This window comes from Piliocolobus tephrosceles, chromosome 3 (genome assembly GCF_002776525.5).
Source record: "Piliocolobus tephrosceles isolate RC106 chromosome 3, ASM277652v3, whole genome shotgun sequence".
Lineage (NCBI taxonomy): Eukaryota > Metazoa > Chordata > Mammalia > Primates > Cercopithecidae > Piliocolobus > Piliocolobus tephrosceles.
In genome coordinates, this window is record NC_045436.1 from 72008079 (window position 1) to 72080167 (window position 72089).

A 72089-nucleotide genomic window follows, 5' to 3' on the forward strand; every position below is an offset into this window, starting at 1 on the left:
TTCTTTTGAGAAATGTCTGTTCATATCTTTTGCCCACTTTTTGATGGGGTTGTTTGTTTTTCTCCTGTAAATTTGTTTGAGTTCTTTGTAAGTTCTGGACATTAGCCCTTTGTCAGATGAGTAGATTGCAAAAATTTTCTCCCATTCTGTAGGTTGCCTGTTCACTCTGATGGTAGTTTCTTTTGCTGTGCAGAAGCTCTTTAGTTTAATTAGATCCCATTTGTCAATTTTGGCTTTTGTTGCCATTGCTTTTGGTGTTTTAGACATGAAGTCCTTGCCCATGCCTATGTCCTGAATGGTATTGCCTAGGTTTTCTTCTAGGGTTTTTATGGTATTAGGTCTAACATTTAAGTCTCTAATCCATCTTGAATTAATTTTCCTATAAGGAATAAGGAAAGGATCCAGTCATGAATGAACTTCCATTCACAATTGCTTCAAAGAGAATAAAATACCTAGGAATCCAACTTACTAGGGATGTAAAGGACCTCTTTAAGGGGAACTACAAACCACTGCTCAGTGAAATAAAAGAAGACACAAACAAATGGAAGAACATACCATGCTCATGGATAGGAAGAATCAATATCGTGAAAATGGCCATGCTGCCCAAGGTTATTTATAGATTCAATGCCATCCCCATCAAGCTACCAACAAGTTTCTTCATAGAATTGGAAAAAACTGCTTTAAAGTTCATATGGAACCAAAAAAGACCCCGCATTGCCAAGAAAATCCTAAGTCAAAAGAACAAAGCTGGAGGCATCACGCTACCTGACTTCAAACTATACTACAAGGCTACAGTTACCAAAACAGCATGGTACTGGTACCAAAGCAGAGATATAGATCAATGGAACAGAACAGAGTCCTCAGAAATAATACCACACATCTACAGCTATCTGATCTTTGACAAACCTGAGAGAAACAAGAAATGGGGAAAGGATTCCCTATTTAATAAATGGTGCTGGGAAAATTGGCTAGCCATAAGTAGAAAACTGAAACTGGATCCTTTCCTTACTCCTTATATGAAAATTAATTCAAGATGGATTAGAGCATTGAATAAATATTTATGAGGTGAAAGGGTTATAATAATAGAATGCCATGAAAGTGTTTCATTTTCATTCATCTATATATTACTTCATTTAGTTTCTGCAAATATATATGTATTCATTCATTCATTAAAGAAAATTTATATTGAGTCCTTACTATGTGTTAAGCAGTGCTCTAGGCATGAGACATAAAACATTAAAGTTAAACAGACTTCTAGCCCTCATGCTCCTTATATTCTCGGAAACACAAAAGGAAATTTGACATGTAAAACACATACATTGCAAATTCTGGTAATAAACAGGGAAAATAAACTAAGAAAGAAAGATGTATGGATGAAATTCCAACTAAAAAGAAAGGCTAAAGCCAAAGATCTGAGGTAGGAACAATCTCAGCCTATTCAGGAATTATCTACTATTCTAGTAGTTATGCATATTTTTCAGCAAGGAAGAAAGTGAGACTCATATAAATTGTATGACCTTGCTCAAGACCACACATTTTGTTGGTAAGACACCTAGAACCAGAGCTAAGAATGGTGACTGGTAACTCACAGCTCATGCAATGAAGATGGTTCTTTTTAATAAAAAGGTTACCCAGTGAGGCTCTATGAAGGAAACTTTGGCATTGACATAGTGGATAAATACAGTTTAGGGACACACACTGTCTCTCCAATATCTCCTTAAGACAAAAGGTTTAATTTTATGCATTTTTGTATACATATACATTAGTGTAATGTCTACTAAAAGACAATTAATACAAATCAAGGTAGCATTTAATTCTGAGATTTGGAGTTTGGCATCCTGTGTTCAAGGATATATCACTTAATAACAAAATACTCTTGGTAAATCACATTGTTATCCTGAGTCTTTATTTCCTTACTTTTAAAAAAATACAAAAACTTATAATAAATAATAGTGTGCCTATGAAAAGTTTTTATTAAATATCATATTCAGAGTATATATCATAACTATTAAACTATTATATTTTCACAGATGACATTGCCTGAAAGCATAGGAAAAACACCCATATTGTCAATGCAATAGTATAATCCCAACTGGGCATGGTGAGTATAGTCCCTAAGTAGTCAATATTTTAAAGCACTTGAGGATAATGCAGGCTGTGCCTTTGAGAATATTAAGGAATTCTCCTTTTACATATATGTGGTAACATCAGGGTAAAGAATGACAGAGAAGACAATAAAAACCAAAATAGAAAATTTAGAAAATTCACAAGTTCCTACATACATGCAACATACCAAGACTGAACGAGAAGAAATCCAAAACCTGGACAGACCAATAACATGTAATGAGCTTGAAGCCATAATAAAAAGTCTCCCAGTAAAGACAAGTCCAGGACCTGATGACTTCAATGTTGAATTCTATCAAACATTTAAGGAAGAACTAATACCAATTCTACTTAAACTCTTCTGAAAAATAGAGGAGGACATACTTCTAAACTCATTGTATGAGGCCAGTATCCAACACCAAAACCAAAGACACATTTAGAAAGAAAAATACAGGCCATATCTATGATGAATATTGTTGCAAAAACTCTCAACAAAATACTAACAAACTGAATTCAACAATACATTAGAAAGATCATTCACCATGACCCTGGGAGTTTTATCCCTGGGATACAAGGATGATTCAATATATGCAAATCAATGAATGTGATACATCATATCATCAGAATAAAGGACAAAAATCATATGATCATTTCAATTGCTGCTGAAAAAGTATTCAATAAAATTTAATGTCCCTTCATGATAAGAAAGACACTCAAAAAACTGGGTACAGAAGAAACACAACTCAAGATAATAAAAGCCATATGTGACAGACCCACAACTAGCATCATACTAAATAGGGAAAACTCAAATTCTTTCCTCTAAGATCTGGAACAGGACAAGGACACCCAATTTCACCACTGCTATTCAACATAATACTGGAAGTCCTAGCCATAGGATTCAGATCAGAGAAAGAAATAAAGGGCAATCAAACTGGATTGGAAGAAGTCAAATTATCCTTGTTTGCAGCTGATATAATCTTATATTTAGAAAAGTCCAAAGACTCCACAAAAAAAAAAACTGTTAGAGCTGATAAATAAATTCAGCAAAGTTGCAGGATGCAAAATTAACATACAAAAATCAGTAGCAATTCTATATGCCCATAGTAAACAATATGAAAAAGACATTTAAAGGGCAATTCTATTTAGAATAGCCGCACATGAAATTAAATGTCTAGGAATTCACTTAGCCAAAAAAGAGAAAGAGTTCTACAATGAAAACCTATAAAATACTGATGAAATAAATTGAAGAGGACACACAAAAAATGGAAAGATATTTCATATTGACAGATTGGAAAAAACAATATTGTTAAAATGTCCATACTACCTGTAGCAGTCTACAGATTCAATGAAATTCCTATTAATATACTGATGACATTCTTTACAGAAATACAAAGAAACAGTCCTTAAACCTACATGGAACTACAAAAACCCAAAGCAGCCAAAGCCATCCTAAGCAAAAGTAACAAAACTGGAGAAATCACAATACCTGACTTTAAATTATTATAAGGAATTATTGTAACAAAACCAGCACAGTACTGGCATAAAAACTGGCACGTTAACTAATGGAACAGAATAGAGAACACAGAAACAAATACACACACCTACAGTGAAATCATTTTTGACAAAGGTGCCAAGAACATACACAGGGGAGAAGACAGTCTTTTTAATAAATGGTGCTAGGAAAGCTGGATATCCATATGCTGAAAAATAAACCTAGACCCCTAACTCTCTATATACACAAAAATCAAATCAAAATGGATTAAAGACTTAAATCTAGGACTTCAAGCTATGAAACTACTACAAGAAAATATTAGGGAAGATCTCTAGGACATTGGTTGGGGCAAAACTTCCTTAAGCAATACGCACAAGCATAGGCAACCAAAACACAATGGACAAATGGGATTGCATCAAGTTAAAAAGCTTCTGCACAGCAAAGGATATGATCACAAAGTGAAGAGACAACACACAGAATAGGAAAACATATTTGCAAACTGCTCCTCTGACAAAGGATTAATATCCAGGATATATATGGAGTTCAGACAACTGTATAGGAAAAAAATCTAATTAAAAATGGGAAAACTTGCCAGGCACGGTGGCTCACACCTGTAATCCCGCACTTTGGGAGGCTGAGGTGGCTGGATCACGAGGTCAGGAGTTCGAGACCAGCCTGGCCAACATGGTGAAACCTCATTTGTGCTAAAAATACAAAAATAAGCCTGGCATGGCAGCACACACCTGTAATCCCAGCTACTTGAGAGGCTGAGACAGGATAATTGCTTGAATCAGGGAGGCAGAGGTTGTGGTGAGCCGAGATCGCACCATTGCACTGCAGCCTGGGTGGCAAGGCGAGACTCTGTCTCAAAAAAAAAAAAAAAAAAAAAAAAAAGGGGACAATTTTAAATAGACATTTCTCTAAAGAGGACATACAGGCAAACAGACATATGAAACATCATTGATCATCAGAGAAATGCAGGTCAAAACTACAGTGAGATATCATCTCATCCCAGCTAAAGTGACTTTTATCTAAAATACAGGCAATAACAATTGCCAGCAAGGATGTGGAGAAAAGGAAACCCTCGTATACTCTTAGTGGGATTGTAAATTAGTACAACCAGTATGAAGCAGTTTGGAGGTCTCTCAAAAAAGCCAACCATACAGATAAGGTATGAGCCAGTAAAATCATTATATTTAAGAGATATCCATACACTCATGTTTGTTGGAGCACTGTTAATAGACAAGATGTGGAAGCAACCTAAGGGTCCCTCAACAGATGAGTGGAGAAAGAAAATGTGGTACATGTACACAAGGTAGTACTATTTAGCCATAAAAACAGATTCTGTCATTTGCAACAACATAGTTGGAACTAGAGATCATTATGCTAAGTGATATAAGCCAGGCACAGAAAGACAAACATTGTGTGTTCTCAGTTATTCCTGGTATCTGAAAATCAGAACATTTCAATTCCTGGACATGGAGAGTAGAATGACTGTTACCAAAGGCTGGGAAGGGTGGTTGCGGGGCTGGGGCAAAGGAGGTGCAGACAGGTAATGGGTGAAAAAATAATAGAAAGATTGAATAATACTTTTTTTTTTTAGAAAGATGACAGCTCTTTTTTACCAGGGAAGCAGGCGTGCACACGCGTCCACCGCGCTCCTCGGAGCTGACCAGGCCCTTGTCTTCTCCCGCTTGTCAGAGGTGAGTCCTGGTACCCGACATAGGAACTTGGTGGCCGCTGGGGAGGCTCTGATAGTTTGGCCTCTGCTGCTTCCCGGCTCAGGACTTGCTCCTCTCAAGTAACCTGCCGGACACCATGTGCCTTTAGAGCCCCTGAGGAGGGGGAGCGCTGACCCAGCCTCCTCACGGCGCGCTGCCCTCCCGCGCTCGGCACTTCACCTGTTTCCTGGCTTGCCGTGGTCAGTGTCAATATTTACTCCACTGATTGGCACATTCAGTTCTGAAGGAATGCAAACTGCGTGGGTGCTCTGGAGACACTGTTCGCACTGTTTGTAAAACCAGATAGCGTTTTAGACTAAATTCGTGACCAAACTAACACGCACGGAACGGGCCCCAGCTGCAGCTCCTGGATCCATCAGGTCAGGGAGCAGCTCTACGGGAAGAGCCGGTAAGTCCTGGGCAGGCGCCCGTCCTTGCTCCACAGGGCGGTCTGGATGTGCTCATAAGTAGGCAGGTTGTTCAAGTCGCCCAGGCGGCCACTGCCGGCTTCCCTTGGAGCATCTTAGAAGCAGATCTCTTCACGTCTTCCAGCTTCACGTTGCGGATGAGTGTGCACAGCTCCTGTGGCAGCTTTCTGGAGCGAGTGGCCAGCATCTGCCTCCCCACATCCTCGAAGACTACAGGCCTGGACTCCAGGTTCATCATAAGCATGGACGTCAGCTGCGCCTGGGCTCGCTCCAGCTCCATCGCGTCCAGGGTTCCGCCCATTAAGATAAACCTCTTCGTGCTGATTTTTACCATTTCTCGAACAAGTCTCGGGTGGGCGCTGGCATAGACGCACAGGAGGCCAGTGTCTTCGTAGCTGAGGTGGTAGGAGGTCGCGTTATACATCCAGTGGTGCCTGCTGAGCACGTTGAGTAGAGCCTGGAGAATATGCCCTTGCCGAGGCCGCCAGCCGAGAAGGAGCCGCCTCCGCCCATAATCATGTTCAACACAGCGAAGGAATGAAGTCCTCCTCCCGGAAGGGGGCGCTCTCAAGTCCGACGATGGTGTGTGAGCTCGGGGATGGGGGTTGGGCCCAGGCTGACGTCTCTTTCCAGCTTGGCAATCCCCACAGCGTACTGGGCCACGGATCTGTCAACATCCACGGCCTCTGCGCTCCTCCAGGCCGCCTGGACCCAGCCTCAGACTCCCGAGCAGCTGGGACTACAGGCGCGCTCCACTGCGTCTGGCTAATTTTTGTATTTAGAGTAGAGATGGGGTTTCACCATGTTGACCAGGCTGAGCTGGAACTCCTGACCTCAGATGATCTGCCTGCCTCGGCCTCCCAAAGTGCTGGGATTACAGGCATGAGCCACCATGCCCGGCTTGCAAACAGGTTTTTAAAACATTTTTTAGTCTTATTTTTCAAGCTCCTGTTAGTAGGATTGTTAGTCTGATATATTCAGTCATAGAAGCAGAATTACAGGCATGAGCCACCATGCCCAGCCTGAAATATATTTTAAGTCAATATAGAATTTTATAGTTTGCCAGTTCTTTCAGCACTGTAAGGGTGTCATTGTGTTTTCTGGCTTCCATGGCTTATGATGAAAAGTTGGCCATTACCTTTATGATTATTCCTTGAAGGTAATGAGTCTATAGTTGATCTTATAATTTTTCTTTGTCATCAGTTTTTCGTAAGTTTACTTTTGGAAAATGCATAGAATATGAAAAGATCATCGTGAATAAATTCTAGCTCAACTTCTTCTTGTGTGGGATCTGGCATTATTCTAATTTCTCTTATCTCCAAGGTAAAACCAAAATTGAATCTCAAACTGAAATTTTTGGTTGTTTACAAGTGCCCCTACTATTTTGGTAATACCTGAGTTCCAATTTTTGTCTTTCCAGCCAAATGAGTCTTTTGCTCTCTTTACTTAACATTTTATCCTCTAATTAACTGTGTTTTGCTTATATTCACAATAACTTGCCCTGGGCATATGCAGTTTAAGAATCAGTAAATGACTCTAAATTGCTGGAAGACTATTAGGCTCCATTCTCTATACAGTAATTTTCTTTATTCCAAGATTTTGACTCCTCAAATCATGGTTGCTTTGGTAGCCTTGAGCTCCAATTTTTGTCTACAAAACCCACAGAGACTACCACAGGCTCTAGAATGTTGTTTTCTGTTTGACATTTAGGTCCAGTGTAGTGAATGAGCAAATGCACCCAGAGGAAATGTAAATCTCACCTCAATGTGTTTCTTCTCTACAGAAACTGTGCCCATCAAGACCTGGCTGCCTTGATTGCTTTATAATATCTGCAAACAGGTTTTTGTTTGTTTGTTTTTTTAGACGGAGTCTCTTGCACTGTTACCCAGGCAGAAATGCAATGGCACCATCTTGGCTCACTGCAACCTCTGCCTCCCTCCCGGGTTCAAGGGATTCTCCTGCCTCAGCCTCCCAAGTAGCTGGGATTAAGGCGCCTGCCACCACACCCTGCTAATTTTGTATTTTTAGTAGAGATAGGGTTTCTCCTTGTTGGTCAGGCTGATCTTGAATCCTGACCTCAGGTGATCTGCCTGCCTCGGCCTCCCAAAGTGCTGGGATTACAGGCATGAGCCACCATGCCCGGCTTGCAAACAGGTTTTTAAAACATTTTTTAGTCTTATTTTTACAGCTCCTGTTAGTAGGATTGTTAGTCTGATATATTCAGTCATAGAAGCAGAAATACCCATAACAAAATTTAACGGCCAAACAACATTTGGGTATCTGTGCGTGTGCATGCACACGCACACACACACTCCCTAAATGAGTTAATTATGAAACATATGATATCATGGAATAGACTTTAAGGCAAATTTACTCATATTTAGATGGATACTTGGGACTTTTATGGAACTTAATTGCTAAATGTAAAGTGTAGAACTGAGAATGTCATATCAAAGTCATCTATTACAGGAGTTGTATGCCCTACTTTTAAAAAGTATTTGTTATTCCTCCTTGTGAATTTGCCTCATTCTTCCACTATTTAATGCAAACCATCTGTCTTTGTGTGGCTATAAAGTAATACATGATACTGACATATATATATATATATATATAGCTTCATTTGACTTATTGTTCTTCCAGCTGGAAAGTTCAAGACTGGGCACTGGTGAGGGCCTCAGCTCCTTCCACTCATGGTGGCAGAAGTCAAAGGGAAGCCAGCATATGCAGGTATCATATGGTGAGAGAGGAATAAGAGGGAGAGGAGGGAGGTGTCAGGCTCTTTTTAACAACCAACTTTCAGGAGAACTAATAGAGCAAGAACTCACTCACTATAAAAGGATAACAAGAACTAATTGAGCAAGAACTTGCTCTTTACCAAGAGGATGGCACCAAGACATTCATGAGGGATATGTCCCTATGACCCAAACTCCTTGCATTAGGACATACCTTCAACATTGGGGCTCAAATTTCAACATGAGGTTTGGTAGGACAAACATCCAAACTATAGACCATCTAATTTCTGATTACTTTTACGTTTACTTTGCCAAAAGTTGGAGGCAGATTTCAAGTCCATTGACCTTATGTCTACAATACCTATCTCCAGCTGATTGAATTGAGGTCTGTACTCATTTTTAAATAATGTTAATTCTTAATGCTGACAAGATGTACCAAGCAAGCTTCCTTACACTCCTAATTTAATTATCATCCATATTCTCTTCATTGCTCTCTTGTTTCAATGGATGGATTGTGTCTGCTCCTGCCTGATTGCCAGTGCCTCCATCCCTTCTCAAATACTTAACTACAGTACTTCAACAGTTTTCTTTTTTCTCTACTTCATCAATTTTCCATCTCAATTGAATCATTTAAATGGGATATTTGACCTTATTTATGTGGTTAATAATGAATAATAACCATGTTTTTCTCATCTCTAAGAATAAGTAATATATAAATTTAAGAAACTTCAAACATCTTTTAACTTCTCCCTCTAGATACTGCATCCATTTATCTTGAAGTCTTTATGGCAATACTGCTGAAAGTATTGTCTATACATACATTCTCTCATTTTCTCTAGAATCTACCTCATTTAGAATTTGCCCTGTCCAATTCATTGAAACTGCCCATGTCAAGGTCACCAATGATAGTCTCTAATTATTAATAAATGTGGTGATCATTTAATTTGATCTATCGGTTACACTTAATCATTCCTATTTGGAACCCTTTTTCACTTGCTCCCAAGACATTTCATTCACTAGTATCTCTCCTTTGATAATCCTGACCTTTTTTTTCTTAGTCTTTTGCTGTTTTTTTCTCAAATCCACAGTGAAATAGTGGTGTACACTGGAGCTAATCATTGGAATACTTTTATATTCACACTCATCATATGTGAACCCCAATCTTATATCTTCAGATTTGTATTCTGAAGATGTCTACCTTCTACCTCTCCCTAATTCCCAGACTCACATATCCAAGTGCCTACTGACATTTCTACTGAAACATCTAATAAGCATCTCAGATTTAACAGATCCAAAAACCTACTTTTTACTTCTCCTTCAAAATGTTCTCTGTAGTTTTCCATAATCCCCTGTGTGAGTTAATTATTCTATTCTTGCACTTTCTCAGGCCAAAAGTTTGGTATTATTTATATTTCACTCTCTGCCACTATATCCAATCAAAAATAAAATCTTACTACCTCTATTTTAGAAATATATTCAAAATTTGACTAGTTATTGCTACTCATGCTATCAATAATCTGGTCCAAACCACTACCATGTGTCTAAAGTATTGCAATAGTCTCTTAAGTGGTATCCCTATTATACTCTTGCAGTTCTCCAGTACATTCTCAGCAGAAAAACTGGGATGAGTTTATTAAAATGTATGTCATATCATGTCTTAATTGTATTTGTCAACTTGGCTGGATTAAGGGGTACCTAGACAGCTAGCAAAACATTATTTCTGCGTGTTTCTGTGATGGAGTTTCTAGAAGAGATTAGCATTTGAATCAATAGACTGAGCAAGAAAGGTAGATCCTAAACAATGTGTGTGGGCAAAATCCACTCTGTTGAGGGCCTGAATGGAACAATAAAAACTAAGAAAGGGTGAACTCTGTCTCTGTTTTTTGAGCTATGAAATCCATCTTCTCCTGCCCTTGGGTTTCAAGACTCAGGACTTACATCAGCATCCCCCACCTCTACCTCTCTTCAACCTCAGACTGGGCGACATGCCAGCTCCCCGGTTTCCTGTTATATAGGCCTTTGGACTTGAACTGAATTATACTACCAACTTTCTTTTTTTATCAGCTTACAGGCAGCATATTATGGGACTTCTCTGCCTTCATAATCATGAAAGCCAATTCTCTTAATAAGTCTCCTCTTTGATTGATTGATAGATAGATAGATAGATAGATAGATAGATAGATAGATAGATGTCAATAGATACATACATAGATGAAAGTAAGAAAGAAAAAGAAAGAAAGAGAGAGAGAAAGAAAGAAGGAAGGAAGGAAGGAAGGAAGGAAGGAAGGAAGGAAGGAAGGAAGGAAGGAAAGTTGTTTCTATTGGAGACTTCTGATTATTACACATAGAATTAGATTAAAGCCCAAGTCTTTACTACGTTTTGTATCGTCTTGCTCCAAAAATATCTCTTCAACCTCATCAACAACTATTCTTCTACTTATTTGGTGCATTATAGTAGCACTGCCTTCCTTGTTGTTTCTTGATTACATAACAAATATATTAACCTTAGAACCTATACACTTCTGTTCCTTCTGCCTAGAAATGCTCTTATCCAAATATCTGCATGCTGGCTTCCCTATTATCTTAATATTATCTTAATATATTTATTGACATCTTGTCAGTGAGACTCTCTGAATGCTCTGTAAAACTTCAGCACCCTTGACAACTCACATTGCTCTTTCTGTTGATTTATTATTTCTATAACTATTAACTACAAAAACTTATATTCTCACGGTTGTTAGACGTCTGCCATCAGGGTTCTAGAGTGGTTGTATGGTTCAGTTCTGGTGTAGGTTTCTTCCTGGCTTACAGACAGTCCCTTTTTTGCTGTATGCTCACACAGCCGTGTCTTGGTTGACGCCTGTAGAAAGTGAGAAAGAGCTTTCCCTCTTCCTCTTCTTATAAGGCTGTAAGTCCTATAGGAGTGTGATCTGATCCTTATGACCTCCTTAAACCTTGATTATCTCTTAAAAGTTCTTTTTTAAAATAGATTAATATTGGAAGGTTGGGCTTCAACATATGAATTCAGTATACACTTCAGTTCATAATGATCATATACAGTGTATGTAAAAGTAAATCTATTTATCTTGATGATTTTTGCTTTCTTTCTATAATGTAAGCTACATGAAGTCTTAGATGTTTGTCTGTTTAATTCACTGCTGCATTCTTATTACTAAAAATCGGTCTGGAACATAGAGTTCAAACATATGTATGCAAATGTGAACTGATACCAAATTACCAGAGCACAGTTTGGCAATATACATTGAAATCATTAAAAAAACTATATTCTCTATTGGTAATTTCAGTGTTAGGTACTGATACTAAGGAAATAAGCATTTGCTTAGATTCAGCATTCTTTTCTGAGAAACAAGATTGAAAATAACCTAGTAAGCCACATATAATGGATTAGTTCAATGTATTTTAACATTATATGGTAGGATATTATGTGTCAATTAAAAAGATTATGCTGAAGTATATTTAACATCATGGAATAATTATATATCATTATATAATATATGTAATGAAATATATATTTCAAACATTATTCCATGATACTAAATACTTCAGTATCATCTTTTTGAATTATGAGTATTTGGGAAAGTATCTTATAAAAGTTTTAAAATACCTGCTTTGTTATTTTTATATTAAGATGATAGAGAAATACTTAAATCTGTAAATAGTGATTTCCCAGGTTTGCTATTAATTGCAAAATATAGTTGGGGAAGAATTATTTATATTTTCCAAATTGTTCACAAAAATATGTTGATTCTATAATCATAATGTATATTAAATAATTTGATATAAGAATCATGCTATAAATTATTAGAAAGAAATAATGAGAAATTCTTAACCTTTGCATTTGGAATGACTTCTATAAAAATGAAAGCGGTATGTTTTATAGGTAAAAGTTAAAAAATTACTTTTATGAAAAAGAAAAATCTAAGAACGTTGTCACAGAAAGCAAATCTTGGTCTCAGATCAACTATTACATTTGTCTGGTTTTTTTTTTAGTGAATGCCTTTCCTTTGAGAGAAGATTCTAAAATATTGCTGCACAGAAAATATTATACAAAATGTAGACAAAAAGGAACTTAAAAAAGATTGTACTGTGGGATGCTTGAAGTTTATACAAACATTCAAATGTACAGCTTTTATAGTTTGCAAATTTAGACAGAAACAGACTGCCAACATTCTAGGTCATCCTGACCCAAACTCTTCCTAGAATCAATTTCTACAGATATTCCATTCTATTTCTTATCTATGCTCGAACCGAATGCCAAATCACCTGAAAAAAAAAAATGCTGTGACAACATAAAAGAAGACTCAGTAAATGAAATAGATTCACATGCTTGGAGAAAAGACTTAGTACTGTAAAGATGCCAATTCTTTCAAAGTTAATACATAAATTCAATACAAATCCATCCTAAATCTCTTTTTGATTTGTTTGTTTTTTGTGGTTGTGTTTGTTTTATAACTTGACATACTGATTCTAAATTTCATCTCAGAGATTAAATGTATGAAATAGCCAAAGAAATAATGAGAAATAAAAAGAAGTATGGAGAGAGGTTTTCATCATAAATCTTTATTAATGGAAGTGTGGTGCTGATGGAGGAATAGTCAAATAGATCAATGGAAAGCATGGAGAATATGTGTATATGATAATTTATTATGTAATAAAGGTGAAATTTCAAATCAATGAGGAAATATTTGATTATTCATGAGATGACTACTTGTTTGGAAACAGAAAAAGTGTATTTCCTACATAATGTTAAATACAGAAACAAATTTCTGCAAGATTATATATGGAAATAAACTATACATTATGAAGCCAAATATAATAGAATATTTTTCTAATTTTAAGATAAGAAAACATATTTAAACATTTCATAAAATCTAAGTAAAATTAAATATACAAGTAAGACCAGATAATATTTTGTTAAAGTTTATATAGTGAGGTATTTCATGAACAAACTAAATAGACTAAGAACTTATTATGTGAACTGTTTTAAAGCAACTTTTAGCTGTTAATTAATACATCAGCACTAATTGCAATTATACAACAGTTCTGCAGAGATATTTGCTAGAATATATAAAGAGCCTTGAAAATTGTGACAACCTTTATATTAGATGCTGTGGTGGGCTAGACCATCAGGAAAGAACTTATTACTCCACTTTTTCTTGGGAATGTCGGCAGCAGAAAGCCCTCTTTAGGAACAGCTATGCTGTATAAATCCTTCTTACCTGAAGTCTTGCTCCCTTCCCTTAAGCACCTCACAACCAGTAACTAGTAAATGCATTTATAAAAAGATTTGGCCCTTCTACCCCAACTCAGGATAAATCTGAAGGAGTATTTCAGCTTACAGTTTCACATGAAGTTCTCTGAGATCACTTTGATCATGCATCAGAGCCCAAATTCTCCCTCTACCCAATTCAGCGCTCTTCCCTGCCACCTTCCTTGATAGTAATCCATCCATCCCTGTAGGGAGACCCCCTGAAACTATTGATATGGAATAAAAGATGAAATGCTCCTGATTATTGTAAATACAAAATTGCATGCAGGATTGTGTAAAGATAATGCCAGGTTGGACTGCCAGAATGAGCCAACAGCACGGGATGTGCTTCCCCCTGCAGAGAGCCTATGAATGGACGTGCAGTCAGGGAGGTTTCACATCACCAAGATTCCCATCCCAGAAAAGGAGATGTTCATAGCTCTGGGAATGGAATGTGACCCTCGCGGAAAGCCTATAAATGGATGGTGGCGGGGGCGCCTGTCCATATGGATAAGATAGAGCTATAAACGCCCTCACCTTGCTGCGGCTCTTCTAGGCCTCTTTAGGGTTAAGGCATACTCCCTTCTGAGAATTTCTGGTCTAACCAGTTGTCTAACTTCATGTCCTGTTTCTATAAATTGTTTGGAACCAGCTTTTGCTGCAACTGTTACTGCTGATTAATATCTTGCTAATCATGGATTATGGAAAGACTGTGTTCCTGTTTTAAGGTTCTGTTAGAAATTAAACTTCACGTCCTGTTTCTATGAATTGTTTGTAACCAGCTTTTGCCATAACTGTTACTGCTGTTCCTGTTTTAAGGCTTTGTTAGAAATTACTGATTTATACACTATATTGTAAATTCTTACCTCTGTATACTGTACTTCTGCATACAGATGTTATGTTAAAGAATTACTTCATCCCCATGTGACCATCTCACCTCATAATCAAATGACCCTAAATCCCTCACTAACCTACCTCTGCCCTCACTAAGCTCAATAATAAATGCTGGCATATCCAGTGCATTGTTGGCCCCGCAGGACCAGAAGGCGGTGACACCCCTGGACTCAACTTTCACTATCTTGTGTGTATCTATTATTTCTCGACCTGCCAATCTGCCTGGGAGCAAAGAGAGAGCCCCGTTGCATTGCGGACTGCTGGCCAGTTCCCACAATATATCTCAAAGCTAAATATCTAGGAAATTGACCTACAAGTAGAAAATAAACCCAGATACAGGGAAAAATATACGGGTTCATCGAGAGATCGTTTACAATAAGAAAAAGCTTGAAAACAATTAAATATTCATATATGAATATTTGAATATAATATACACATATATAATATGTATATATACACATATGCATATGACATTGTAATATAATATAGCAATTAGATTTACTTGAAAATAATTTGTGATAGCATTGGAAATTTTACTGTTACAATGTTAAATGAAAAAAATAAAATTAACTTTTAGACCAGTAAAACTACTCTGTATCTTGCTCTAATAGAATGTACATGTTATCTATATCCAAGCCCACAGAGTATACAACATCAAGAAGGAACCTTAATGTAATCTGTGGACTCTGGGTGATGAAGATGTGTCAATGTAGATTCATCAATTATTTAAAAAATGTATCACTCTGGTGGAGAATGTTGATAATAGGGGAGTATATATCTGAAGAGGTATTTGGGATATCTTTGTATCTTCTGCTAAATTGTGCTATGTATCTAAAACTGCTCTAGAAAATAGTCTAAATAAACAAACTAGTTAATTAACTACATTTTTAAAGGTAAGTAACAAAACAATGTATGTAATGTGATTCCTATTATGTAAACACATGCACAGGAATAAAGAGAATAAATATACAGTAAGTGTTTTTCTCCCTATGCTTCTAGATTTTCTGTTTCCCTAAATGTCACATATAAATTAGAAAAATAGTTTATATTTTTAATAAATCTGTTAAAATGGTGACCCAGAGAGATAATTATTACCTTCAATTTATACAGAATTTATAACAGTGCAAATCTGAGACTTATTAAAGCAAATCATGTCCCATTCACATAGTACTATCAGCAGCAGATTTGAGAGTCAAAGTTAAATTTTTCAAGTTCAGTAGTCTTCCACTTAATCTTCATACACTGTAGAAGAATTGTAATATATTCTAAAGAATCTATTATATATGTATATATGTATGTGTGTATATATATTTGTATATATGTGCATATATATTTGTATACATATATGTATATATTTATATATACATATATACATGTATATATATATGTGTATATATGTATATATATTTGTATATATGTGTATATATATACACACACACACATACACTCGGAATGTCTTAGTCAACATAAACATGACCTAAGTTATATACAATATTGTTATTATGATTAAAAAGTTAAAAACATTACATTGAGTTAAAGATTTTTCTTAGATTCAAGAGCTTTTAGCAGAAGAACATGTATATCTTATATTTAATATAGAATACCTTTTGCAGAGGACTCCCATATATCAGGATCTGAAAGATACTCACTTAAAAAAGTAAATTCTAACACTGAGAAATTTAACTCTTTACATTTTTATTTTAAAATCATGTTGGGCTTAAAGAAGCGTTTCAAAGACAGTAAAGAGACTTCCCTTAGTCCCTTCTCCCAGTTCCCCACATATTACATAATCATCTTACATCAATCAAAGCTAAGAAACTAACGTTATTATTAATTAAACTATATGCTTATTCAGATTCCACCAGTTTTTCCACTGATATCTTTTCATCTGTCCAAGGATCTAATCTAGAGTCCTACATTGCATTTCTTTGTCTTATCTTCTTACTCTTTTCTAATATGTTACAGATCCTTTGTTTTTTTTATGACCTTGACACTTTTGAAAAACTCTGGTCAATGGTTTTATAGAAAGTGCGTCAATTTGTTTTTTTCTACTGTCTTCTCTAGTTAGATTGAAGTTGTAGATTTGAGCAAAGAACACCACAATGAATGGTGAGGTGCCCCTTAGTGCTTTAGATAAGGTGTGTGTGACTATAAGTCTTAATACTGATAATATTAACTTTGATCACTTGGTTAAAATGTTGTTTTCCAGGTGTCTCTCTATTAAAGTTACGCTTTTATACTTTGTAAATAATATTTATTTAGGGACATATTTTGAGACTATGTACATATACTGTTTTTATTAAACACATCCTCTTTCTTCTTAATTTGCACAATAATCTCTATGCCTACAGTAATTATGATTATAGTGTTCTAATGATGATATTCTATTTCTTTCTTTCTCCAGAAATCATTAATTAAAACTCTTCTGTATGAAAGAATTTTCCCTTCTCTTTATTATTTATTTATATCAGTTTGGCATATGAATATTTTATTTTATGAGCAATTATTTTATTATGCTACAATTCAACATTATCTTTTTTTTTTGCTGATCAAATTGTTCCAGCTTTGGAGATTGGGACCCCTTTCAGGTTAATTCTTATGTCTTTCAAAAGGCCCCACTCTTTTTAATTGAAACTTCCTTCTAGGAACACAAAATAACCCAGGTTTAATTTATATTTTTCTTGCATATCCCTAGAATCAACCACTTCTTTAAAGAGTCCCGGTTCCTTGTACAGGAGAATACTATTTAAAAATAAAGATATGTTGGGAGGCATCAAGTTTGTTCACTGCTACTAGGGTATCACTGTCTATAGCTGCTCAGAAGACAAAGCTAGAAAACTTATATGTGTATATATACTGACCCATGTTTACACCCACGTATATCCATCTCTCTGTGTGTGTATCTACATATGTGTATATATTTTATGCAGATATCTCTGACTCCACTCCAGGAGCACAGTTTGTTGTTGTTGTTGTTGGTTTTTCTTTCTATTCGTTCTTTGCTTAATTATGACTTCTACCTTAACAATTCTCTTATCTGTATTTGCCCATTTATTCGGTTCAAGTATAGCTATAAAATAGTTTCAGACTTACTTGCTGACCCATTTCCTTGTGAGAAGTAGCCTTTCTAATCAGAGTACAGAGTTTGTGTACAGTTATTTTGTTTTTAGCTTCACAATATCCAGTCAAAATACTGTTTTCTAAAGTTACTTCGGCAAGAGTTTTTCTTTTCCACTCCCCATATTTAGAGATGTCATTCATGTGTAACAAGCTTGAATTCATTTGACACAGTCTACATTCCTTCTCGTTTCCTATATATTCTGGTGAAATTTTTATTTGCATAGGGTAAAATTGTCTAATTTTTTGTACAGTTTTATGGACTTTGGCAAATGCATGGAGTTTTGTCTACTGTCATAATGTCATACACAAGAATTTCATCAACTCCAAAGTTGCTCTATGCTCCACCCACCCCCAAACCCTGGGAACCAGCAGCTCATCCCTTTAATTTTGTCTTTTCCAGAATATCATATAAATGGAAACATCATGAAACATGTACCCTTAGGGTTTTGTTTCCCTCACTTACCAAAACGCATTTAAGATGTATTCATGCTGTTGTATAAAACAATACATCATGCTCTTTTTGGTTGCTGAGTCGTATTCTATTGTATGAGTATACTACCATATATCAATTCACCCATTTAAGAACATCTAGGTTCTTTCAAGTTTATTGTTGTTATAATAAAGCTGCTTATACAAAAATTGGTGTCCAAGTTTTTGTGTGAAGGTAAGTTTTGAATTCACATGGTCAAAAAACAAAAAGTAAAATTGATGGGGTTGAATGGTAAGTGTACATTTAACTTTATAAAACATAACTGTGTGAAACTTTGTTATATAAGTAAACTTGTGTCATGGGAGTTTGTTGTACAGATTATTTCATCACCCAGGCATTAAGCTTAGTACCTAATAGTTATTTTTCCTTAACCTCTCCCTCTTACCCTCTACCCCCCAGTAGGCCCCAGTAAGTGTGTGTTGTTACTTGAAATAAAAGTTAAATAAAACTGGAAAACATGAATCACAAGTACAATAATGCTCTCTGAATATTTTGGTCATGATGAAGCAAGAGAACCAAATCATTTAAGAGAATTTTTAAAAAACAATTCGAGCAGTTTTCTCAAAGTGGCCGTAAGTTCCTGACACCCATGTAGGGAAGTTTCAGTTGCTCTGCATACTCACTTATTCTTAGTATTGTCAGGTTTTGTTATTGTTTGTTTTGTTTTGCCATTCTGATAGCTTTGTAATGGCATCACACTATAGTTTGAACTTACATTTTTCTAATGATGAGTAATATTGTGTGTGTTTTAATATACTCATATGTCATATGTGTTAGTCTGTTCTCATGCTGATAATAAAGACATACTCGAGACTTGGTAATTTTTAAAAGAAAGAAGTTTAACTGACTCTAAGTTCCACATGTCTGAGGAGGTCTCACAATCATGGCAGAAGGCAAAGGGGAAGCAAGACACGTTTTACATGGCAACAGGCAAGAAGAAGTGCCAAGTAAAAGGGGGAAAAGCCCCTTAGAAAACCATCAGATCTAGTGAGAACTCACTATCACAAGAAGAACATGAGGGTAACTGCCCCCATGATTAAACTCCCTCCCACCAGGTCCCTTCCGTGACATGTGGGGATTATGTGAACTACAATTCAAGATGAGATTTAGGTGGGGACGCAGCCAAACCATATCATTATATTTACAATTTCTTTAGTAAAATGTCTTTTCGAATTCTTGACCAATTTTTATCTGCTGTTTATTTTCCTATTGTGAAGCTTTGGGAGTTATTCTGAATAGAAGTCCTTTATCAGATATATAATTTTCAAAAATTTTCTATTGTGGCTTGTCTTTTCATTCTCTTAAAAAAATCATTAATAGAACAAATAATTTTAATTTGGTTATCTTTCTTTTTTCTTTTTTTTTTTTTTTTCTGTTATAGGTTGTTCTTTTGCTACACTATACAAAAACCCTTTACCAAAACCAAGACCACACAGATATTCTAGGAAGTTTTTGAGAAGTTTTATAATGTATAAACTATTTTTTTAAAATCCATCCTAAGAACCATTTGAATTCTTTTAAAGAAACTATAATGCTACTTAAAGGTTTTCCTTCATTTTGCTTTGTTTTGCATATAGATTTCCAACTATTTCATTGCTATATGTTAAAAGACTATCCTTTGTCTCTGACTCTTGCTCTCTTCTGGCAGGATTCATGAAACTGTGACAAATTAACTTGTTAGCCTGCAAACAAGGCTAAAACTGAAACACTCATTATTTTTTGACAACAAAAAGTTCTTATGGCTTGAGATGGACATGCATTTCCTTGTGCTAGGCCTCCAGTAAGTTGGATTTAGTTGATCTAATTAAGACTTGAACTGGGTTTTATGTTTATTGTTGCTATGGTTAGTTTTAGTACACCACAGGCGTTAAAATCTTTAAGGGATTATTTTGTTCAGTGTAGGTGTTGATTTGCCAGAATTTTCCCCCGATTAATTACTCTACTCTGAGGTTTACATTTTCCCTTCATACTGTACCTCAGAAATGCTTTGTTTCATGCAAGTAATTCTTTCTTTATTGAACAATTGTTAACCTGATGGTAAAGGTGGGGAATTCAATATTGTTGTGATAAAATTTAACTACAAGGTAGATAGGGTGTCCCTGGGTCTCTAGGATATTACTTTAACTACCCAATGAGTTCTCCTTGCCCACTGCCCAGAGAGCCGATTTTATCAAGACAGGGGAATTGCAATAGAGAAACAATTTAATTCACACAGACATCTGGAGTTTTATTATTACTCAAATTAGTCTTCCTGAAAACCAGGGAATATGGGTTTTTAAGCATAATTTGGTGGGTAGGGGGTCAGAAAGTGGGGAGTGCTGACTGATAGGATCACAGATAAAATCATGGAGAGTAGAAGCTGTCCTCTTGCACTGAGTCAGTTCCTGGGTGGAGACCACAAGACTAGATGAGCCAGTTTATTGATCTGGGTGTTTCTAGCTGATCCATGGTGTATAGGATCTGCAAAATATCTCAAGCACTGATCTTAGGTTTTATATTAAGGATATCATCCCCAGGAGCAATTTGGGGAGGTTCAGTATCCTGCAGTCTCCAGCTGCGTGACTCCTAAACCATAATTTCTAATCTTATGGCTAATTTCTTAGTCCTACAAAGGCAGTTTAGTTCCCAAGCAGAAAGGCAGTTTGTTTTGGGAAAGGGCTGCTATTTGTCTTGGTTTAAAAGTTAAATTATAAACTAAGTTCCACCTCCCACCTCCCCACAAAGTTAGCTTGACCTATGCCCAGGAAGGAACAAGGACAGCTTGGAGGTTAGAAGCAAGATTTAGTCAGTTACATCAGATCTTTTTCACTGTCATAATTTTCTCAGTTATAATTTTTGCGAAGGTGGATTCATTACCTCTTTAATGATTCTCTCTCCAGCACAGTTGTGAGCTCAGTCCTTATTTCCCAGGGGAATATGGTTCATGGCCTGTCCCTTTCTCCCAGCTGTAGTGGGTTTTCACCAGTGCCTGAGGACAATTCATTTCCTTTGTCTCAGAGATTATGGCATTTCTTCATTAGGGGAGCTCAGGGAGAATCCCCAGAGTTCCTTACTGCTTCTGCATTGGTTTCTGTTCTCCTCTCCTTTGGTTCTCTCTCCCCACACTGCAGAGTTTTTCTGAACTCTCTAGATCTTATTTGGTGGGGTATGTGCACTCTAAGACTTCAGAAATTGCCAATCATTTTACTTGAACTCTACAGGAATCCAGGAGCAGACTGCCCAGGTAAGCCAGTGTTCTGGTTTTACGCCATACTCACAGGTGTCTGCCTCTCCTTAGATTTTGGGGCCTGAAGCCTCCATGCTCTGATGTGTTTAAAAAATATACAAACTTCTGGCAAATCAACATCTACACTAAAACAAACTTCTTGTTTACTTGACTTTTGTTGTTTTCATTGTAACGTTGAGAATGATAATGTTTCTGGCTCTCTATATACCTGAGCAGAAATTGAGAGTCAATTTAATTCTTTTCTAAAATTTAATTTCAAAAAGCAACTGACTGAAAATTTGTAACCCTTTTGATTTTGAGAGACTCTCAATAATAATTTAGAGTTCTAAATTATGATGATTTTTCTTAATAATTCATTAATTAAGTACAGCTCTGTTGATTTAATGAAACAAGTAAATTCATGAGTCCTTGGAGCATCACAGCCTTGTGAAATTTCCTTAATATTTCTGTGACTCTGTGACTGAATTAGTAAAGCAATAATAACAAATTTTCCATCTAGTTCCAGCAATATAAAGAAGATTTAAGAACTAAAACTGTTTTGCTATTTTCAAAAGGTAAATTTTTAAACAAAAATATTTGTTCTTACAGATTATTAACTGTACTGCCATGGAAGTTTTATCTAGTATAAGTAATGTCATGACTAACTAAACTAGAACAGAAAAATTGAGGACAACAGATAGATTATTTACAACAAATGACATAAAATAACAGTCCTTAAAAAGTTAAATCCTGGTATTTTTACAAAATAAAATTATTTTCTGGCCTTTAAAGTACATTTACATTTGAAAAATACAAAAATAATTCTAAAATTAAGGAGGAAAGTTTCTAATATGGAATATAAACTGTAATCAAAATTAAGCTACAAAAATTTGGGGGAGATTACCTATCCCCTAAAATTGTGTGTGAAATTTCAGTGGAAAAACTCCAAAATTGTCTTCATCACCCTGCGTATCTGCTTTATAGCTCCCATTCTTATTAGAAGAAATATCACATATGAAGGACAGTTATGAAATGAAGCAGGATGCTCAAAGTTATAAAGAAGCTGACTAAACAACAAACTTGAAAATTGTTTCACAGCAAATGATAAGAGGGCTTAAGGAGTCATTAAAAGAGAGACTTAAGAATAAGTAGGAGGATAATGATGATTACCATTTAATCCTGGATAATAATGCAAAGGTTAGAAGTCATATACAGTAACTTGCAGTGTATTATTTTAACGTTTCATTACTGTGATGGAAAGGATCTGACATAATGATTGATTAGATGCAGGTGACCCCATCAACTCTTCTGTCTAGGTGGGTAAATCTCTTTGGGAAGTTATGGCTTCAGCATGCCTGACTCTGACCCACTGTGTTGAGAAAAACTATCCTGTACCAGATGTGTTTCATTCTGTGTGACCCAGAAATGCTTTGATCTTACAAAACTTTAACTTTGAAGATTAGGCCTGATGTGAAACAAGGAGCCATTATAAGGAATAAATTCCAAAGGCCTAGATACAACTTTAACATACAGATTTAATAGAAGGAATTACATTTATAGAGAAATATGAAAATTAATTTATTCCCCACAATTGAAGCAATGAACTATTTTTTAATGAATTCAGACCAATGATGTTAATTTATTTTCTGACTGTGCATAATTTCTTTTTTAAAAGGTATATTTGAATAGCAAAAATTTTTTCACCTCTGAAATAAAGTCTCAATCCTTTTATACAAGGTGTATAAAAAATCTCGTTACAATGTTTTTTCCAAGTTCAACTTTGCCTGATTTTCTTCAACAAAGGTCTACTGCTAAAAATAAATCTGAATACTACTAAACATTCTACTTAGATTTTCTTTTTTATATTATGCTTTATTTTTGTAACACAATATATGAATAAATTAACAATCCAAGAGCATTAATATGCTTAAAATGAAATACAACAATTTCTGCTCTATTTTCAAACATTTAAAATCAGCAACCAATTATAGTTTAAAATTTTTATTTTGATGTTTACCAACATATACCACAAAGCATAACCTATCATTTGGCTATAACCCTTGTTTGGTACTTAAATGGGCTGGCATTAATTATTTGTTATTTCTCAATTGTTTATGTTTATTAGAGAAACTCTAAAAAAGGGCCATGCACTTGCTATGACAATTTCCCTAGTCCCATAAATAGCATACTAATTGACTAATTTGAGGTTCTGTCTTTGAGTGTATCTGTACCATGATTCAAACTTCTATTGTTACGAAAAGTTCCTCCAAATGCTTTTAAGATTCTTATTTACAACATAAGTAGTCATTTGCAAAATATCATGATAATCTACATAAAGCTATAAATATAAATAAATAGTTGAAGATATTGTTAAACAATTTTTAATAATAAATGGAAAATGGAATAAACTTTTAGATAAGTCCAAAAAGCTGAAAGAGAATTCACGTTTGACAAAGAAAACATACAATTTAAGTATTTCCCTATAGAACTGTTAATAAAGAATTATTAACAAAGAGTTGAGATGTTAGTATTTTTGACATTATTTTTCCCACTTGTAGCTTTCATTTTGGCTTATTTAATGCTGTATTTTTTTCTTGCAGAAATAGCTAACTTAGTCTTTGAACACTGGAATTATCCATCCATTGTGTTTTATTTTAAATAAGAGCACATTAAGATTCTAGATGGTTAGTTTTTTTTATTAAAAAGAGATATAAATCAATGAAAATACCCTATTTTTTATGCTAGATACACAATGTGAAAAGTGCAGCCATTTCTTATCAGTTTCAATAGTGGCTTCTGTTTACATATTGTTATATTTTAACTGGATGATAGGCCTTGTACAAACAATATTGTAAAGTCTATTGTAGTAACATCAGAATTGGTTTATTCTGAGGTGTTTGCTCTAAATATAAAATCTTAGTGGATCTGTAATAATCCTGAATTTGTGTAAGTCTACATATATCTAAGTTTCATCTTGTAAATTAAAGTGAAAACACTAGGGTAATTTATGTATATGTTGACTTAGCACCATACATATGTGTGTTTATATTGATATGTGTGTGTGTGTATAATTTTACTCATAAATTAAATATGTAGAACTCTTACAACTCACAAGACACTATCTTTGATAATCCTCTCAGAAACCCTATACATAGGATCATATCTATTAACCTCCATACCAGCATAATTCAGACAGAGAAAAGGAACACTATTAATACTTTTCCTGGGGCAATAGGCAAAATCCAGGATGAATAGTCACCACACCTAGGGATTAAACATTTTCCAGACTAACTCATATGAGAATGATTTCTGCAATTACAAATGAGAACACCAAAGTTTAGAGAGACAAAGGAATTTATTCAAGTCACACAACTGATAAGCATATTAGGTAGAATTCAAATGTAGAATATATAATGAGAGAGACTCCTATTATATCAAATATAAAAAATATAGTAGTTTCATAGTCCTAGCAACTCGGGAGGCTGAGGCAGGAGAATGGCATAAACCCGGGAGGCGGAGCTTGCAGTGAGCTGAGATCTGGCCACTGCACCCCAGCCTGGGCGACAGAGCAAGACTCTGTTTCAAAAAAAAAAAAAAAAAAAAAAAAAAGTAGTTTCAGAACAGAAATCATAGCATATTAGCATTGATTAAATGTACATGTGGGTTTTTTTTTGGGAATTCTGAGAGATATATGTCCGGAAAGACATACAAGCAAACTGTTAATAGTGGTTACCCAATAAGAATGAATAGTTGGATATGAGGAAGTTTTCAATTTAGTATGTATAATTTTCTCTATTTTCAATTACCATGCAATCCATCCCCCCATGATCTCCTGACTCAGCCAAAGAGTATGTATTATTTTACTGAAAGAAAATATGTCAATATTGTTAAACTCTTTAAATAAAAGACACATAAAAGTTAACTTGCACAAACATCCTATACACATAAATGCCATCCTGCTTTGAAAGTAATAGTTAGGATTACACTGATTTCGGGTTTATCATAACTTGAGCCAATATTTTGAATTTTAAGTAAAAAGCTTTAAAAAGTTTTAATTGTCTAAAACATTGAAAGTTTGAAAATATATTCATATTTCTGTGAGAATAAAATAGGTTATATTAAATAATTTTAAAATGCAATTAAATAATATACTACTTTTCAAATCTAATTGATATTTTATTCTATTATTTTCCTGCTTTAAAAGTTTTTGGTCTGGACAAATGAAATAATTAATAAATTGTTAAGCTTGTATGTTTGTATAGAAACTCAGAAAAAGGTTCACAATGATAAGAAGATCTTATATTACAGTAACTGAAATAAATCAAAGTCCTTTTTAAGTCAATCTTGGTTTTCCTAAATTCCATACCTCAGAGGCTCATCTAAATTATGAGTGACTTTGTTGTGAGTATATTGGAAAGTTTGTAGTCTTAGAAGAGAAGATTATTTGCTTTAAAAAAATTACATAAAATTTTATATGTCATGTATTAGCCTTTCCATAAAATACAAATCTCAGATAACCAAAGTAGCCACATCATTTTAGCATACTTTTCTATGCAAGGAGAAGAAAGAAACAATCCTTAAGTGGACAATTGCTTGAAAAGAATCACTGGCAACTCACTAGAGAGTTACAGCTACTTGTGGTACTCTACAGGATTAAGGTCAGTTACTCTTTCCCTTATACCCAGTAGCTATGCAGTAAGAAGTTTGATAACTGGAAGCTATCAATTTTGAAGTGAGGAATTGTTAGAAATTTTATATGCATTTTGATTGATTGATAAAAGTTAGGATGTGAGAATTTTTTTTTAACAAGTATGGGCCTTATCCTGTCCATTCTTCTCCAAACAAGACTAATGACTTGGGAGGCTGAACTTCTGTTTTATCTATCTGTAAAAGTGAGATAAAATAGTGTAAACATCAAAGGGTTGTTGTAAGTGTAGAAGACACAAAGGATGTAAATAGCATGTATTATATGTAAATAAAAGGAGATATGTGATATAATTAACTTTTTTACTAGTATTATTTAAAAATAAAAACAGAATAGTCTTAAGGAATGAATACACATTAATACGTTTTACTTATAAAAATATCTGAATTTCAGTTACTTTAAAAAGTGACAGCTATTCATGACCTTTCATATGTATAGCATAATGAAACAAGTTCTATCATTATTTTGGAAAAACAGGATATCTGATTAAAAATAATATTTTGTTGAGAGATAGTTCCAAGATGGCCGAATAGGAAGAGCTCTGGTCTGCAGCTCCCACAGTGATCCACGCAGAAGAGGGGTGACTTCTACATTTCCAGCTGAGGTACCTGGTTCATCTCATTGGGAATGGTTGAACAGTGGGCGCAGTCCACGGAGGGTAAGCCAAAGCAGGGTGGGACATCACCTCACCCAGGAAGTGCAAGGGGTCCAGATTTCCATTTCCTAGTCAAGGGAAACCTTGACAGAGGGTACCTGGAAAATCGGGACACTCCTGCCCTAATACTGTGCTTTTCCAACAGTCTTAGCAAACGGCAAACCAGGAGACTATATTCCCTGCCTGGCTTGGCAGGTCTCATGCCCACAGAGCCTGCTCACTACTAGCACAACAGTCCAAGATCGAACTGCCAGGTGGCAGCCAGAAAGGGGGAGGGGCTTCCACCTGTGCTGAGGCTTGAGTAGGTAAGCAAAGCAGCCAGGAAGCTTGAACTGGGTGGAGCCCACCACAGCTCAAAGAGGCCTGCCTGCCTCTGTAGACTCCACCTCTGGGGGAAGGGCATAGCTGAACAAAAGGCAGCAGAAACTTCTGCAGAATCCTAGTCTCTGATAAAACAGACTATAAACCAACAAAGATCAAAAGAGACAAAGAAGGCCATTACATAATGGTAAAGGGAAAAATTCAACAAGAAGAGCTAACTACCCTAAATATATACACACTGAATACAGGAGCCCCCAGATTCATAAAACAAGTCCTTAGAGACCTATAAAGAAACTTAGACTCCCATACAATAATAATGGGAGACTTTAATACCCTACTGTCAACATTAAATGGATCAACAAGACAGAAGGTTAACAAGGATATCCAGGACTTGAACACAGCTCTGCACCAAGTGGATCTAATAGATACCTACACAACTCTCCACCCCAAATCAATAGAATATACATTCTTATCACCACCACATCACTCTTATTCCAAAATTGACCACATAGTTAGAAGTAAAGCACTCCTCAGCAAATGTAAAAGAACAGAAATCGCAACAAACTGTCTCTCAGATCACAGTGCAATCAAATTAGAACTTGGGATTAAGAAACCCACTCAAAACTGTACAACTACATGGAAACTGAGCAACCTGCTCCTGAATGACTACTGGATACATAACGAAATGAAGGTAGAAATAAAGATGTTCTTTGAAACCAATGAGAACAAAGACACAACACACCATTATCTCTGGGACACATTTAAAGCAGTGTGTAGAGGAAAATTTATAGCACTAAATGCCCACAAGAGAAAGCAGGAAAGATCTAAAATTGACACCCTAACCTCACAATTAAAAGAACTAGAGAGCCAAGAGCAAAGAAATTAAAAAGCTAGCAGACAGCAAGAAATAGCTAAGATCAGTGCAGAACTGAAGGAGACAGAGATACCAAAAAAACCCTTAAAAAAATCAATGAATCCGGGAGCTGGTTTTTTGAAAAGATCAACAAAAGAGATGTACCACAACCAAGACTAATAAAAGAGAGAAGAATCAGATAGATGCAATAAAAAATGATAATGGGGATATCACCACCTATTCCACAGAAATATAAACTACAATCAGAGAATACTATAAACACCTCTATTCAAATAAACTAGAAAATCTAGAAGAAATGGATAAATTCCTGGGCACATACACCTTCCCAAGACTAAGCCAGGAAGAAGTTGAATCCCTGAATAGACCAATAACAGGCTCTGAAATTGAGGCAATAATTAATAGCCTACCAACCAAAAAAAGTCCAGGACCAGATGGATTCACAGCCAAATTCTATCAGAGGTACAAAGAGGAGCTGGTACCATTCCTTCTGAAACTATTCCAATCAATAGAAAAAGAGGGACTCCTCCCTAACTCATTTGATGAGGCCAGCACCGTCCTGATACCAAAGCCTGGCAGAGACACAACAAAAAAAGACAATTTTAGACCAATACCCCTGATGAACATTGATGCAAAGATTCTCGATAAAATACTGGCAAACCGAATCCAGCAGCACATCAAAAAGCTTATCCACTATGATCAAGTTGGCTTCATCCCTGGAATGCAAGGCTGGTTCAACATACGCAAATCAATAAATATAATCCAGCATATAAACAGAACCAAAGACAAAAAATACATGATTATCTCAATAGATACAGAAAAGGCCTTTGACAAAATTCAACAGCCCTTCATGCTAAAAACTCTCAATAAATTTGGTATTGATGGAAAATATCTCAAAATAATAAGAGCTATTTATGACAAACCCACAGCCAATATCATACTGAATGGGCAAAAACTGGAAGCATTCCCTTTGAAAACTGGCAGAAGAGAGGGATACCCTCTCTCCCCACTCCTATTCAACATAGTGTTGGAAGTTCTGACTAGGGCAATCAGGTAAGAGAAAGAAATAAATGATATTCAACTAGGAACAGAGGAAGTCAAATTGTCCCTGTTTGCAGATGACATGATTGTATATTTAGAAAACCCCATCCTCTCAGCCCAAAATCTCCTAAAGCTGATAAGCAATTTCAGTGAAGTCTAAGGATACAAAATCAATGTGAAAAAATCACAGGCATTCCTATATACCAATAACAGACAAAGAGAGAGCTAAATCATGAGTGAACTCCCATTCACAATTGTTTCAAAGAGAATGAAATACCTAGGAATTCAACTTACAAGGGTTGTGAAGGATCTCTTCAAGGAGAACTACAAACCACTGCTCAAGAAAATAAGAGAGGACACAAACAAATGGAAGAACATTCCATGCTCATGGATAGGAATAATCAATATCATGAAAATGGCCATACTTCCCAAGGTAATTTATAGATTCAATGCCATCCCCATCAGGCTACCAATGACTTTCTTCACAGAATTGGAAAAAATTACTTTAAAGTTTACATGGAACCAAAAAAAGACTGCATTGCCAAGACAATCCTAAGCATAAAGAACAAAGCTGGAGGCATCATGCTACCTGACTACAAATATTACTACAAAGCTACAGTAACCAAAACAGCATGGTACCAAAACAGAGATATAGACCAATGGAACAGAACAGAGGCCTCAGAAACAATACCACACATCTACAACCATCTGGTCTTTGACAAACCTGACAAAAACAAGAAATGAGGAAAGGATTCCCTGTTTAATAAATGGTGCTGGGAAAACTGGCTAGCCATAGGTAGAAAGCTGAAACTGGATCCCTTCCTTACACTTTATACAAAAATTAATTCAAAAAGGATTCAAGACTTAAATGTTAGACCTAAAACCATAAAAACCCCAGAAGAAACCTAGAAAATACAATTCAGGACATAGGCATCCGCAAGCACTTCATGACTAACACCAAAAGCAATGGCCACAAAAGCCAAAATTAACAAATGAGGTCTAATTAAACTAAAGAGCTTCTACACAGCAAAAGAAACTATCATCAGAGTGAACAGGCAACCTACAGAATGGGAGAAAATTTTTACAGTCTACCCATCTGACAAAGGGCTAATATTCAGAATCAACAAATTTACAAGAAAAAGTCAAACAAACCCATCAAAAAGTGGGCAAAGATATGAACAGACACTTCTCAAAAGAAGATATTTATGCAGCCAACAGACACATAAAAAAATGCTCATCATCATTGGTCATCAGAGAAATGTAAATCAAAACCACAATGAGATACCATCTCACACCAGTTAGAATGCTGATCATTAAAAAGTCAGGAAACAACAGGTGCTGGAGAGGATGTGGAGAAATAGGAACACTTTTACACTGTTGATGGGACTGTAAACTAGTTCAACCATTGTGGAACACAGTGTGGTGATTCCTCAAGGATCTAAAAATAGTAATATCATTTGACCCAGCAATCCCATCACTGGGTATATACCCGAAGGATTATAAATCATGCTACTATAAAGACACATGTGGCCAGGGGCAGTGGCTCATGCCTGTAATCCCAGCACTTTCGGAGGCTGAGGCGGGTAGATCACGAGGTTAGGAGATTAATATCATCCTGGCTAATACAGTGAAACTCTGTCTCTACTAAAAAATACAAAAAATTACCCGGGCATGGTGGTAGGCACCTTTGTCCCAGCTACTGGGGAGGCAGAGGTAGGAGAACGGCATGAACCCAGGAGGTGGAGCTTGCAGTGAGCCGAGATAGTGCCCCTGCACTCCAGTCTGGGCGACAGAGCGAGACTCCACCTTAGAAAAAAAAAAAAAAAAAAAAAAAAGACACGTGCACAGATATGTTTATTGTGGCACTATTCACAATAAGAAAGACTTGGAACCAACCCAGATATCCATCAATGATAGACTGGATTAAGGAAATGAGGCACATATACACCATGAATACTATACAGCCATAAAAAGGATGAGTTCTTGTCCTTTGTAGGGACATGGATGAAACTGGAAACCATCATTCTGAGCAAACTATCACAAGAACAGAAAACTAAACACCTTCTGTTCTCACTTATAGGTGGGAATCGAACAATGAGAACACTTGGACACAGTGCAGGGAGCATCACACACCGGGACCTGTCATGGGGTGGGGGACTGGGTCAGGGATAGCATTAGGAGATATACCTAATGTAAATGATAAGTTAACGGGTGCAGCATGCCAACATGGCACATGTATACATATGTAACAAACCTGCATGTTGTGCACATATACCCTAAAACTTAAAGTATAATAATAAAATAAAATGAAATAATATTTTGTAAGTATTCACCCTTAGTATTCTACTGTAAGCATGAAAATGCATGTTCTTTGAGTAAGGTGATTTTTTCTGGCCCCCTTCACTATAGAATCTAGTACTTAATACTGTGTCAACTAGATATTGAACTTTAATTATTACTGATTATTGATGATGGTGGTGATCAAAGAATGACTAAAAAGTGACGCTCAAGTGATAAAATTGGAGAGAAAGAAACGAAGAAGGAATTTTGGTAAGAAGTAAAAAAGGAAAGTAAGATAATTGTTTTGTATGTGATTTACTGCACCTGATTACATGAAAGTGGAAAGTGGTTCTACTATCTGTCATTTAATCTTTTTTAAAAGAGCCTGCACTGACTTGGAAATGGGTGAACTGATAGAAAAACTGAGGGGAGGATACTGGTGTCAAAGAACTCACTTTCCTTCCATCTGTAATTGCAGCATTATCTGCCATGCTTCCAGAAACAGGAGCAAGTGAGAGAAAGGGAAAGATAGATGGCTTCTTGGTCTCCCTGCTGTGCCTAGATGATTGTACATTTTAGAGGAAAAAAAAAATTAATAATCTGATTTTTTTAAATCCTCACCCACAGTTGATCCTAAGCTAAATATTTTTGAAAGTTACACTTTTAGGTTAACTTTCATTTCTTTTGATTACACTACCCTCTGCCCCAGTTTTTAGTTGAGATTTCAAAGGTCATACTCCAAAAAAAAGCACTTTATTGTGATATTATGAGTAAAAATTGAAGTGAAAATTGTGACTAGTCTCGTAGGAACCCCTAAGGGAGTAAGGCTTTGTCTTCTTTTAAACACAATATGTTTGAGGGAACTTCAAAGATTGTAGAATAAAAATTAATTTTGAAATCACATGAAATTCTTATCTCTACCTTAAATTATCTGAAGAGTTTTCTACTTCTACTCAAAAGTCCTATAATTGTTGGAAAATTAAAGCTAGAATGCAATTTAAGGTAATTTGGAAACAAATACTTTCATATAACTGTGGGGAAAAAAGATGGTGCTGAAGTGGTTTTTGTGATTTGCTCATTAATCCTCACATAGTATATGGTAGCATGTTGTTATAGTGAGCAGGTGAACAGGTAAAGAAATGATACCAGTTGAGTAGTATATTTGCCAGTTGTCATTTCTGCTGCTGCCAATAATTACTTGAATTTTTCTTTTTAAAAGAAGCCTATTTAACATTTTGAGTTTGGGGATTACAATCATGTACTTAAAGTTAAAACTCATTTTAGTCAAATAACAGGGAAGAAGCATTATGATTAAATTATGCTTAACCCTGACTTTCATAAACTGTTAATACTGTTTGTTCAATTTGAGTTAAATTGTACATGTAAACTCATGTTTCTACACAAATGTAGAGTCAAAGCAGTTGTCACCTCCCCTAGTTTCATTAACACTCTCAGTTAAATGGAAATCAAATTGTTTAGAACTCTCATCTCCTTCTCTCACTGTTCTGTCTCTTATTTTTGGTCATCTCTGGCAATTAAGATTTCCGTTACTGTTAGCATGAACTTTTTCCTACAGATAAATTCAGCATTCTTCTTAGACACTTAGTTTCGTGCTAAGAGCAGTTGATCCCTTTGGGTTTTTCTGCTATCCCACTTCTAAAATTAAAACAAAAACAATGTCTCATTTTGGTGTTAATAATTTGGTATGTATATTTAAAAAGGCTTGGGGACTAAGCCAACTCCCACCTCCTCTTCACCTTGAGAAGTGCCTCTACTACAGAACCACAGATACTAGCCAGCGAGGTTTGTGACTTTTCTGTGAGGACATCACTTTGCCCCTCAGTCCAGCTTACCTAACAGGGGCTGTCAGTCAACTGCTTGGAAACATCTATTGTGTCTGCTGTATTCTCATTGCTGATTTGATGGGATTTAAGGTGATAGCCCAATCCTTAACAGGAGCAGTCAGTACTGTAGCACTCAGTATATGGCAAACCTTCCCGTCATCAAAATAAGTCTCCATGGGAGCTCATCAGTCAGCTTTCTGTTATTCTCCACTGCCTGTAAACTGGTGGACCCTTGAGACATCCTGTATACCTGGATCCCCTGTCTTCTATAGGCAGGTTGTAGGGAGCCAGGAGTATATTTCACATTTCGCTGCTCTATTGGACCAAGGTTTGAACTTCCTCTGCCTATTTTTTTCTTTCAAGACAACCACTACTCCTTAGTCTTGCTGCCTTTTGGGGTCTGAAACTCAAAAGCCGTCCTTTTCAATGTGTAATATCCCTGTTTTATTCCTTGACACTTCTTTCCAGTGTCTGAAGAGCTTCCCCTTCCCATGTTATGGGAACTCATCCTATTTTATATATTTTGTCTTTCTAGATAGTATTTGTTCTTCCAATATCTAATGTAATAATGAGATAGTGCTGAATGAAATGGAAAAAGTTACCAAAAAAGAAAAAACATATCGGGGAGGCAATAAAGATGGAGTGAGGGGATCAATTGTATTATTCCATTAATACAAATGTAAAATTTTATATACCATTCTAAAGAAGATAGAAAAGTACAGAGACCAACATGCCAAGAAACTTATTTTCAACCCCAGACATTCTTTTTCTGGGAAGGCCTTTACATCTGTCTAATAGGAACCCTCCCTATGTCAAATATGCCTTCTTCCCTAAAAGCACTTACCCCTTACCAGTAAGTGCTATTGTTACCTTCAGGTAATAATAGCTGAAATGCTGCTTAGAAAGAAATCGGATTACTAAAACGGGGGAAAAATCTTGTAATGGAGTAGAAAAATGCATTCTTATCACATTTTGGAAGCATATAAATTCTACTGAAGAATGAAAGAAGATAAAAATATCGATTAAGGACCATAAATGTGGAAAAGTAGTGCTGCAGATGAAATAATATAGAGATTTTGATAAAGAAGCTAGAGTCTCAGAACAGAAGTATAAGCATATTGTTAAGCAAACGTTCTTAACTTGAAAGCAATCAGAGCTTACAACCAAAAAAAAGCATAGTATTTATCAATAAGACAACATTATTTTCAAGATAGAAATAATGTTGAAAATAATGTTGAATGAAATGCAGGTTCCATAAGCATACTAGCAAAAAAAAAAAAAAAAAAAAAATGACAGGTTACCCACCTCATATGGTTGAATGTGTTCCATCCAAAATTCAGATGTTGAAACTTGATGGTCAATGTGACAGTGTTAGGAGATGGGGCCTTTAAGAGATGATTAGGCTGCTCCCTCATGAATGGGATTAAGGCCCTTATAAAAAGAAGTTTTATGCAGTGTTCAGATCTCTTGCCCTTTGACCTTCTGACATATGAAGACACAGCATTTCTCTCCTCTGGAGGATGCAGCCCTCATAATTGAACCTGCCAGTACAGTGATCTTGGACTTCCCAGTTTCCAGAACTCTAAGAAATAAGTTTCTGTTCTTTAGAAATTACCCAGTCCCAGGTATTTTGTTACAGAAGCATGACCAGACCAGACACTACAAAAGTGCACAATTCATGATAAGTTCAGATTTTTCCACAATGCTAAATGTCAGAATTGTTGGAAAAAAATAAATAAATAACTTGAATTGACTCTTTTTCTTGTGCCACAGACTGAAGTAAGAACCTCATGAGAATGAACTCACATAACCCCCATTACAACTCTATGCATAGTTAAAACTGTGTACCCTTTAACTTACAACTCACCATTTAAGGTTTCAGTTATGTAGGATGAATACTTTCCGAAGATCTTGTATACTGCATGGTGATTATCGTCAATGATACAGTATTGTACACTTGTAATTTGCAAGAGAGTAGATCTTAAACGTCTTACCACATACACACACATACACACACACAAAATGTAACTGTGAAGTGATGGATATATTAATTTGCTTTATTGTGGAAATCATTTCACAGTGTATAGGTATATCAAAATATCACATTGTATACCTTAAATATGTATAATTTTATATGTCAATTATGTCTCAATAAAGCTGCGGGGAAAAGAACCCTATGCAGTATTTACTGTTAAAATCACATTTCACAACAGAGAGAAACAGAAATTCAGGAAGCTCTGTGATTGGCCCTTAATCATAGAGTGTGTACCCAGCAAATTAGGATTGAAGGTTATATCATTCAATTATTGAATGAGGTCTACACATATGTATAATTAAAAAATAGATTAACAAATATTCACTAAGACTTGTATGCCACAAAGAATACATTAGATTTTCCAGTACAACATTTAAGAGAATTGAAATCTGCAGAAAAAAAATCAACAAATTAAAAGAGGAAAAACTTTTACAAATTTGGTTTTATTTCCACAATGCTCAAGACACAATATAGAAAATAGTAACCAAAACTTTCCAATCATTTGGAAAATGTGCTTTAACAGTCCACTTAAATTATGACAATTGTTCCAACAAATTTTACTATATGCAGTGGATAAGGTTTGAATTCTTTCTCAGGAGGCTTCTCGGACTCTAAGAAAATATGCTTTAGGAGACTTGAAGTACCTGGTCACTAGACAAATCCACTCCTCTGCAAATCTTTCTTAGACTCAAGCAGAGGCCTTCGCTATACTTTCTCCCTCCCAAATATTTATAACTTCCTGCCAAGTTACAGGTCCCTGCTAGAATTTCTCACCTTTCCCACAACTCCCTCTCTATGGAAAACCAGTCGGCTAGGCTTTCAGGGCACTCAGGTAAAATCTCCCAGATCTGCTTCAAGGGAATGATTCCAATATCATCAACATTTTTGATCTGTCTTTGTCAGACCTTTCCACTCATCTCAAGACCATTAAGGCAGCCTCATTTTCAGTCAACAATCTTTTTTAAAAAAATAAAACCTGAAAAACTTTATTAGCCCAATAGTTGTTCCTGGAGGAAGAAGAGGAAAAGGAAGCAAGAAAGGAATTGTTGCTAGTCCTATATAGAATTGCCAGCATTTTATTTTCCCAAAATTACTAAATTAGGAAAAAAGTTTGCTATATTTATATGTATTATGAACACTTTTTTATAGAAGAAATATAATGCTAAAAATAAGTTAAATGAATTTAGTCTTAGAAAATCTTTTTTCTTATTTTGCTAAAAATTATCAAAGTCTTATATAAACCAATATCCTTGGATCACAGTTTGGGAAATACTAATTTCTTTTGTAGATTTAATGAGAAGAGGGCTGAAATTTCAAAAATAAGAGGCACTGCAAAAACCATGTATATATATTTCCATATATATATGGAAATTACAAAATATCAATATTGAAGACATATGAGAAATAAAGGTTCAAGGTTATCTAGTAAAATGTACACTTGGATATAATTTATTAATGATAGCTAAATGGCTCATTGAATGTAATAGAAAGTAGCAATCCTTGTATTCTATTTAAAATAAGCTATGATATTAGAAACTTAAACTTCATGAGGCTGGTAATACCAATAGAGGCGTGCTGAGCTACATAGATTGTGAAGTAGAAAAGTTGAAGAACAGTAAAGAATGTGTTTCTCCAGCATTGTTCTAATTAGAGTCAGCTGTGTCTAATGGACACATAATAAAGCAGGAATAAGTCTTTATTTTCTGTTTTGGGATGAATATGAACATTCAAGTTGTTTGCTCTGATTCCACAAACTTGATTCTCATTCCAAGACAAATAGAAAAAATTAAGATATTATAGAAAATAAAAAAGCGCTTTCCTGAATTCAGGTTAGTAAATTTTGTTGTGAAATTTGTTTAGCATAATATACACTAATAAACCCTAAGACAATTTATAAGTAAAATGTTTTAATTATGCAAGATCAGAGGCACCTCAGCCATATCACATCTTAATGTACAAAATCATATCCTATTTCTAGAGGTTTTAACCCAAAGTTTATAAAACAAATTCCTTATTTTATCTCAGAAATCACGTGATCTCACTTAGCAAATGAAATCAAGGGCTTTTTGCTCTTAAGATAGACACAAGAGGCCGGGAACGGTGGCTCACGCCTGTAATCCCAGCACTTTGGGAGGCCGAGGCAGGCGGATCACAAGGTCAGGAGATCGAGACCACAGTGAAACCCTGTCTGTACTAAAAATACAAAAAATTACGTGGGCGCAGTGGCGGGCGCCTGTAGTCCCAGCTACTCAGGAGGCTGAGGCAGGAGAATGCTGGGAACCTGGGAAGCGGAGCTTGCAGTGAGCCGAGATCGCGCCACTGCACTCCAGCCTGGGCGACAGAGAGAGACTCCGTCCAAAAAAAAAAAAAAAAAGATAGACACAAGAAAATAAACATATTCTTCAATTTCAATTTCAATCATTCATTTGCCTAAAATTTATATCACGTTATTTTTGACTTTAATATGTGAAACTCCTTCATCCAGGATACAGAACTTAATACATAAGTATAAATAAACAAATTAGCTTTTTCGATTAAACTTACAGACAGGTAAGAATATAAATGCTTTTCCCATTCGTCAAATACTAATTCAAATGCAAAACGTAAAAGATTTTCTTTTAGCCAAATAACAGGCAATCTTATTGTAATATAAATTAGATTATAAATCTAAATACCAGTTGATACTCAACTTCTGATATTTACAATAATCATGGTTAAGTCATTCCGGAACATAAAAGTTAAGTGCATGCAATAAAAAGCTGTGGAATTACATACATATAGAAATTGTACAAAACTCAGTGAAATGCTACTAACCACTGTTATTTCAATAAAATAAGGAAAGATTAAGGCTTTGATGCTTTTTAAAAAGTGACATCTTATGAAGAAAATCTGCTTTTAAGTATTCTTTCAAAAACCAATTTCTTACATCTCCAAAGTAGTATAATTTTCCATAATCACTTTATTTCTACATGGAAAAGTAGACTTTTATGTAGACAAAGTTGACATAAATACTCAAACAGATTTCTTTTAAATTAAAATGCCATTCACATGAGATTCTAAATTTTTGTATACATGAGAATAGTTTCTGTCAAAATATTAGATTTTATGGAAATAAGCTAACACCTCCTCGTGATTGGCACTAGATATGTTGACAAAGCTGAGCCAATATTTTCCAATTGGGAAATGGAAAAGGTTAACTCATCAGATAACCAGAAAGGCATATTAGAACTTTCTCTAGGCAATTTAGTCAATAGCCACAATTTATGATGCAAACCTAAGTGTCTTTAGTTTTGCCTTGTTAATTCCACATTTACAGAATACACTTTGATGATTTCCTCCCACTAGACTATTTAAAGACATGGAACAGCAAACAAAAGCGTTTGCGTTCTTATCCCCAAATCCATTAAAAACCTAAGCCTGATTAAATGGGAACATTTTCTATTCTTTGGGTTTTAAAAATCCTCTACTGAATTCTAATCCTCATTCCATCCCATTCTCCATGGCAGTCCAGGAAGCCCAAAGTTTTTGATCAGTTTTGTAACAAGGAAAAGGCACAATTCTTCCTGTGATGTACAGAAATATTTCAGGAATAATTTTACATGAAAATAAAGGAAAAATAAAAACATGGAGAGCTCTACAAATTACAAAGGGTGTCTTTATATTTTTTTCTTATCATATGTGGTTTCCTGACATCACAATGTATCTCAAGTTTCCAGTTTAAACTAATCATTAGTTCATATAATCTGATTGTCAATAAAGTGATAAAATTTACCATGATGTAAATAATTTCATATAAAATTATAAAAATATCGCAATGCTGGTTCTTCTTTTGAATCCCATTATCTTTTCTCCTTGTTTCATTGTTGCCTATACATACTTTTTTCCAAAACTGCATATATATAGGTGTATCTGAACTACAATTTAAAACCTATTTTTATTTGATAATATATAATGTTTCTAGTATTATACTGTATCTTGTTTTTCTCATATTTATTTTCACTTATTTTGTTTTCTAATTTTACCTAATTGGTTTCTTATTCTGTCCCTTTTTAAATTATAATAAGCTACCTTTAAAATTATGAATGACTCATCTAAAACTGAAAGGCTGTATCATAATCGAAATGAGGCCATGGTAGAAGATATATTTAATAGTTTTATGATACCACAATAGCAGAGATTAAATATTTTTTTCAGTGAAGATTTTAAATTTCCAACAAATTGTTTTTCCTACCTTTTATTTTTATTATATTTATCTATTGTTTTGAGACGGAGTCTCACTCTGTTGCCAGGCTGGAGTGCAGTGGCGCAATCTTGGCTCACTGCAACCTTCACCTCCCAGGTTCAAGAGCTTCTCCTGCCTCAGTCTCCCGAGTAGCTGGAATTACAGGAGAGTGTCACCATGCCTGGCTAATTTTTGTATTTTTAGTGGAGACAGGTTTCACCATGTTGGCCAGGTTGGTCTCAAATTCCTGACTTCAGGTGATCCACCCACCTCAGCCTCCCAAATTGTTGGGATTACAAGCATGAACCATCACTTCTGACAATTTTTTATATCTTTGAAATTCCATTCAAACAAATGAAATATACAGTATTTTTACTCTACATATAAATAAATGGAACTTTGATGATTATGTACCTTTTTCAGTATTTTTTTAAGTGGACATTTTTAGATCACTGGTTTTTTGTTTTACTTAATGACCAAATTCAAATAATTATTTTGCTCTGAACTTTAATTAATTCTAATAAATATCCACTATGTTAATATATAACTCTGTTTTCATTTTTTGTCATGTCAAATTTTTTGTCTGTTCTGACCCAAATAGTCAAAATACTCAATTGACAACAAACCTATTTTGACCAATTCTAACTAATGGCTTATTTACTTCACTGAGTTTATTAATTTTATTGTGGTTGAGATACTTCATATGTTGAGTATAGATTTCCCTTCATGTTCAACATTCAATCCCACTGTAGTTATGCAGGGATTCAAGGAGACTTTTGTGAGTGATGGACAGAATTCTTCAAGTATGGCAAGCTATCCTGACTAGGTTCTAACAGTCCTGTCATTGTTATCCCTGGCTTTCTTAACTTCCATCCCTCTTTGAGTAAATCTAACTGCATGCCTTTTGATTTTGAATGCAATTGCTTCAAACTATGTGAGTAAGACTGCTTTGACTGACAAAGTTTCCCATTTGTTCCCCATTTGGCCTCAAACTATCAAAGAAAAATTCAAATACCCATAGTCATATGGATATTCTAAAAATTTTCCTGAGGTAAAAATCCCAAATTAATGAAATAGAAGCTAAATTTACAGCAGAACTTGTAGCATATTTATAAATGTAATTCAGGTACTAAAACCCTTGTCTTTGGTCAATAGAATGTGTGTATATATCACTACTAAGTGATGGAGAATTTTGTCTGAGGAATCAAAGTTATTATTTCTCTGATCGTTATCTCCTAAGTTGCTCTCTTCACTCCCTATCCTCAACTGTTGAATAGGAAGGAGGAGGAAAAACACCACGGCCGTCTTGTACTCTGGATGGCAGCTTGCTATGTTTTCTGTTTTATTCTTTCCTTATTACTGAATAGATTTTTGAGATTCAGACATCTTACACTAAAAATTGACTATAAGACTGAGTGTTCTGATACTCGAAATCTTTGGAACATCTGTCTCCTTCACAACCTTGAATTACATTATAAAGCGTATTCTATTTACTTAGCTTTGGAGGCAATATGTTCATCAACCTCTTCTTAATACATGGGTTTTCCCTTATTTGCAGCAAAATGAGAGAAAACTGATCTTGTGTCAATGTTGCAGCTCACTATATTCCCTAAGTCTGTGTGTGAGTGAACACACGTGCCAGCACAAGGGTACACTACCTGAAAATGTTGTTTTTCTGTGCATTCACTATAAACACGTTAACAAACTTCAGACTATTTTTGTTTTAATCCAATATATTAATCAGTTTTATAATGCTAGATATCTGTAAATCACTTATAAACATGGCACTTACCACTCAGTGTCAGCTGTTATCATTACTAGCATAATCATAGTTTTTTAATTTATTTTTTCTTGACACATATTGTTGAGCACTTATTAAATGACAAACACTAAACTAGGTACTAAATGAACAAAACAGATATAAGAATTATCTTTATGGAATTCAGTACTATATTGTTAATTCTTACTCAGCTATGAAATTTTCACTTTAGTTCACATCTGAAAAATAGCAATAATAATAACTCAAGATATTTGTAAGAATGAAATGAGGTATACAAAATAAGTGTGTCTCGTAGTAGTGCACACAAAATAAATACTCAATAATTTGTAGTTATATTACTATTAACAGTTTCTATTCTTAAAATGTTGTTCTATGTGGTAGAAGACTTAATGTTATACTAGGTGCTTGTCTTAAATTTAAGAATATCATACATCTATTAATTCAATTGAGTAATTATGTTATTATAACAAAGGTCTTATAAAAAGTAATATTTATCATTGTTACTGTTTTTATTAGCTTTGTTTCTTATACAGAGTGTGGAAGTTATTGCTATTCCTCATATCTCAGTTGCCAGGCAAAATATTTGTAATTTTCATTCACTTCTCTTTCTCCATGTACTCATATATTCAGTGAGTTACAGGTCATCCATTTTGAGCAGTTGTAACACTATTTCTTTAAGTCCTTTACCTTCCATTATTCACTGATGTAAGCCCAAGTTGGTTTCTCACTCCTAGACTATCCAACAGTCTTATTACTGCTCTTCAGCCTGGAATTTCATGCTCCATACAGTTTTATGGCAAACTACTTTCCTAGACTATTGTTCATACAGCTTCATCTTTGGAACTCTCAACTCTGGCCAAATTATCATACACATGATCTTTGGCAGATTTTCTAAACATTTTAACAGTCATTCTTGGTAATATTTGTCTAAGCTCCTGAAACAACATCCCTTCAATATCTACCTATCAAACTGCCTTTTTGTCTTGACACACTTCAATTTCTTCTTGACTACAAATCTTCAGGCAACAGTCTTAACTCATGTTGCTAATAAACATCTGACCCTTTCTTTTGCTGGTGAATCATGTACAGGCACATTGTACTTCACATTTATTAGAATTCAATTTTTATGAATCAATCATATTACTATTTAGCATTTTTTTGTGTTTGTCTTTTTTTTTTTTTTTCTTTGAGACAGAGTCTTGTTCTGTTGCCCAGGCTGGAGTGCAGTGGCATGATCTCAGTTCACTGCAACCTCTGCCTCCAAAGTTCAAGCGATTATCCTGCCTCAGCCTCCTGAGCAGCTGGGATTATAGGAACATGTCACCACACCCAGCAAATATTTGTGTTTTTAGTAGAGACGGGGTTTCATCATCTTGGTCAGGCTAGTCTCAAACTCCTGACCTCGTGATCTGCCCACCTCAGACTCCTAAAGTGCTGGGATGTGAGCCACTGTGCCTGGCCTGTGTTTGTCTTAAATTCACATGTATACTGAAAATTTCTTGAGAAAGGCTCATTTTTGAATCCCTAGGAAGAAAGAGTTCAGACATTATTATTATTGGTTCATATAATTTTTATCTCTATGTATTAATATGTTTAATTTAAAGTTCACGTTACTACTATGTTTAGAAGTACTAATACTGGTAAAATTGCATAAGCAGTGTTTGATATGTAAGCCACTTACACTTCTATAGCATTTTGTTGTTACCATTTAATTCCAAAGTGTTTCTTCCTTCTATTCCATGGTTGAAAGGTATGAATTATGTCAGAATGCCAGAGTAAAGTTGACAATGTAACCATAATAAAATAGAACTTTTGATTCAAACATTATAAGACAGTTATGTCAAAATAGAGCCCAAAAGTAGGAGTTTAGAGGAAATATTTTCATAAAAGCTTTCCTTGGGGGAGATCAGTGGCCTATCTTTTCAAAGATGCTGCTTTGGATGACAATCCATACCTGTGTTTGTGTATATAGGTGAAAAACTAAAACACGATCAGCAGTTTTTCTACATGATAAATGTAGAAAGCCAGCTGTCAAGTAACTGCTGCCCATGGCCTTGTGCATCAATCTATTACTTGCCAGGATGTATTGTGTAGAAACAACACCATGTATTTAAAGCCTGTACTCTATATCCAGCCTAAATTTTTATATTAAAATAATCCAAAAACTGTCCTCTAACTAATATTTTATTCTTTTTTTGACAGCTCAGCAGTGGATTCCAATGAGCAATTTGTATTCTTTTCTGGTCAATTTATTAAGTAATTATTGGTAATAAAATGTATAGTATTTTTATCTTATGGCTTATTTGATCTCTTCTTAAAGTTCACATGTAAATTGCCTCATAAATTTAATGTTCAATGTCATATTATTTGACATTAAATCTACTTACGATGAACGTAGCCACCCAACCTAATTAGATAAAATGCATATTATAAAGTAAAAAAAAAGTTTTAGAATTTAACTAGGTCTGTGACATTCTCTATATATTCATATGGAGACATTTATTTTACCAAAATAATATATAATAAGACATGCTTTGATTTGTATCATAATGCATTCTAATACACACACAATCATACAAGATAGAAATAATTTGTAAAATATATGACACATATAATATTTATGTAGTATATGCGTGTATATGCATAAATCTGTAATCAAATCATTACCAAAATGTCTTTTACATTTTGAAAACTGGTGAAGACTAAAGATCATACAGTTGATGTTGTTTCTGCCATGAATATGATGCACAAATAAATGATATGCATACTGGGGTTCATATTGTACCATGAAAGGGATTTAGAATAATAAAATATATGCAAAGCAAGACTAAAATTTCAATTTAAAAATGTTGATGATTTATAAGAGAAATCTAACACTAATTTCAGAAGTATAGCAAAATGTAAATTGTAGAAACAACACTTTCACATTTACAAAGGACATTTCATTGAATTAATAGCACACATTAGCTACCTTTATCTAAAACTTCAGAAAGTGGATTAAAAAATATAATTCTCTAGAAAACCCTAGGCCTCTCTGAATCTAAGATATTATAGTTGTAATGGTTTCCGTTTATTTTATTATTCATTGTTGATTTATTCAATTGTTACAGAAACCCCAAAATCACACAGGTATGAAGTAACTTTTTGGGACAGGATGTGTGCTAGATGTTGGTAATCATTAAAGCAGTATATTTACACACATGGTCCCTCGTGAAACTTATCTTCTAGTAAAAATATCATACAGGGTAATTTTCATTTGGAACTTTCTGTCAAAAAGATACATGCACTTTTATGCTCACCACAGCACCATTCACAATAGCAAAGACATGGAATCAACCCAAGATGCCCAACAACAGTGGACTGGAAAGAGAAAATGTGGCATGTATACACCATGGAATACTGTGTAACCATGAAAAATAATAAAGTCATGTTCTTTGCAACAACATAGATGCAGCCAGAGGCCATTATCTTAAGTGAACTAACGCAAGAACAGAAAATCAAATACTTCATGTTCTCACTTATAAGTTGGAGCTAAATATTGAATACACATGGACATAAAAATGGGAACAAAACAATAGACACTAGGACTGCTTGAAGGGAGAAGGTGGGAGGGGAGAAGATAAATTCCATGGGTTGGAATTTACCTATGGAATACTATGCTCACTACGTTGGTGACAGAATCATTTGTAAACCAAGCCTCAGCAACATGCAGTTTACCCATGTAGCAAACCTGTACATGGAGCCCTGAATCAAAAATAAAAGTAGAAAGAAAAAAAGACAGTGAAGTGAAAATTGTGGGATGAAAGAGGATGAAAATGTTATTACAAGCAGAAATTCAAAATTTGCTATTTTGGTGGCTGCCTAGTTCACACATGAATATCATCTCTATACAAATTCTGCTGAATAAAATAGTCCTTTCTTGTGCATTTGGGTAAGAAAATCTTTAGACTAAACTTGTTTTGAGTTATTGCATGTGTCAAAGTGCTAACATATTAGCAGTTGCATCTATCACTGTAACCCAGTGGTAATAAACAGGATGCTTTAAATCTTTTTCTAGGGGTAATCTACATAGTACACATTAAGTTAACCCACTAACATCTTAAGAGGTTGCACTGTTCCAAGTCAATATAATAAAAAGAGAAAAGCAAGAAAGAGGCCTAATGCCTTATTTATGCCAATTCTCAGTCATTAGTAAGCATTTATTTGAATTTAAGATACATTTTTAAATATATTAAACATTCCTCATATGCATTTAAATTTTATGCGAAATGCTAAGCAGGATTAGGACATTGTCATTCAGAAGAACAAAAGAAAAGACAAAAAATAATGAAGAGAAGATGAAGAAATGAAAAAGTTAAAAATTGACAGTTGTCATTCAATTTATAAAATTTATCGATGAATCACATTTTTGTTCCTACATTCATGTAGTGAGGAATAACAGCTATTTTCAATGAAATAGACTTTTCTTTGAATGTATCAAAAAGTAATTAAAGCAAAACGTAAGAACTCCTAGGGTAGAAGCTTGTATAGTTACAAATTGAGTTTTATTTGTAACATTTGTAATGCTATGTAGAGAGTCAAACAGAAAATCTGAATTACCCTCATTGCATAGACGTAATAAATAAAAACAAATACTGACATATATTCTCTGTATAGGGAAATTTTAAGGAAAAGAACTTAAAAATATCTTCTTCTTAATAACATATAATTTCTATTTGATTCAGTTTATCAAAGATATTTTAGGCATCCTACAGAGAACTGAGATAGGCGTAATTACAAGACATTCCATTAATCATGTGTTCATTTCTTCAAAATTGTATTTGAGATTTTTCCACATTTATGTATAGAGTGGTTCAATTCCAATCTTACATGCATAAAGCATAAGACTCCCAAACATAGCTGTATGGCATAAAATTAATTTGTAGAACTTTCCCATAATATACTAAATAGTGCAAAAAAACAAAAACCTAAAAAAAAATTGAGCAAACACAATCTAATATGGAACAAGGTGTAGGATAAAAAGGTATTGTAAGAAATGAGAAGTTAAGTACAAGGAAAAAAGAAAACAAAATAAAGCAAACCAAAATTCAAAAATGCCAACAAGAAGTTTGTATGACCACATTATGTGTGGTTGCTTTGTACCAATGGATGACAATATTATGGTAAAAGAAACGGCTCGTAGGAAGGAAAGAGTCCCTCTAAAGGGGCAGATGAGTTAAAAATGCGATGTTTAAGAAGATAGTAAACCATCTATAAAATGTAATTCTAACAGTTCAAAAATAACCTTTGTTTTTTATGTACTCAAATGAAACTGCATTTCTTTAGGAAATGAAATTTTATCTTATCTAGAAGTGCAGGTGGCATATAATATTTGCTTTTCTATTTCAGCTTTTTTCACACACATGGAAGTGAACACATAGAAGAACAGTATTTAAATGTGGTAGCATGGTTTTTTGTATCTCCTTCTTCAAATATCTTGGAGGAAATGTTAATTTTTACTTTAAATGTTTTGCTATTGCAGGAATTTGAAGCCAACAAGACATTTAATTTTTGTTTTTTCAATTGCGTGAGTGAGTTTTTAAAGTGTCTGGCCTACATGACTCAAATTTAATCTAATTTTCTTATATTAAAGTAAAAAAAGAAAGCCATTATGTTACAATATTTATCTTTAGGTCTTAAAATTATGGGAAAATATATAGATGATCAATTGTTCTAAATAAGTTAAACAGACAAAAAATATCTGACAAATTTGAAAGTTATCAGAGTGAAAATCTATAAAAAAAGGGTAATCAGTAAATGGCAAAGTTCTTTTCTTAACTATAGTTTTCAAAAAGCTAAAATGATCATGAATCCCATACAAATATAAAAAGAACACGTGTCAAAAGTTTTATATAATGTACTAACTAATAAAATAGTAACTTGTAAAAAAACCAAAGAGCATTTGAAAGGCAAGGTATTTGTAGGCAATGTTAGAAAAACAAACATGACTCAAGTTCAACAGTGACACTGATCTTTGCAATCTTTGAGGTTTTTTTCCTATTACACAGAAATTACTAGCATTTTCATGTTAAAAAGTCTACAAGTTAGCTTACTTTCCTTGTTCAATGGATATAATGGATGTTTCAGTTGTGCAAGATGAATAAATTCTAGTGATCTAGACAACATACGGCCTATATTTAATTGTACTCCACTGTTCACTTACAATTGTATTAAGGGCTAATCTCATGTAGTCTTAAGATATTTGAAAAAGAAAAAAAGAAAACAAAATGAAATTTAAGCTAAGCATTAATTAAAAGAACATCCAGTAATTTTGTTTGTCTGCTTCTAAGTTTAGGGGCAATTTTCTGATGCTATAAAGTATAAGTGTAATGAAAAACTCTTTAAAGGTTGGTGATGAGGAAGCCCAAACAGGTACATTTTGTAAAAGCTGGTCAGGAGATTCTGATACCTGTTTAGAGTTTAGAGCCACAACAAAGCTGAAAATTGTTGTTTCACAATTTTCAAATGGGGAAAAAAGTTTAAAGTGTCAGTCTTTTCTTATTATTTACAAAGTTATTTAAATGTTCAACTGAGAAGTCTTAAAAGAAATCACATTTTTCAAGGTTATTTTTTTAATTCCCCATAATTCCTCAAAATAGCAAGAACAACTGCCTCTACTGCTCTTCATAATATTATTTTATTTTCTTCCCTTGATAAGATATTTATATGAGAGGTCATGGAAAATTTTTGTGATATATTTATACAGTCTATTAAAAATTTAAAGTTTGAATCAGGTTGTATTACTTTCTGTGATGACTGAGGAGAGATTTCCTCAATGTGAAATTATAAAACCTTATTAGGTGAGAGATAAAAATGAGCAATTTTAGTTGGTATAGGATTTGTTGGTCCAGCATCCATTGACTCCCTTTTGTTGTAGCACTTTCTGATTTTTTTTTAGAGAAATCACCCTTCCACACTTCTGAGTACACGTGTTTTGCGTGGAGCTATTCCCAACCACACTTTGGCTCCAGAGGTAGCCCTAAGGCTTGTACCAGACAATCTCAGTCGCTACAATTGGTTCAGGAGTAGCCACTTGACATATATCAACCCACTGAGAGTCATTGCAGTAATTATGAAGGAGGCAAATGCTGATGTTGTTCACTGTATAATAACATAGTTGCTCTGGCCATTTTTGCCATCACAGGCTGCCTAAGAAAGAAACCCATACACAAGAAGTCAGACCCAACAGGAAAAAGTGTCATCTCACTGATAAGGGCATTTCAGCACTCAGATTTATCTATTCTTGGACCCAAATCTACTCTTGGACTTTGAATTCAATGAACCAATACGTTCACTCCGTTTTTTATTTTTTCTTCCTAAACAGACACTTGGATTTGTTTTCTGTCACTTAAATAAGTGGTTATGTGCTTCCAAAACTGCCATGGAAACAAATTGAACATGTAAGACCAAAACCCAAGCCAAATTCCAGAGCAGGATATTTAGACTTAAGGGCTTAGAGATGATAGTGTTGAAGATGTGAGAAAATAAGATAGGATGTTGATGAGTACTGGATGCCTATGGCATACTTGCTCAAAAGATCTTTGCAATCTTTGAGGTTCTTTTCCTATTACACAGAAATTACTTACATTTTCATGTTAAAAAGTCTACAGGCTAACTTCTTTTCCTTGTTCAATGGATGTAATGTTTCAGTTGTGCAAGATGAATAAATTCTAGTGATCTATACAACCTAGGGCCTATGCTTAATGGTGATCTACTGTGCACTTACAATTGTATTAAGGGCTAATCTCATGTAGTCTAAAGGTCTCAGAACTACTAAAATCTCAGTAGACCTAAAGTTCCCCCAATTTGCAGGAGATCTTTGTATCTGGTCATTGTATCTAGTGCCTCTTTTGTGAAATACAAACTACTAATTTTGTTATAATGAAATCCATCTATTTTTCTTCTTGTGGTTTGTGCTGCTTGCATCTGGTTTAAGCATATTTTTCTTACGACATAGTCATAAATATACAACATATACAACTATAGGCCTTCTATTACTTTCCTTATTTATCTCTTTCTTGGCTATTTTCTAGTTTGACATAGGTTTCACAAAACACTTTTTAAGCATTAAACTCCTTTTAAGCATTTAAAATGTTGGCATCAGTGCCAACATTTTAAATGAATAATTATTAAAAGGATAAATTTAAGCTTTCATTGATGTGGTCCAGTAAATACAATTTTTAGACCTGAAATTCTACTCTTTTTTTGTGTGAGTAATAAATTTTAAGAAAATTTTAAAGCAATTTATTTGTTGTCTGCCCAGTCATGAGACTTGTTTCTATTAAGAAAGAAGGATGTTAATGACTACAGAAAAATAATTCAAGCAAATACTCAATTAAGGTGCCACTGCAGATTCAAAAACTGTTTGATCCTGGTCTCAGTCACTTATTTCAGTTAGAGTACCTTTAAGTGATGCTTGCTATGAATGTCTTCTTATTGTTATGAGATCACGAATCTATAGTTACCTCTACTTTATCTGAGGAAAATATTCCATAGCTCTAAATTGACCTCTATTACTTTGCTACTTATTTCAAACTTTAGTTGCTAAATTCACTGTTTAGTAATCTTTATACTGTTTTAGTAGAGACTATCAAGCCATATCTTATCAAATTTAAATGTGATTAACACAAGTACATTCTCCTAAGTGAAATTTTACTTTTTATTTTGCTTTACTTAGTAGAAAGATTTTTATGGGGTTCTAATGGATTTTGCCATTGAGAGAGATTTTCTGCCAAACAGATGGTTCCCACTTAACAATTAGATTTGCCTCCAGAATGCAAATGAATGGCTAAGGGAAGAGGAAACGGAAAGTGCTGAGGGAAAAAGGGAGTTTGTTCTGGTGGCTGATCACATTACCATGTGTGTTCACTACGTATAACTCCTCTCCCTCTAATCACCATTTCCCAGCACACTCATTTCAAAGATGACAATTCATTGCACACTATCAGCTGCTGTGTGGAGCACTTTGCACATATTATCTTATGGAATTTAATAGTCACACCACCGCTCCAGTTTATGTGTCCTCATTTTATAGAAAGGGTATTGGGATACAGGAAAGTTATGTCCAAGGATACACTGCAAATTCTGGAGTAGGGATTCAAACCTAGGTCCCTCCGACTCCAAATCTACTCCCTTAACTTCAGTGCTGTACTTTCTCTCCATTTGCTAAACATTCCCCGAGTTTTTTTTTCCTGAAAGTATCCCTCTTTTAAAACAACTAATCAAATTTTATTGTGCCTTATCTACCTTTTATAGGATATAGCACAGTTCAATAATTTTCCTGGAACGTCTTTCAAAGGGTCTGCTCGTAGATTTTAAATAGTAGTAAATCTGTGTTTACTGCTATGTTTTTGATGTGAGTAAAATTTTTTGCTATCTCTCAAAAATGTCTTTCTATTTTTTCCATTTATTTAGGCAATTTGTCTGTGTGTTTATTTTCTTTTTCATTTGCAAGTGGAAATTGTCACTGGTTAATTTTCAGATTAAAGTGGTTTCAGATTAAAGTGGTTTCAGAAATGTGAATAAATTTACCAATTAAACAAGAATGTATATTTTCTGAAAGACTGTTTAATCTCTCAAACAATTACGCCTCAGTACAAAAGTATTTTATTCACATTGTGCTAACAGGAGAAAGCCACTTTTCATATGGTGCTCCTAATATCTAACCTATATTTTACTTTCTTTAGCTTCCAGTCATTGCTCTTTGTCCTCGTGTCTTCTGAGACTATGAATAATTCCCTTCTTTCATTATGTTGTTACCCAGGAGGTATTATTTATAGGTTGTGAACATGGCTCACTTCACTCTGATCTTTTCTAGAATACATAAGTTAATTTTGTATTTCTGTTTCACATATCTTTCTCCATTCTTTGAACCCTTTCTGTTCTCTTTTGGGTTTTCGCAAATTATCCTAAATACTTCTTAAACTTTGCAGAACAGAAATATACAGAAGATCAAAGGAGCAGTTTCAGCCTGATTCAACTGGGCAATTACCCTTTTTTTTCCAGTGTTACATCACTAGCTGAGATATGCAGATTGAATTTAACTGTTTCTGGCATTAACCACCGCTGGGTAAATAAGCTTATTCTGCAAATGTAGCCAGCCATTATATGGCCGTTTTAATACTTTCAGGTCTAAGTTTCTACTAGAATCTGATTTACTAAATTATTATCTTTGTGGCAATAAGTTCTAAAATTTTCAGTTTGGTTAGAAATTATAAGCTCAAAATAGAATTAGTACTTTTGATCACCCTAATTATATTCCAAGCATAATGCTATTTATTAGGATTTTTTAAACTCCAATTTTTTGTTAAGTTTTGCTTAGTAGAACTTCCTAACAAATTGTATTTTAAACTTGTTCAACTATATCAATTGCTTTTGAAATTTAGAAATTTGTTCATTTATAGAAAGCCATCATTTACTTGGTAACACTGACTAACAGACAGCATATTCCAAACTATAAGAACCAAGAAGTATACATTAGGAACCAAGATCAGTCTGGAAAAACCTATTTGTATGAAGTTTACAGAGATTCAGGGGAAAGAGTTCAATTGTTCTGTTCTAGGGTAGGTCAAACACCCTGGATCTGAAAATATATGGAGATTTAAAAAAAAATAAAATGCATTATGAAAAACAGGCCAAAAGAACAACTGGTATTTTGGAAGGGTGAAAAGAGGGCAGGAGAGGGAAAGTTTGACAGCTAGTGTACAAATCTCTCAGCTTCCAATCACAAGAGGAGATGAGTTTGAAGTCACTTTTCTTTTACTTTTCCACTAATATTGAACTTTATTTAGTAAACTATTCTGCTTCTTAACCCAATTCATATCTGGTACTTCTGTATTTTTTTTTTCATGAAGGTGAGCAGTAGGAATAGAAGTGCTGACCTAGAAATGTGGGACAGTGTGCTCATTTCCCTTTTAGCAAGGGTTTGCTGATAATGATAAATGCTACACTTAAGAAATTGGAACACTGAAATTCTCCATCTAGCCACAACCTTTGACTCTTTCCCCTCTTTGAATCCTTTACTCCCAATAAACCCACTGCTTCACCTCACTGAACCTCTGGTCATTCAACCCCTCTTTGTTCTCTAACTTTATCAGTCCCTCCTGGCAGACCTCCCCTCCTTATTCACACTGGCCCCCATCATCCATCATCTCAAATATACTGTTAGTAGCACCTTCTCATTCATCACCCCCTTGACCATCCGACTCACTTGTCTCATCAGTCTCCAGCCTGAAAATCCATTTTCTCTGCATTTGCTCTTAGGTTGCCAATTGCCATGAAGGAAAATCCCATAACTGAGCTTATCTTCTCCAACAAAAGTTTAATTTTTAATCTCTGCTGGCCCCTCAATTCTGTTTGACAATCCTTTTACTTAATACTAATCAACAATCTTTTTCATTTTTCTTAGTGTCTATTCCAAATCTTGCCCATATTATTCAAGCCCTATGCCCCCACCCTGCCCACTTCTTTTTGACAGGCTGCCAGCTCACTACTTTACCAGGAAGTTAACAGCTGATCTGTATGAACTCTCCCAACTTTCATCTTTCTGCCTTCATAATTATATCTGTATTTAACCTGCTCATGCTTCTTTCCCTCATGTGCCAGAAAAGAAATATCCTTATACATTTCTGAAGCTAACTCATCTACTTGGCTTTTGCTTCTAGCTGCTTTTATCTATACCCTACTTGGTTTGTTAATAATGTTTTGTCATTTGCAACTATAATTTCTTTCTCTAAATAGGTTCCTTTCTTTCATGAATAAATACACCCAACTTTCAACCATTCCTAATATTAAAATAAAACCTGTCACTTGGTATTTTCTATTTGCCAACTTTTAATTCAACATAAGTATTGAGCATCTCCCAATTGCAGGCACTGTTATAGCCTATGAAGATGTACCAGTAAATGAGACCCCAGCTCCAGCCCATAAAATGTAGTTACCAGATTTCTCAAAAGAGTAGTCTCTACTTACTTCATCACACTTCTTAAACACTGTAATTGGTCACCTACCTACCATTCTATAGAAGAACACTGCTTTTATTTACAAGTCTGAGACAAATGCTTTGCATCCTCGTGATTATAAAACAGTCTCTATAAACTTTATATAATTAATCTAGGAAGAAGGGTGTGAGATAAACGAAAATAAAGCTTGCAGCACATTGCACACTGATCATTAGGTGAGCTTGCTCTCTAACCTGCTTCCTCATTGTTGCTTGGTGCCTATTGTATTAAAATCACATAGACCCTAGATTAGTTTCCCTTAACCACTCTATAGATAACAATATGGACATTATGAAACATTAAGTTTTCTCTTTGATATATTCTTTCAGGTCGGGCATACCAATGAAACTACTGATGTCAGTTGGTCTGATGAACCTCATCAGAAGCTGACCCACCAAAAAATATTGTTTCCGGATGATTTCATCTCTTTTACTCCAAGGAATCAATGACCCCAATTTTCTAGTCCCTTGCCTTCCATGATCCCCTTATAAATTCCACCCCTGAATGCCTCCAGGAGACGGATTTAAGAATCTCCCCTCATCTCCTTGCTTGGCACCCTGAGACCATTAAACTCCTTCTCTGTTGCAAACCCTGCTGTCTCTGTGTATTTGTCTCTTACTGCACATGAACCTATTGGTCCTGTAACAATTATCTTCTTTGTTGATTCAGTGGCCTTGGACCCTGAGGAAAGAATGGTGTATTGGTTTCCTAAGACTACCATAACAAAGTGCTAAAAATCTGGGGGCTTAACGCAACAAAAATTTGTTTTCTCACAGTACTGGACAGTAGAAATCTGAATGAAGGTGTCAGGAGGTTCATGCTCTCTCTAACTACTCTACGTGGGAGTTCTCATTTTTTGCATCTTCTACCTTCTAATGTTTGCTGGTGACCCCTAATGTTATTTTGACTTGTAGATGCATCATTGTAGTCACATGATAATCTTGTTCCTGCGTGATTTCACATTGACTTTTCTCTGTGTCAAAGTTTCACCTTTTTAGGCTGGGCTCAGTGGCTCACACCTGTAATCCCAGCACTTTGCGAGGCCAAGGCAGTCAGATCCCTTGAGGTCAGGAGTTCAAGACCACCCTCGCCAACATGGCAAAACTTCTTCTGTACTAAAAATATAAAAGTTAGCTGGGCAAGTTGTGCATGCCTGTAATCCCAGCTACTTGGGTAGCTGAGGCAGATGAATCACTTGAACTCAGGAGGTGGAGGTTGCAATGAGCTGAGATTGTGCCACTGCACTCCAGCCTGGGTGATGAAGTGAGACTCTGTCTCTAAACAAAAAAATAAAATAAAATAATAAAATGAAATAATAAATTTCACCTTTTTAAAAAGACAGAGATCATATTGGAGTTGAACTCCCTCTAACTGCATAATTTTAACTTGATTACCTCTGAAAAGAGACTCTATTTACAAATAAGGTTACATTTGGAGGTACTTGGGGTTTGAACTCTAAATATATCTTTCTTGGGAGATGTTAGTCAACCCATAAGAGATGCTTTACTCAACGATGAAGCCCCTGCTGTGTCTGAATGAACAGGAAATTCAGATGTTTAGTCTGATGAGTAGAATGATTAATCCTGATTATTAAGGTATGTGCTGTGTGAGGTGTGCCCTAAAACCTGCCTGGCCTATGAATAAAAGTAAATAGAAAAGTGCAGGCAGGACCAGTAGGGTATCATACACCTAAAGAGTGAAATTTTGGGTCACAATAAAGGTATTCATCATTTAGGATATTAGCTGAGCACCAAAGTAACTTGAGATTGCTTCAGTCTGTAATGGAGGACAAATAGATTAGATTGGAGACTAATTCAATTAGCTCAAAATCTAAGATTCTCTTACAGCTAGAACTTTCTTGGTACCTCCTTTCTATGAGTGAGATTTATTCACACATAAGGCTTGGAGAAGGAAGAAAGCATCTGTAAGTGGTGGCCATCTGGAAGAAATCAAATTTACCAAGCAAGGGGCAAAAGCGACTGGTTCTTCTGAGACATCTTCAGGGAAGTACCTGGGTGTTGGTGCCTAGTGTTAGAGATGCTAAGCAGCAGTTGGAAGTAGCAGTCCTTTGTTTTGTTGGAAATTGCTTTTCCTGAATGCATCATAACTTGTTGCTTTGTTCTTGGCTCTGATACAACCACACCCAGGTCTTTGGATCTCCTGGAGATTCCACAAGTTTCCTACATTCTAATTAAAAAAAACAAAATTCTGGTGCTTCCAGCAAGTACTGCTACTAATAAAATGTATTGGGAACTTTTCCATGTTTTCACTCAGTATCATATTTGGATCTAACTTAATTTAGGGAATCGGCCTGTTGTTTCCTAACTTACTGATGAAAATTGTCATGGAGTAACTCAGGCAGAAAAAAAATAGCATTTTCTGTTGAAGGGTTTCTTAATCTAGGCACTAGCAATATTTTAGGTGTATAACTCTTTGTTGTGGCAGACTGCTCTGTGTATTGTAGGTTGTTTAGAAGCATCCCTAGCCTCTACCCACTTGAATATATAGTAGCACCTCTCTCTCCCAGTCGTGGCAATCTGAAATGAAATGTCTGCAGACATTATCCAGCGTCCCCTGTGGAACAAAATTGCCCCAGGCACAAGCCACTGTTCTAGTGGAATAATTACAGCTAGAATTATTGAGAACCAAGTGTCTGGTAATTATCTAAGCATTTCACATGTAATAATGCATTTAATCTTTAAAATAGCCATTTGAAGAAAATACAATTTTCCCCATTTTACATATAAGAATTCATACCTGGAGTGTTTAATTCACTGTCACAAGTAATAGATGTAGGAGTATATCTCGACATATACCTAATCTAGAGTAGATGCTCTTATTTACCACACTATATCCCCCTCAATGCTGTAATGTTGTGTTGGCATTCATGATTGTCTATAAGTCTGAAAACTCCTGATGATCTTGAGATGGAGGATCACCATTTGATTCTGAAATGAAACTTAAAATAATTTAAGATATTTTATCTTTATATCATATAATTTGACAATCTAACAGTAAGATTTCATCTTACTTTTCAAAGCATCCTCTATTTTGCCTGTAGGTGTTTTTCTAAAACATAATTCTTATCTAGCAACTCTCCCAAATTCTCTTAATGTTTTCCTTCAACTACAGACAAAGTCTCCATTCTTTCGCATTATGTAAACGGAATTTTACAATAACTTATATATCCAAGCTGACATTCTGCTACTTTTGTGTCATCAGCACAAGCTAAGCACCAGCCATACAAAACTTCCCACTATTTTGGAGAATACCTCAAGCTGTGCCAACATATAAGTAATTCTCTCTGTCTAGAATAGCTTCTTTTGTCTTCTGTTCCTGGAGATATATTCATCCTACAGGCTTTATTCCAATGCTATTTACATGTTAAGAGCTGTACATCTCCATTACTTAGCTGCAAATTTAATCTCCTGGTTTCCATGGCATGTTTACATACCTCTATAAGAGCATTTGTTATATTCAACTGTAAATATTAGACTTTACATATTTTTTCCACCTGGACATTATGAGCTAATTGAGGGCTACACTCTACCTTATTCTGTGTGCTCTCATCACTGGGCATAGTGCCTGACCCATAGCAGGTAAAAAAAAAAAAAAATAGATTAATAAATGAAGTCCCCACAAGTTCTGTGCAGCCATAGCAGTGCAAATGGAAGTAGTCCTCATGACTCCAGTAATCCTCATGATGTGTTTAAAGGGATGATTGACCACTCACAGCTTGTCCATCTCTCACACCTGCCTTTTTGCCCCTGAACACTTAAAAAGCTTCAGGATTTCCTGTGTTTTACCTGCCCATTGATAGGGTTTCACCCAGGCCCCAAGCTAGCTTGATAATGTAATCAACAGGTGTTAAGGTTTTTCCAATTTAATATCTCCAAGTAATGAATTATGTAAAATTCTAAATATTTATCGATACAAATTTATGAAATGATACCCCTACTATTCAAATTATTTGGATTATTTGTATATGATCATTCATTTAAAGTCTAGTATATTTATATAAATTAATGTTCTCTTAAAATTACATATAAAAATATTAGTTTGCTACTATGTCATTAAAACAAACAGAATTGATGATGCTTTGTGGGAAAAAAAAAATGTCCTGGACTAGAAATTTGAAGACTGACTCCTAGTGCCAGCTGCCTCGGAAACTATTTGTGAGAGGCACCTTGAGAATGACACAAAGTTTATCTGACTCATTATGTCCTTAAAAATTAGAAATAGTTGTCTTGGTCCCTAAGCATCATGGTTAAGAGAATAATTATTTATGAAACATGAAAGTGCTAAAAATGCAAACAATACAAATACGAGGTATTTTTATTAAAAGCATTTTTTTTTCAAAAAACGTAACTTCTTACAGCCATGCCAATGTTTGTGACTTATTCTCTTTGGTGTCAATTGCTAAAACAATCACTGATGTGTGATAAAGTGTTTATATATTATCAGTGATGTCACCTTAAAAGGGTGACATTGAGGTTTAAAGAAACCACCACATACATTACTCAAGGGAGGAGCTGCTAATTAGCTAAGCTAAACAGGGATTTCTTTCAACTTTTATTTTAGAAGTGCATTTTAGTAATCATTTCCATTTCAAAGTTACCGACTTTCCTTTGCAGTGCTTTTTTGTGTGTGTGCATGTGATTACAAAATTTAAAATAAAATTGGGTTGTGTTAAAATACTTGCTCTGTCTTCCTTTTGCTACTGTACATGACAATTTCATTGTGTTTTGCTTTTGTTTTTGCTCAATTATCTAATAAAACAAAAATGAAAAGAAGTGATTGCTAACACCTACACATCTGAAGGTTCTTTTAGAAAATTGGACTGGTTCTTGCAAAAAGAATGGGTGAACTGTTGCCCTGAAGCCTTTCCAAGGGCAGAGGTAGATTTTGAAGTTATGCATCATTCATTCATTCACTCACTTATTCAACATGTATTTATTGTGAATGTTCTAAATATACTACGAATCCTTTATATAAGTAATTAAAAAACTTATTATCAATTTTTTTATATTACATTTCAGGAAGCCAATATTATGTGTAATTTTCCAAGTAAGCTTGCATTAAACTCCCCTCCCATTAACTTTGGATTTTTAAAGATTAAAAAAATCTTAAAAGATTAAAAAGTTTTCATAAGAAAATTCTTATATATATGGAATTTATTAATAAAACTCTGTTTGCTTCATATGGTAACTCTCCTGTTCAAATAGTTCATATGAGTGTATTAAAGATACTGAAATTATTTACTGTTTCCTCCAATTTTTTTGAAAGACACTACATATTTGTATGCTCATTATTAAGAACTCATTTCTTTACACACTTCCCAGGAGCACACAGAGATTTAAACCATGCTCTGGGGATAGGGCCATTGCAGCCCAATATGGAAGTTCGTCCATAGGTGGTCCTGGCCTCCTGCCACTCCCATTCCCAAAAGCTCTATGTTGCATGGGCAAATCCCAGGGTGCCAAGGACTGTAGGTACAAAACAAAACAAGACAGACATCAGTAGTCATTTCTGAATACTATTTCTGCCATATTCTATTATTGGCTCCTGTTTGTCTACTCATTCAAAATAAGATATTTGTTCAATCTCTAGAAACTTATCTTGTACTTTGTGTATCTTTTTATAAAGTGATTTTTATAAATATTTAGAGTGATCTGTTAGACATAGTAGTTTATAATTTATCACAAAGGATGTGTTTCCTTCTTATATGATGCTATTCAGAAGAATCAATTTAAAATTTTTAATAAAAATAATGAAGAAACTGTAAGTGTACAACTTTGTAAATTTTCAGAAAGTGATCACACCAGAATAGCCATCCCCCAGAGGAGTGATCAGTCTCATTAAATGCACCCAGTGCCCCATCCATTCCAGACACTATTCGATCACTTCTCCCCAAATATGAGGTCTCCTCTTCCCATAAATTGCATTTACCTGGCTTTGTACTTCGTTAATGGAATCACACTGTGTATTTGATTACGTCTGATTTATTTGCTCAACATTATAATTATGTTTGATCCAAGGTATTACAAATAGTAGTAGTTCATTCATTTCCATTGCTATAGGTAGCATTCTGTTGTAAGAATATTCGACCATTATTTTTATCCATTCGGTTTGTTTTCAAATGTTTGCTATTATGAACAATGCTGCTCTAAACGTCTTTGTACTCATGTGTTAGTACATATTTGTACAAATATCTGTGGTAGAATACACTTAAGTATGAAATGCTGGGTAATTGGGTATGATACGTTCAGCTTTAGAAGATACTGAGAGTTTCCCAAAGTAATTGTACAAATAGGCTCTCCACCAGCAGTTTAAAACATTTTTGGCTGTTCCATAGGACTTCTGTTTGCTCCACTTGCTATTGTGTATAAATTAGCAGTTCTTTTGGTTGTATAGTTATATCACATTGTTGTTTTAATTTGTATTTTCTAAATGAATTATTAGGCTAAGAATGTCTTAATATATTTTTATGTCTTTTGAAGTATTTGAAAATCTTTTTTTAAAGTGTCTATTCAAATAGTTTCCTCATGTTTTCTATTAGATTGTATGAATCTGTCATGTTTTATTGATTTGTACATCTTCCTTATACATCAGTAGTTCTCAATTGTGTTTGATTTTATCCCCCATACCACATTTGTCAGTGTCTGAAGATAATTTTGTTTGTCAGGACTGGAAGGGTGCTATGAGCATCCAATGATCAGGGGCCAGGCATGCTGGGATTCTAAATACACAAGGTAGCCCACAAACTACAAAGAACGTCTGGTTAAAAATGTCCATAGTGTCAAGGTTGAGAAACTCTGAAATTCTTGTGTGTGTATAATTAAAATATAACATATACTGTATTATATTTAGCAAAATATATCAAATCTTCCACTTAGGGATTTGCTTTTCACTTATAGAAGTTCTTCAATTTAGGGTAATATGTTTTGTTGTTAATAGTTAATATCCTCAGTGTTTATTGAAAAGATCTTTGCCTACTACAAGATCATGAAGATACTGTCCTTCGTATCTCCTAGTGTTGCATGAATACAGTAGCAACTAGTCACGTGTGCTTTCTAAGCACTTAAAATACGGCTGTTCAAAACTGAGAAGTGATGTAAGTGGAAAATATACACCAGATTTCAAATAATTGGTTTGAAAACAAGAATGTAACATATCTCATTTTTTTTATATTGACTAAATGTTGAAATGATAATATCATGTACATATAACATTGAATACATTGTATGATAAAATCAATTTCATGTGTGGGTCACATTATATTTCTATTGGACGGTGCTTTCTATAAGTTGTATTGATTTACACTTTACATTTAATCAACAACATGCTTTTAGCTAATTTTTTATATGGTGTTAAGCAGGAGTCAATATCTATTTTATACCATAGGATAATTCAGTTGACCCATATGTTAAAAGGTACATTCTTTCTCTTACTCAAGTGATCTAATATGAGATGGACCTTTTTGAGCTCTTTATTCTGTTCCAAGAACCTATTTCGTATTCTGACCTTTTACTCTCTCTTTTAGCATCTTTTGATATGTGGTGGTCAGACCTTCTCAATTCTGTTATTTTGGGCCAGTTCCACTTCCATTTATTTATTTATTTATTTATTTATTTATTTATTTACCTACCTATTTATTTATTTATTTATTTATTTATTTATTTATTTATTTACCTTTAAAGACAGAGTCTTGCTGTGTCACCCTGTCACCCAGCCTGTAGTGCAGTGGCATGATCATGGCTCACTGCAGTCTCAAACTCTTGGGCTCAAGTGATCCTCCTCCCTCAGATTCCTGAGTAGTTGGAACTATAGGCATGTGCCACAATACCTGGCTAACTTTTAAAAAGTTGTTTTAGAGACAGGGTAACACTTTTTTGCCTAGGCTAGTCTTGAATTGTTTGCCTCAAGTGATCTTCCCACCTTGGCCTCCCAAAGTGCTGGGATTACAGGCTTAAGCCACAATGATCAGCCTTCACATAAAATTTTCAAAATTTCAAAAATAGTCCTGCTGAGGTTCTAATTGGAATGAATTTAATATATGATATATGTGGAGATAATTATCAACATTTAATCATATTGAGTCTTCTACATCAAACATTCTATATCCCCTCCCATTTATTTAGTTCATTAATTTCTTATAGTAATGTGATGGGTGTAAAGTGCTTGAAATTTCCTGGTAAATACAGTCCTAGGTTATTGATGATTTGTCACACTAAAGACAATTGTATTATTTTTTGAAATTAATTTGCTAAGTGTTATTGATATATAATTAACCATCGACCTTTTATCAGGTAATCTTGCTAAATTAGCTTATTAGTTACAAATTACCTTTTATCAGGTAATCTTGCTAAATTATCTTATTAGTTACAAAAAATAGCTTATCTGTTGATTCTTTGTGATTTTTCCAGGTAGATAAACATAATTTCTGCAAATAATTACAACTGAATTTTCTTGTTTTTTTTTTATATTTCTTATTATCATTTATTGACTTGTTGCTCAGAGTAAGAAACTCAATACAATGTTGAAAATGAATGAGAGCAACTATTCTTGTCTCATTTTTTATCTCATTACATAGGCTTTCAATATTTTATGGATATCTAAATGTTTTCTGTAGTTTTTGTTATTTTTCTGTTTTTGACTTTTTGTTACCCTTTACAAATAATGCTTCTACTATTCAAAACTTGTTATAATTTTTATCAAGGAGGGAGTTTCACATGATCAAAAGCTTTACATGTATCTGTTAAAGTGAGCATAATTTTGTGTTTTTAATCTCTTAGTGTGGTGAAATAAATTGGTTTTGAATATCTATGCATCCTTGGATTACTTATATGAATCCAAATTAATAATGATATATTTCCCTTGTGTAGCTCTATAGGTTAAATATTTTACTTCTTTTTAATATATTTTTACATCAATATTTATGAGGAAAATAAGAGGTTTATAGTTTCCCTTTCTTTAATATTTAATATTCTGATGGGCAATATATTTCCAGATGTAAGATCTTGTCATCTGCGAAGAGGGGCAATATGGTTTTATCTTTTTCAATTTGAATGTCTTTTATTTCATTTTCTTTTCTGATTGCTCTGGCTATTGAATTGGAGTGGTGAAAGAAGAACCCATGTCTTATTCCAGTTCTGAAAACAAAAGGCTTTCAAATTTTCCCTATTCACTCTGAACTTTATTATTTTGAGGTATCATCTTTTTCCACCTAGTGTGGCAGGAGTTTTGGTTTTTTATCATGAAGGTGTTAGATTTTGTCAAATATTTCCTCTACATCTATTAAATATATTTTGTCCTTTATTCTGTTGATGTAATGCACCACATATATTGATTTTTGTTTGCTGAACTATTCTTACATCTCTTATGTAAAACCCACTTGATTGTGGTACATTATCTTTCTGATGTGCTCTTGGATTGATTTGACTAGCATTTTGTTGAGGATTTTTGCATCCATGTTCATCAGGGATATTGGCCTGCAGTTTTCTGTTGTGTTGTTTCATTGTCTGGTTCTGATATCAAGGTAATGCTGACCTTGTATTAGGTTGGCACAAAAGCAACTATGGTTTTAAAAGTAATGCCAAAAACTGCAATTATTTTTGCACAAACTTAGTGGAAGGAGTTAGGGAAATTTCCCTCCTCTTCAATATTTTGGAAAAGTTTGAGGAGAATTAGTAGCAGTTCTTCTTTATACAGTTAGTAATATTCAACCATGAATTCATCCAATTCAGCACTTTCCTTTGTTGTAAGACTTTTTATTACTGAATCAATATCATTATTTGCTATTGGACTGTTCAGGTTTCATATTTCTTTCTGATCCAATCTTGGTAGGTTGTAACTTTCCCAGAATTCACTCATTTCCTCTAGGTTTTCCAGTATACTAGCATATAGTTGTTCATATTAATCTGTGATAATGTTTGTATTTCTGTGGTATCACTTGTAATGCCTCTTTTTTTTTTTCATTTCAGATTGTGTGCATTTGGATCTTCTTTCTTCTTTTCTTGGTTAGTCTAGTTAGTGGACCACCAATTCATTTATCTTTTAGAGGAACTAATATATTGTTTTGTTGATTATTTGTACTGTTTTGCCTCCATTTTTATTTCCGCTCTGATATTTATTATTATTATTATTATTATTATTATTATTATTATTATTATTATTATTGCTAATTTGAGGTTTGGTTTGTAGTTTTTCTAGTTTTTGGAGGTATATTGCTAGATAGTTTACTTTAAAACTTTCTGGCTTTTCTTGATGTAGGAGTTTATTGATATTGGAGGAGCACAGGAAATTTTACTCCAAAATATGGCTGCCTGGTAAAATTAATATGGATATCTACCCTTAGAGATTGACAGACCTTAGAACAGACTTTTCTCTTATCTACATAAAGCCTGGAAAGATCAATCAAGAAAAACAATGCTTTTTATTTCCTCTGCATATTGTCTCATTTTCTATTGTAGGAAAGAATATCAAGAATGTAATCAGATAAGGTCCATTGGTTTTTACTAAATAATGAGTCTCTCAGGCTCATTCAGTTTCCAAAGAGAACCATATACAAGTAAATCTCTGTTCTCCCCATTCATTTATTCTCCATAGTAATCATTTGTTGACTCTCTACAGATTTGGTGATATTTCCTATTTCCCTTCTACCCTCTGAAATGGGGTTGTGTAACTATTTATGAAAGATAATTTTGTTGGAATAGTATCTTTGGGTGACAAATTTTTGTCTCTAGCACTTTGAAAATATCCTCCCATTCTCTCTGGGCCTGTAAGATTTCTACTGAGAAATCTGCTGTCAGTCAGATAAGGGCTCCTTTATATCTGACTAGATGCTTTGTTCTTTATATTTTTAGAATTTTCTCTTTTCCATTGACTTTAGACTGTTGGACTATAATGTGGCATGAAGCAGACCTTTTTGCTTTCTATCTGTTTGGGGATGAATGGCTGAACTTCCAGTATCTGAATGTTTAAATTCTTTTGGTAGACTTAGAAAATTTTCATTGATTATGTTATTGCATAGATTTTTTAAAAACTATTTCATTATCTTTTTGCCTTCTGGAATATTGAGAAATGGTGTTCCATATATCACAAAGACTTTGTTTATACTTAAAACTTTTCTTTCTGTTCAATTTTATTTTATTTTATTTTATTTTATTTTATTTTATTTTAAGTTCTGGAATACACATGCAGGGCATTCAGATTTGTTACATAAGTAAACTTGTGCCATGGTGGTTTGCTGCACCTATCAGCCCATCATTTAGGTATTAAGCCCCACATTCATGAGCTATTTATCTTGATGCTCTTCTTCCCACCACCACTATGGCAGGCCCCAGTGGGTGTTGCTTCCCTCCTTGTGTCCATGTGTTGTCATTTTCAGCTCCTGTTTATAAATGAGAACATGTGCTGTTTGGTTTTCGGTTCCTGTGTTAGTTTGCTGAGAATAATGGCTTCCGACTCCATCCATGTACCTGCAAAGGACATGATCTCATTTTTTATAACTGCATAATATTTCATGGGTTATATATGCCACATTTTTTTATCCAGCATATAATTGATGGGCATTTTGATTGATTCCATGTCTTTGCTATTGTGAATAATGCTGCAATGAACATATGAGTATATGTATATTTATAATAGAAGGATTTATATTCCTTTGGGTATATACCCAGTAATGGGATTGCTGGATCAAATGGTATTTCGGGTTCTAGATCTTTGAAGAATTGACACACAGCCTTCCACAACGGTTGAACTAATTTACATTCCCACCAACAGTGTAAAAGTGTTTTTATTTCTCCACACCCAAACCAGTATCTGCTGTTTCTTGACTTACTAATAATCGCCATTCTGACTGTCATGAGATGGTATCCCATTGTGGTTTTGATTTGTATTTCTCTAATGATCAGTGATGTTGAGCTCTTTTTTCATATGTTTGTTGGCCACATGAATGTCTTCTTTTGAGAAGTGTCTGTTCGTGTCATTTGTCCACTTTTTTATGGAGTTGTTTGTTTTTCCTTATAAATTTGTTTAAGTTCCTTGCAGATTCTGGATATTAGACCTTTGTCAAATGGAAAGATTGCAAAATTTTTCTCTCATTCTGTAAGTTGTCTGTTCACTCTGATGATGGTTTCTTCTGCTGTGCAGAAGCTCTTTAGTTTAACTAGGTGCCATTTGTCAGTTTTAGCTTTTGGTGAATTGCTTTTGAGGCTTTTGTAATGAAATCTTTGTCTGTGACTATGTCCTGAATGGTATTGCCTAGACTTCTAGGGTTTTTATAGTTTGGGTTTTACATTTAAGCCTTTAATCCATCCTGAGTTAATCTTTGTATAAGGTGTAAGGAAGGGGTCCAATTTCAATTTTCTGTACATGGCTAGCCATTTTTACCAGAACCATTTATTAAATAGGGAATCCTTTCCTCACTGCTTGTTTTTGTCAGGTTTCCCAAAAATCAGATGGTTTTAGATGTGTGGGCTTACTTCTGAGATCTTTATTCTGTTCCATTGGTCTATGTGTCTGCTTTTGTGCTAGTACCATGCTGTTTTGGTTACTGTAGTCTTACAGTATAGTTTGAAGTCAGATAGTGTGATGCCTCTAGCGTTGTTCTTTTTGCATAGGATTGTTTTGACTATATGTGCTCTTTTATGCTTCCATATGAATTTTGAAGTAGTGTTTTTTTTTTTTTTTTTTCTAATTCTGTAAAGAATGTCAATGGTAGTTTAGTGGGAATAGCATTGAATCTATAAATTACTTTGGGCAGTATGACCATTTTTCATAATATTTGTTCTTCCCATCCGCAAGCGTGGAATGTTTTTCCATTTGTGTCCTCTCTTATTTCCTTAAGAAGTGGTTTGTAGTTCTCCTTGAAGAGGTCTTTCACATCGCTTGTTAGCCATATTCCTATATATTTTATTCTCTTTGTAGCATTTGTGAATGGGAGTTCATTCATGATTTGGCTACCTGCTTGCCTATTGTTGATGTATAGGAATACTTGTGATTTTTGCATATAGATTTTGTGTCCTGAGACACTACTGAAGTTGCTTATAGCTTAAGGAGCTTTTGGACTTAGACAATTGGTTTTCTAGATACAGAATTGTGTTGTCTGCAAAGAGACATGGTTTCATTTCCTCCCTTCTTATTTGAACACCCTTTATTTCTTTATCTTGCCCAGGCCTAAACTTCTAATACTATTTTGAATAACAGTGGTGACAGAGGTCATCCTTATCTAGTGCTTTTTCAAGGGGAATGCTTCCAGCTGTTGCCCATTCAGTATGATGTTGGTTGTGCGTTTGTCATAACTGCCTGTTATATTTTGAGATATGTTCCATCAACACCTAGTTCATTGACAGTTTTTAACATGAAGGGATGTTGAATTTTATCAAAGGCCTTTTCTGTGTTTATTGAGATAATCATGTGGTTTTTGTCTTTAGTTCTGTTTATGTGAAACATTTCATTTATTGATTTCTGTATATTGAGCTAGCCTTGTATTAAAGGGATGAAGCCTACTTGTTCATGGTGAATAAGCTTTTTGATATGCTGCTGAATTTGATTTGTCAGTATTTTATTAGGATTTTCGCATTTATGTTCATCAGGAAGACAGGCCTGAAGATTTCTTTCTCTTTTTTATTTTTTTTTCCTGAATCTCCACCAAGTTTTGGTATCAGGATGATGCTGGCCTCGTAAAGTGAGTTAGGAAGAAGTTCCTCCTTTCCAATTGTTTGGAATAGTTTCAGAAGGAATGGTACCAAATCCTCTTTGTACTTCTTGTAGAATTCAGCTGTAAATCTTTCTGGTCCTGGGCTTTTTTTTGTTATTGTTGGTAGGCTATTTATTACTGTTCCAATTTGAGAACTTGTTATTGGTCTATTCAGAAACTTGACTTTCTTGTGGTTTAGTCTTGAAAGGATGTATGTGTACAGGAATTTATCCATTTCTTCTAAATTTTTAGTTTATTTGCATAGAGGTGTTTTGTATTAGTCTGTTTTCACACTGCTAGTAAAGAAATACCTGAGACTGGGCAATTTACAAAAGAAAGAGGTTTATTGGACTTACAGTTCCACATGGCTGAGGAGGTCCCACAATCATGGCAGAAGGCAAGGAGGGACAAGTCATATTTTATGTAGATGACAGCAAGCAGTGAGAGAATTTGTGCAGGGAGACTCCCATTTTTAAAGCCATCAGATCATGAGACTTAGTCACTATCATGAGTATATCATGGGAAAGACTTGTCCCTTTAATTCAATTACCTCTCACTGGGTCCTCCCACAACATGTGGGAAGTGAAGATGAGATTTGGTTGGGGACACACCCAAACCATATAATGCCTCCCCTGTCCCCTTCCAAATCTCATGCCCTCTAATTTCAAAACCAATCGTGTCTTCCCAACAGTCCCCCAAAGTTTTAACTCATTTAAGCACTAACTCAAAAGTCCACGGTCTAAAGTCTCATCCTAGATAAGGCGAGTCCCTTCCCCCTGTAAGGCGGTAAAATCAAAAGCAGGTTAGTTACTTCCTAGAAACAATGGGGATACAGGCAATTGGAAAATACAGACATTCCAAATGGGAGAAGTTGGCCAAAACTAAAGAGTTACAGCCCCATGCAAGTCAAAAATCCAGCAAGGCAGTCAAATCTTAAAGTTCCAAAATGGTCTACTTGATTCCATGTCTCAAATCCAGATGATGCTGATGCAAGAGGTGGGTTCCCATGGTCTGGGATAGCTTTGTCCCTGTGGCTTTGCAGGGTACAGCCTCCCTCATGGCTGCCTTCACAGATTAGTATTGAGTGTCTGCATCTTTTCCAGATGCACAGTGCAGGCTGTCAGCAGCTCTACCATTCTTGGGTCTGGAAGATGGTCACCCTCTTCTCACAGCTCCAGCAGGTGGTGCCCCAGTATGGACTCTGTGTAGGGGCTCCAGCCCCACATTTCCCTTCTGCACTGCACTAGCAGTAGTTCTCCACTAGATCCCCACGCCTGCAGCAAATTCTGCCTGGGACATCCAGGCATTTCCATACATTTTCTGAAATCTAGAAGGAGGTTTCCAAATCCCAATTCTTGACTTCTGTTTACTGGCAAGCTCAATATCAAGTGGCCCCTGCCAACACTTGAGGCTTGCACCCTCTGAAGCCACAGCCTGAGTTCTAGATTGGCCCCTTTCAGTCATGGCTGGCGTAGCTGCGATGCAGCGCACCAAGTCCCTAGGCTGCACATAGCATGTGGACCCTGGGCCCAGCCCATGAAACCACTTTTTCCTCCTAGTCCTCCAGGCCTGTGATGAGAGGGGCTGCCATGAAGAACTCTGAGATGCACTGGAGACATTTTCCCCATTGTCTCTGTCTTTGAGGCTGCTGACCTTTAGATGGGGTTTTTGTGGGGACATTTTTGTTAATGCTGTTGTTGTTGCTTTCTGTTTGTTTGTTTTTCTTTTAACAGTCAGGACACTCTTCTGTAGGGCTGCTGTGATTTGCTGATGGTTCACCTCAGGCCCTATTCACCTACATCCCTCCCACACCTGGAGATGTCAATGAGGAGGCTGGAGAACAGCAAAGGTGGGTGCGTGCTTCTTCCTCTGAGATCTCTGTCTTTGAGGGGCACCAGCCTGATGTCAGCAGGAACACTCCTGCATAAGATGTCTTGTGAATCCTGTTGGGGGATCTCACCCAGTCAGGGGCACAGGATCCGGGACCCACTTAACAAAGAACTCTGGCTGTCCCTTGGTGGAGGGTGTGTTCTGCACTAGGGGACACCCACTGGTCTGGGCTGCCTGGATTCCCGAGAACTAGTAAGGGGAAAGACTAAGTCTGTTGGTCCTTAGAGACCACATCTACCCCACTCCCTAGGGCTCAAGTCCATGGAGATTAGAGTTCTGTCACTAAGCCTCTGGCTGGAGTTGCTGAAGTGCCTGGGGGGATGGCCTGCCCAGGAGGCATGGGGCACAGTTTGGCTTAAAGAGGTAGTAAGTCTATGATCTGCCACAGCCAGTGTGCTATCCTGTGGGGAATACCTCTTAAGTCCAAACCGTTCAGTCTCCCTGGAGTCACAGGAGAAAAACAGTGGACTGGAGCTGCAGGGGTGGCTGCTGTCCTACTCCCACTGCCAGGAGTTCAGACATCTTAGGCAGCAGGCAGCTGCAGTGATGGCTGCTGTCCCTCCACTGGGGAGCTCAGTTTTCTAAGGGGGCAGGCAGCAGCAGTGATGATGGCCTCCCCTTCCCCTGGGAGCTTGGTAGTCTTAGGCAGTCTCCAGCCAAGTGGCTGTTGAGAATCTGTGTGACTCTGTGGTTGGGACCCAACACCCTGGTGGAATGAATTCATGAGTAGGATCTCCCTATCCACAGGTTGCACAGATCCATTGAAAAAGCATGGTTTCCCAGGCTAGGTAGCACAATCACTCACTGCCTCCCTTGGCTGGGGCTTGCAGCTCCCCTTACCCAGTGTGGCTCTCAGGTGGGCCATTGCATCATCCTTCTTTTCTTAGCTCTCCATAGGTCATGTCAACCTACTAGTCAGTCCTGATGATAGAACATGGATATTTCAGTTGCCAGTGCAGGATTCACAGGCTATTTTGGTTCTTCTTGGTGGGAACCTGTAACAGCAGCTGTTTATAATAAGCCATTTGGCCCCCTGTTTATACTTTTTAAATTATTATTTTTTGATTGTTGTCTGACTTATACTTTTTATACTTTTAAAATTCTTTTTTCCTTTATTGTTGTCAGAGTCAACTTTTTCTCGCTCTGTCGCCCAGGTTGCATGCAGTGCAGTGGTGCGATTCAGCTCACTGCAAGCTCCGCCTCCCGGGTTCACACCATTTTCCTGCCTCAGGCTCCCGAGTAGCTGGGACTACAGGTGCCCACCACCACACCCGGCTAATTTTTTGTAGTTTTAGTAGAGGTGGGGTTTCACCGTGTTAGCCAGGATGGTCTCGATCTCCTGACCTTGTGATCCACCCGCCTTGGCTGCCCAGAGTGCTGGGATTACAGGCGTGAGCCACTGCGTTTGACCCAGACTGTGTTATTTCAAGAGACATATCTTTAAGTTCTGATGTTCTTCTACTTCATCTAACCTATCTTTAAAGCTTTCAAATGTATTTTGTATTTCATTCACAGAGTTCTTTATTCTAGAATTTCTGCTTGGTTCTTTGTTATGATATCTTTTTAGTAAATTTATCATTCATATCTTGGATTGTTTTCCTGATTTACTTATATTGTTTTTCAGAATTCTTTTGAATTTCACTGAGCTTCTTTTGTATCATAATTTTGAATTCTTTTTTTGGAATTTCATGGATTTTATATTGCAATCTCTTGCTGGAATTATTAAGTTCCTTTTTAGGTATCACATTTCCTTGCTTTTTAATTTTTTTTCAAATTTTCTTTTGTAGGGGAGGACTTTTTCCTGAAAATACATCAATAGTGTTGGTTGGGTAAGACCTTTTAGCTTTTATTCTGGGTGCATGAGAAATTCCTGAATGATTTTTCAGCTGTGACAGCATAAGTGGTATCTGTTATTTCCTCAGGTTGTTCAGGGTACAGTATTAGTGGAGGCTATAGTAAAATTTTAGTGTGAACAAGGATGCCAGGTGGGTCAGTTTTCAAGCCCCCATAGTGGCAGCAGTGGGTAAACATGTCTGTTTTTGTGCCCCAGGGTAGCATACACTGTCATCGATGTTAACAGAATCAGATGGACTGATTCTTGAGCCTCCAGGTAGCTTGCTCAGATGCCCTGAGTGGCCACATTCATCTAGGTTGGTGAGCAGATTCTTGGGTCCCGAGCAGTTTGCATGGTATATAGGTGATAGAAACATGGTATGTAGGTGATAGATAGCAGCAGCAGGATGATTCTCTTGGTCCTGAGTGTTGTAAACTGGTGTTGGTGGCGATGTGGTAAGGGGTTGACACCCACAGTCTCAGACATGCAGGTCTCAGGCTTGTCACTCTCAGAAGCAGCAGCACTGCATAGAGTGAGGATGCCCATCTTTCATGGGAGAGTCCATGAATGGAGGTCACACCACATGTGGGGGTACACTTACAACTAACAGCCCCAAAAAGGCAGCCATTCAACTCTCCTGTCCCAGCCTCCTGTGGTAACAACAGCACCAGTACCTACAGAAGTGCGAGGAGCAGGAGAGGGGATTCCATTTTCTATCTGTGGGTCCGAGTGTAGAAGCCACTCTGCCAATGGGAAGGGATCTCACTCTCTGTTTGCAAGGCTGAGCACAGTTTGTGCCACTGCTTGGAGCAGGGTCACATCTCACATCCCCAAAGAGAAAGCTCTCGCCCCAGAAAGCATGTGCTTTTGTTTCCTTTGTCCTAAGTGGTGCTGCCTTTTTGGTGCTCTGAACTATCTTTTTTTTCCTGGAGAGGAGTTTTCCCTGTGGGCTACAATACTGGTGATTCCACAACACCTTTCAGTCCAGACAGCATGATGACACTGTAGCTCTTTCGGTAGGCACTAGGGGATGTCAGTGGGGGCTCTCAAGTTGTGGAGATATGGGAGCTATGGTTCCCAGGGCAGGAAGCAGTCTTGTCATGGCTGTGTTCTCACATTGGTACCTTGCTGTAGCCACTTAGGTCTCAATGGGGTGAGTGACCCAGAGTTCCCTGTCTGGTTCAATGCCCTCATGGGGTCTCCAAATCATTGCCTACAGTAGTGTTTGTGTGAGTACAGGACTTCTTCCATGGTTAGGATCGCAGCAGTCCATGCTGGAGATGTGGACTGCTGAAGTTCTCTCCCTTACCTTTTCCTTACTACACTGAGCACTGCTGGGCTCCCAGTTGATCCCGATCTCGACAGAGCTGACAACTCATTTTCTTCTTCTTCTATGCCCCAGGTGTTTCCTGTGGCT

At 35.5% G+C, this 72089-nt stretch overlaps 1 pseudogene; it reads right to left on the bottom strand.

Moving 5' to 3' along the window:
* Window positions 1-5710: 5710 nt before the first annotated feature.
* LOC111528658 lies at window positions 5711-31818 on the bottom strand (annotated as a pseudogene).
* Between the last annotated feature and the right edge of the window lie 40271 nt (window positions 31819-72089).